The sequence below is a fragment of the Embiotoca jacksoni genome, unplaced genomic scaffold (assembly GCF_022577435.1).
Source record: "Embiotoca jacksoni isolate LCO1_2020_lvr unplaced genomic scaffold, fEmbJac1.0.p SCAF_45, whole genome shotgun sequence".
Classification (NCBI taxonomy): Eukaryota; Metazoa; Chordata; class Actinopteri; family Embiotocidae; genus Embiotoca; species Embiotoca jacksoni.
In genome coordinates this window covers 843,428-914,764 of record NW_027185398.1, presented here as the reverse complement: position 1 = coordinate 914,764, position 71,337 = coordinate 843,428, and the positions used below count along the sequence as shown (strand labels likewise).

Sequence of the window (71,337 nt, the reverse complement as noted above, 5' to 3'; positions counted from 1 at the left end):
AAAAAAATGATGGACATGGATGTCATGAAATAATGTGAGCAATGTCTGCTCCACCTTAACCAAGAGTAAAAACCTTTTTTTCTTTTTGTTTGCGTTTCTCGTTACTTTGCATTACTCGTTACTTTGCGTTACTTTGAGTTATTCGTTACTTTGCGTTACTTGTTAGTTTTCGTTAGTTTTCGTTACTTTGCGTTACTTGTTACTTTTCGTTACTTGTTACTTTTCGTTACCCTGCATTACTCGTTACTTTTCGTTACTTTGCATTACTCGTTACTTTGCGTTACTTTGCATTACTCGTTACATTGCATTACTTTGAGTTACTCGTTACTTTGCGTTACCATGCGTTACTTGTTAGTTTTCGTTACTTTGCGTTACTCGTTACTTTGCGTTACTTTGCTTTACTCGTTACTTTTCATTACTTTGCGTTGCTTTTCGATACTTTGCGTTGCTCGTTACTCTTCGTTACTTTTCGTTACTTTGCTTTTCTCGTTACTTTTCGTTACTTCGCGTTTCTCGTTACTTTTCATTACTTTGCATTACTCGTTACTTTTCGTTACTTTGCGTTACTTGTTACTTTGCGTTACTTTGCATTACTCGTTACTTTGCGTTACTTTGCATTACTAGTTACTTTGCGTTACTTGTTACTTTTCGTTACCCTGCATTACTTGTTACTTTGCGTTACTTTGTATTACTCGTTACTTTGCGTTACTTTGAGTTACTCGTTACTTTGAGTTACCATGCGTTACTTATTAGTTTTCGTTACTTTGCGTTACTTTGAGTTACTCGTTACTTTGCGTTACTTTGCGTTACTTGTTACTTTTCGTTACTTTGCATTACTCTTTACTTTTCGTTACTTTGCGTTACTTGTTACTTTTTGTTACTTTTTATTACTTTGCATTAGTCATTACTTTGCGTTACTTTGAGTTTCTCGTTACTTTGCATTACTCGTTACTTTTCGTTACTTTGCATTACTCGTTACATTGCGTTACTTTGCATTACTCGTTACATTGCGTTACTTTGAGTTACTCGTTACTTTGCGTTACCATGCGTTACTTGTTAGTTTTCGTTACTTTGCGTTACTCGTTACTTTGCGTTACTTTGCATTACTCGTTACATTGCGTTACTTTGAGTTACTCGTTACTTTGCGTTACCATGCGTTACTTGTTACTTTTGTTACTTTGCATTACTCTTTACTTTTCGTTACTTTGCGTTGCTTTTCGATACTTTGCGTTACTCGTTACTCTTCGTTCCTTTTCGTTACTTTGCTTTTCTCGTTACTTTTCCATACTTTGCGTTACTCGTTACTTTTCGTTACTTTGCATTACTCATTACTTTGCGTTACTTGTTATTTTTCGTTACATTGCGTTACTTGTTACTTTTCGTTACTTTTCGTTACTTGCTTTACTTTGCGTTACTTGTTACTTTTCGTTACCCTGCATTACTCGTTACTTTTCGTTACTTTGCATTACTCGTTACTTTGCATTACTCGTTACATTGCGTTACTTTGAGTTACTCGTTACATTGCGTTACTTTGCTTTACTCGTTACTTTTCGTTACTTTGCGTTGCTTTTCGATACTTTGCGTTGCTCGTTACTCTTCGTTACTTTTCGTTACTTTGCTTTTCTCGTTACTTTTCGTTACTTCGCGTTTCTCGTTACTTTTCATTACTTTGCATTACTCGTTACTTTTCGTTACTTTGCGTTACTTGTTACTTTGCGTTACTTTGCATTACTCGTTACTTTGCGTTACTTTGCATTACTCGTTACTTTGCGTTACTTGTTACTTTTCGTTACCCTGCATTACTCGTTACTTTGCGTTACTTTGTATTACTCGTTACTTTGCGTTACCATGCGTTACTTCTTAGTTTTCGTTACTTTGCGTTACTTTGAGTTACTCGTTACTTTGCGTTACTTTGCGTTACTTGTTACTTTTCGTTAATTTGCGTTTCTCGTTACTTTTCGTTACTTTGCGTTACTCTACTTTTCGTTACTTTGCGTTACTTGTTACTTTTCGTTACTTTGCGTTACTCTACTTTTCGTTACTTTGCGTTACTCGTTACTTTGCGTTACTTGTTACTTTTCGTTACTTTGCATTACCCGTTACTTTTCGTAAGGAGTTTCGTTACTTTTCGTTAGTTTCGTTACTCGTTACTTTTCGTTACTTTGCGTTACTTATTACTTTTCGTTACTTTGCATTACTCTTTACTTTTCATTACATTGCGTTACTTGTTACTTTTCGTTACTTTGTATTTACTTGTTACTTTTCGTTACCCTGCATTACTCGTTACTTTTCGTTACTTTGCGTTACTCGTTACTTTGCGTTACTTGTTACTTTTCGTTACTTTGCATTACCCGTTACTTTTCGTAAGGAGTTTCGTTACTTTTCGTTAGTTTCGTTACTTTTCGTGACTTTGCGTTACTTATTACTTTTCGTTAATTTGCATTACTCTTTACTTTTCATTACATTGCGTTAATTGTTACTTTTCGTTACTTTGCGTTACACGTTGCTTTTCATTACTCGTTACTTTTCATTACTTTGCGTTGCTCGTTACTTTTCGATACTTTTTGTTACTTTGCGTGACACGTTACTTTTCGTGACTCTTTACTTTTCATTACTTTGCGTTGCTCGTTACTTTGCGTGACTCGTTACTTTTCGTGACTCGTTACTTTTCGTTACTTTTCGTGACTCGTTTCTTTTCGTTACTTTTCGTTACTTGTTACTTTTCGTTAATCGTTACTTTGCGTTACTTTGCGTTACTCGTTACTTTGCGTTACTTGTTACTTTTCGTTACATTGCGTTAGTTGTTACTTTGCGTTACTTTTTGTTACTTTGCATTACTCGTTACTTTTCGTTACTTTGTGTTGCTTTTCAATACTTTTCGTTACTTTGCGTTACTCGTTACTCTTCGTTACTTTTCGATACTTTGCTTTTCTCATTACTTTTCTTTACTTTGCGTTTCTCGTTACTTTTCGTTACTTTGCATTGCTCGTTACTTTTCGTTACTTTGTGTTACTTGTTACTTTTCGTTCCTTTGCATTACTCGTTACTTTTCGTTACTTTGCGTTACTCGTTACTTTTCGTTACTCGTTACTTTGCGTTTCTCGTTACTTTGAAAAAAACCAAAGTAACGAAAAATCTAACGAAAAATGCAAATTAATGAAAAAGTAACGAAAAGTAATGACAAATGCAAAGTAACGAAAAAGTAACGAAAAGTAACGAAAAATGCAAAGCAGTGAAAAAATTAACGAAAAATGCAAAGTAACGAAAAAGTAACGAAAAGTAAGGAAAAATGCAAAGTAGTGAAAAAAGTAACGGAAACTGCTAAGTAACGGAAACTGCAAAGTAAAGAAAAAAGTAACGAAAACTGCAAAGTAAAGAATAAAGTAACGAAAAATGCAAAGTAACGACAAAAGTAACGAAAAATGCAAAGTAACGAAAAAGTAACGAAAATTGCTACGAAAAATGCAAAGTAACGAAAAAGTAACGAAAAGTAACGAAAAATGCAAAGTAACGAAAAAGTAACGAAAATTGCTACGAAAAATGCAAAGTAACGAAAAAGTAACGAAAAGTAACGAAAAATGCAAAGTAGTGAAAAAAGTAACGAAAAATGCAAGGTAACGAAAAAGTAACGAAAAGTAAGGAAAAATGCAAAGTAGTGAAAAAAGTAACGGAAATTGCTAAGTAACGGAAACTGCAAAGTAACGAAAAAAGTAACGAAAACTGCAAAGTACTTGTTAGTTTTCGTTAATTTTCGTTACTTTGCGTTTCTTGTTACTTTTCGTTACTTGTTACTTTTCGTTACCCTGCATTACTCGTTACTTTTCGTTACTTTGCATTACTCGTTACTTTGCGTTACTTTGCATTACTCGTTACATTGCGTTACTTTGAGTTACTCGTTACATTGCGTTACTTTGCTTTACTCGTTACTTTTCGTTACTTTGCGTTGCTTTTCGATACTTTGCGTTGCTCCTTACTCTTCATTACTTTTCGTTACTTTGCTTTTCTCGTTGCTTTTCGTTACTTCGCGTTTCTCGTTACTTTTCATTACTTTGCATTACTCGTTACTTTTCGTTACTTTGCGATACTTGTTACTTTGCGTTACTTTGCATTACTCGTTACTTTGCGTTACTTGTTACTTTTCGTGACCCTGCATTACTCGTTACTTTGCGTTACTTTGTATTACTCGTTACTTTGCGTTACTCGTTACTTTGCATTATTCGTTACTTTTCGTTACTTTGCATTAGTCATTACTTTGCGTTACTTTGAGTTTCTCGTTACTTTGCATTACTCGTTTCTTTTCGTTACTTTGCATTACACGTTACTTTGCGTTACTTTGCATTACTCATTAATTTGTGTTACTTTGAGTTACTCGTTACTTTGCGTTACCATGCGTTACTTGTTAGTTTTCGTTACTTTGCGTTACTTTGAGTTACTCGTTAGTTTTCGTTACTTTTCGTTACTTTGCGTTTCTCATTACTTTGCATTACTCGTTCCTTTGCGTTACTTGTTATTTTTCGTTACTTTTCGTTACTTTGCATTACTCGTTACTTTGCATTACTTTGAGTTACTCGTTACTTTGAGTTACCATGCGTTACTTATTAGTTTTCGTTACTTTGCGTTACTTTGAGTTCCTCGTTACTTTGCGTTACTTGCTACTTTTCGTTACTTTGCATTACTCTTTACTTTTCGTTACTTGTTACTTTTTGTTACTTTTCATTACTTTGCATTACTCGTTACTTTGATTTACTTGTTACTTTTCATTACTTTTCGTTACTTTGCATTTCTCGTTACTTTTTGCTACTTATCGAAAAGTCACGAGCAATGCAAAGTAAAGAAAAAAGTAACGAAAAAGTAACGAAAAGTAACCAAAAATGCAAAGTAACGAAAAAAGTAACGAAAAATACAAAGTACCGAAAAAGTAACGGAAAGAAACGAAAAATGCAAAGTAACGAAAAAAGTAATGAAAAATTCAAAGTAACGAAAAAGTAACGAAAAGTAACGAAAAATGCAAAGTATCGAAAAAAGTAACGAAAACTGCAAAGTAACGACAAAAGTAACGAAAAATGCAAAGTAACGAAAAAATAACGAAAAATAACGAAAAGTAACCAAAAATGCAAAGTAACGAAAAAGTAACTAAAAGTAACGAAAATGCAAAGTAACGAACAAAGTAAAGAAAAATGCAAAGTAACGATTAATTAAAAGTAACGAAAAATTATCAGTAACTAAAAGTAACGAAAGGTAGCGAAAAGTAACGAAAAAGTAACGAGTAACGCAAAGTAACGCAACTTAAAGAAAAGTAACGCAAAGTAACGAGTAACGAAAAGTAACGAAAAGTAACGAAAAAAGTAATGAAAAATTCAAAGTAACGAAAAAGTAGCGCAAAGTAATGAAAAAAGTAATGAAAAATTCAAAGTAACGAAAAAGTAAAGAAAAGTAACAAAAAGTAACGAAAATGCAAAGTAATGAAAAAGTAACGAAAAATGCTGAGTAACGAAAAAAGTAACGAAAAATGCAAAGTAACGAAAAAAGTAATGAAAAATTCAAAGTAACGAAAAAAGTAACGAAAACTGCAAAGAAAAAAGTAACGAAAAATACAAAGTAACGAAAAAAGTAACGAAAAATGCAAAGTAAAAACAAAAGTAACGAAAAATGCAAAGTAACGAAAATTGTAACGAAAAATTCAAAGTAACGAAAAAGTACCGAAACGTAACGAAAAATGCAAAGTAGTGAAAAAAGTAACGAAAAAAGAAAAGTAACGAAGAAAGTAACGGAAACTGCAAAGTAACGAAAAAAGTTACGAAAACTGCAAAGTAACGAAAAAAGTAACGAAAAATGCAAAGTAACGAGCAAAGTAATGAAAAAAGTAACTAAAATGCAAAGTAACGAAAGAAGTAACTAAAATGCAAAGTAACGAAAAAAGTAACGAAAAATGCAAAGTAACGAAAAAGTAAAGTACTTTAAAGGAAAGTAAAGACTGTCGAGGTTTTTGTTTTTTTTTGTTTTTCATCTTTCTGTCGCCCGGTTTCCAACCAAAATTTTAACCGGAAAAACAGCACAAGAAATGTAAATGAAAACGATGTAGAAAAAAAATGATGGACATGGATGTCATGAAATAATGTGAGCAATGTCTGCTCCACCTTAACCAAGAGTAAAAACCTTTTTTTCTTTTTGTTTGCGTTTCTCGTTACTTTGCATTACTCGTTACTTTGCGTTACTTTGAGTTATTCGTTACTTTGCGTTACTTGTTAGTTTTCGTTAGTTTTCGTTACTTTGCGTTACTTGTTACTTTTCGTTACTTGTTACTTTTCGTTACCCTGCATTACTCGTTACTTTTCGTTACTTTGCATTACTCGTTACTTTGCGTTACTTTGCATTACTCGTTACATTGCATTACTTTGAGTTACTCGTTACTTTGCGTTACCATGCGTTACTTGTTAGTTTTCGTTACTTTGCGTTACTCGTTACTTTGCGTTACTTTGCTTTACTCGTTACTTTTCATTACTTTGCGTTGCTTTTCGATACTTTGCGTTGCTCGTTACTCTTCGTTACTTTTCGTTACTTTGCTTTTCTCGTTACTTTTCGTTACTTCGCGTTTCTCGTTACTTTTCATTACTTTGCATTACTCGTTACTTTTCGTTACTTTGCGTTACTTGTTACTTTGCGTTACTTTGCATTACTCGTTACTTTGCGTTACTTTGCATTACTAGTTACTTTGCGTTACTTGTTACTTTTCGTTACCCTGCATTACTTGTTACTTTGCGTTACTTTGTATTACTCGTTACTTTGCGTTACTTTGAGTTACTCGTTACTTTGAGTTACCATGCGTTACTTATTAGTTTTCGTTACTTTGCGTTACTTTGAGTTACTCGTTACTTTGCGTTACTTTGCGTTACTTGTTACTTTTCGTTACTTTGCATTACTCTTTACTTTTCGTTACTTTGCGTTACTTGTTACTTTTTGTTACTTTTTATTACTTTGCATTAGTCATTACTTTGCGTTACTTTGAGTTTCTCGTTACTTTGCATTACTCGTTACTTTTCGTTACTTTGCATTACTCGTTACATTGCGTTACTTTGCATTACTCGTTACATTGCGTTACTTTGAGTTACTCGTTACTTTGCGTTACCATGCGTTACTTGTTAGTTTTCGTTACTTTGCGTTACTCGTTACTTTGCGTTACTTTGCATTACTCGTTACATTGCGTTACTTTGAGTTACTCGTTACTTTGCGTTACCATGCGTTACTTGTTACTTTTTGTTACTTTGCATTACTCTTTACTTTTCGTTACTTTGCGTTGCTTTTCGATACTTTGCGTTACTCGTTACTCTTCGTTCCTTTTCGTTACTTTGCTTTTCTCGTTACTTTTCCATACTTTGCGTTACTCGTTACTTTTCGTTACTTTGCATTACTCATTACTTTGCGTTACTTGTTATTTTTCGTTACATTGCGTTACTTGTTACTTTTCGTTACTTTTCGTTACTTGCTTTACTTTGCGTTACTTGTTACTTTTCGTTACCCTGCATTACTCGTTACTTTTCGTTACTTTGCAATACGTTACTTTTCGTTACTTTGCATTACTCGTTACTTTTCGTTACTTTGCATTACTCGTTACTTTTCGTTACTTTTTGTTACTTTTCGTTATTTGTTACTTTTCGTTACTTTGCATTACTCGTTACTTTTCGTTACTTTTCGTTACTCGTTACTTTTCGTTGCTCGTTACTTTTCGATACTTTTCGTTACTCGTTACTTTTCGATACTTTTCGTTACTTTGCTTTACTTGTTAATTTTCGTTACTTTTCATTACTTTGCATTACTCGTTACTTTGCCTTACTTGTTACTTTTCATTACTTTTCGTTACTTTGCATTACTCGTTACTTTTCGCTTCTTATCGAAAAGTCACGAGCAATGCAAAGTAAAGAAAAACGTAACGAAAAATGCAAAGTAACGAAAAAAGCAAAGTAACTAAAAAAGTAACGAAAAATGCAAACGAAAAAAGGAACGAAAACTGCAAAGTAACGAACAAAGTAACGAAAAATGCAAAGTAACGAAAAGTAACGAGTAATTAAAAGTAACGTTACTTTTCGGTACTTTTCGTTACTTTGCTTTGCTTGTTAATTTTCGTTACTTTTCATTACTTTGCATTACTCGTTACTTTGCGTTACTCGTTACTTTTCGTTACTTTGCGTTACTCATTACTTTTTGTTACTTTGCGTTACTCATTACTTTTTGTTACTTTGCGTTATTTGTTACTTTTCGTTACTTTGCATTACTCGTTACTTTTCGTTACTCGTTACTTTTCTTTACTTTTCGATACTTTTCGTTACTCGTTGCTTTTCGATACTTTTCGTTACTTTGCTTTACTTGTTAATTTTCGTTACTTTTCATTACTTTTCGTTACTTTGCATTACTCGTTACTTTTCGCTTCTTATCGAAAAGTCACGAGCAATGCAAAGTAAAGAAAAAAGTAACGAAAAATGCAAAGCAACGAAAAAAGCAAAGTAATTAAAAAAGTAACGAAAAATGCAAACGAAAAAAGGAACGAAAACTGCAAAGTAACGAACAAAGTAACGAAAAGTAACGAGTAATTAAAAGTAACGTTACTTTTCGGTACTTTTCGTTACTTTGCTTTGCTTGTTAATTTTCGTTACTTTTCATTACTTTGCATTACTCGTTACTTTGCGTTACTTTGCGTTACTCGTTACTTTTTGTTACTTTGCGTTACTCATTACTTTTTGTTACTTTGCGTTATTTGTTACTTTTCGTTACTTTGCATTACTCGTTACTTTTCGTTACTTTGCATTACTTGTTACTTTTCGTTAATTTGCGTTACTATGCTTTGCTTTGCGTTACTTGTTACTTTTCGTTACTTTGCATTACTCGTTACTTTTCGTTACTTTGCGTTATTTGTTACTTTTTGATACTTTTCGTTACTCGTTACTTTTCGATACTTTTCGTTACTTTGCCTTACTTGTTACTTTTCATTACTTTTCGTTACTTCGCGTTTCTCGTTACTTTTCATTACTTTGCATTACTCGTTACTTTTCGTTACTTTTCGTTACTTGTTACTTTGCGTTACTTTGCATTACTCGTTACTTTGCGTTACTTGTTACTTTTCGTTACCCTGCATTACTTGTTACTTTGCGTTACTTTGTATTACTCGTTACTTTGCGTTACTTTGAGTTACTCGTTACTTTGAGTTACCATGCGTTACTTATTAGTTTTCGTTACTTTGCGTTACTTTGAGTTACTCGTTACTTTGCGTTACTTTGCGTTACTTGTTACTTTTCGTTACTTTGCATTACTCTTTACTTTTCGTTACTTTGTGTTACTTGTTACTTATTGTTAGTTTTCATTACTTTGCATTAGTCATTACTTTGCGTTACTTTGAGTTTCTCGTTACTTTGCATTACTCGTTACTTTTCGTTACTTTGCATTACTCGTTACTTTGCGTTACTTTGCATTACTCGTTACATTGCGTTACTTTGAGTTACTCGTTACTTTTCGTTACCATGCGTTACTTGTTAGTTTTCGTTACTTTGCGTTACTCGTTACTTTGCGTTACTTTGCATTACTCGTTACATTGCGTTAATTTGAGTTACTCGTTACTTTGCGTTACCATGCGTTACTTGTTACTTTTTGTTACTTTGCATTACTCTTTACTTTTCGTTACTTTGCGTTGCTTTTCGATACTTTGCGTTACTCGTTACTCTTCGTTACTTTTCGTTACTTTGCTTTTCTCGTTACTTTTCCATACTTTGCGTTACTCGTTACTTTTCGTTACTTTTCGTTACTTTGCATTACTCATTACTTTGCGTTACTTGTTATTTTTCGTTACATTGCGTTACTTGTTACTTTTCGTTACTTTTCGTTACTTGCTTTACTTTGCGTTACTTGTTACTTTTCGTTACCCTGCATTACTCGTTACTTTTCGTTACTTTGCAATACTCGTTACTTTTCGTTACTTTGCGTTACTTGTTACTTTTCGTTACCCTGCATTACTCGTTACTTTTCGTTACTTTGCAATACTCGTTACTTTTCGTTAATTTGCGTTACTATGCTTTACTTTGCGTTACTTGTTACTTTTCGTTACTTTTCGTTACTTTGCAATACTCGTTACTTTTCGTTACTTTGCATTACTTGTTACTTTTCGTTAATTTGCGTTACTATGCTTTACTTTGCGTTACTTGTTACTTTTCGATACTTTTCGTTACTCGTTGCTTTTCGATACTTTTCGTTACTTTGCTTTACTTGTTAATTTTCGTTACTTTTCATTACTTTTCGTTACTTTGCATTACTCGTTACTTTTCGCTTCTTATCGAAAAGTCACGAGCAATGCAAAGTAAAGAAAAAAGTAACGAAAAATGCAAAGCAACGAAAAAAGCAAAGTAACGAACAAAGTAACGAAAAGTAACGAGTAATTAAAAGTAACGTTACTTTTCGGTACTTTTCGTTACTTTGCTTTGCTTGTTAATTTTCGTTACTTTTCATTACTTTGCATTACTCGTTACTTTGCGTTACTTTGCGTTACTCGTTACTTTTTGTTACTTTGCGTTACTCATTACTTTTTGTTACTTTGCGTTACTCATTACTTTTTGTTACTTTGCGTTATTTGTTACTTTTCGTTACTTTGCATTACTCGTTACTTTTCGTTACTTTGCATTACTTGTTACTTTTCGTTAATTTGCGTTACTATGCTTTGCTTTGCGTTACTTGTTACTTTTCGTTACTTTGCATTACTCGTTACTTTGCCTTACTTGTTACTTTTCATTACTTTTCGTTACTTTGCATTACTCGTTACTTTTCGCTACCTATCGAAAAGTCATGAGCAAAGAAAAAAGTAACGAAAATTGCAAAGTAACGAAAAAAGTAACGAAAAAAGCAAAGTAACGAGAAAAGCAACGAAAAAAGCAAAGTAACGAAAAAAGTAACGAAAATTGCGAAGTAACGAAAAAAGTAACGAAAAAAAGCAAAGTAACGAAAATTACGAAGTAACGACAAAAGTAACGAAAAAAGCAAAGTAACGAAAAAAGTAACGAAAATTGCAAAGTAACGAAAAAAGTAACGAAAAAAACAAAGTAACGAAAAAAGTAACGAAAAAAGTAACGAAAAAAGTAACGAAAAAAGCAAAGTAACGAAAAAAGTAACGAAAATTGCAAAGTAACGAAAAAAGTAACGAAAAAAGTAACGAAATTGCAAAGTAACGAAAAAAGTAACGAAAAACGCAAAGTAACGAAAAAAGTAACGAAAAACGCAAAGTAACGAAAAAAGTAACGAAAATTACGAAGTAACGAAAAAAGTAACGAAAATTGCAAAGTAACGAAAAAAGTAACGAAAATTACGAAGTAACGAAAAAAGTAACGAAAAAAGCAAAGTAACGAAAAAAGTAACGAAAAAAGCAAAGTAACGAAAAAAGTAACGAAAAAGCAAAGTAACGAAAAAAGTAACGAAAATTGCAAAGTAACGAAAAAAGTAACGAAAAAAGCACAGTAACGAAAAAAGTAACGAAAATTGCAAAGTAACGAAAAAAGTAACGAAAAAAGTAACGAAAATTGCAAAGTAACGAAAAAAGTAACGAAAAAAGTAACGAGTAAACCAGAGAATTTTGGATGATAAAATTGCAGTTCAAACCCATCCACTACAAGCCTTGTTTTACCAATGTTTTGTCATTGTTATTTTTATAGCACACATTCTATTTTTTACTCCCCACGCACAGCTACGAAAAAAGTAACGAAAACAGCAAAGTAACGAAAAAAAGTAACGAAAATTGCAAAGTAACGACAAAAGTAACGAAAAAAGCAAAGTAACGAAAAAAGTAACGAAAATTGCAAAGTAACGAAAAAAGTAACGAAAAAAGCAAAGTAACGAAAAAAGTAACGAAAAAAGCAAAGTAACGAAAAAAGTAACGAAAATTTCAAAGTAACTAAAAAAGTAACGTAAATTGCAAAGTAACGAAAAAAGTAACGAAAAAAGCAAAGTAACGAAAAAAGTAACGAAAATTGCAAAGTAACGAAAAAAGTAACGAAAATTACGAAGTAACGAAAAAAGTAACGAAAAAAGCAAAGTAACGAAAAAAGTAACGAAAAAAGCAAAGTAACGAAAAAAGTAACGAAAATTACGAAGTAACGAAAAAAGTAACGAAAAACAGCAAAGTAACGAAAAAAGTAACGAAAAAAGCAAAGTAACGAAAAAAGTAACGAAAATTGCAAAGTAACGAAAAAAGTAACGAAAAAAGCAAAGTAACGAAAAAAGTAACGAAAAAGCAAAGTAACGAAAAAAGTAACGAAAATTGCAAAGTAACGAAAAAAGTAACGAAAAAAGCAAAGTAACGAAAAAAGTAACGAAAATTGCAAAGTAACGAAAAAAGTAACGAAAAAAGCAAAGTAACGAAAAAAGTAACGAAAATTGCAAAGTAACGAAAAAAGTAACGAAAATTGCAGAGTAACGAAAAAAGTAACGAAAAAAGCAAAGTAACGAAAAAAGTAACGAAAAAAGCAAAGTAACGAAAAAAGTAACGAAAATCGCAAAGTAACGAAAAAAGTAACGAAAATTGCAAAGTAACGAAAAAAGTAACGAAAAAAGCAAAGTAACGAAAAAAGTAACGAAAATTACGAAGTAACGAAAAAAGTAACGAAAAAGCAAAGTAACGAAAAAAGTAACGAAAAAAGCAAAGTAACGAAAAAAGTAACGAAAATTACGAAGTAACGAAAAAAGTAACGAAAAACAGCAAAGTAACGAAAAAAGTAACGAAAAAAGCAAAGTAACGAAAAAAGTAACGAAAAAGCAAAGTAACGAAAAAAGTAACGAAAATTGCAAAGTAACGAAAAAAGTAACGAAAAAAGCAAAGTAACGAAAAAAGTAACGAAAATTGCAAAGTAACGAAAAAAGTAACGAAAAAAGCAAAGTAACGAAAAAAGTAACGAAAATTGCAAAGTAACGAAAAAAGTAACGAAAAAAGCAAAGTAACGAAAAAAGTAACGAAAATTGCAGAGTAACGAAAAAAGTAACGAAAAAAGCAAAGTAACGAAAAAAGTAACGAAAAAAGCAAAGTAACGAAAAAAGTAACGAAAATCGCAAAGTAACGAAAAAAGTAACGAAAATTGCAAAGTAACGAAAAAAGTAACGAAAAAAGCAAAGTAACGAAAAAAGTAACGAAAATTACGAAGTAACGAAAAAAGTAACGAAAAAGCAAAGTAACGAAAAAAGTAACGAAAAAAGCAAAGTAACGAAAAAAGTAACGAAAATTACGAAGTAACGAAAAAAGTAACGAAAAACAGCAAAGTAACGAAAAAAGTAACGAAAAAAGCAAAGTAACGAAAAAAGTAACGAAAATTGCAAAGTAACGAAAAAAGTAACGAAAAAAGCAAAGTAACGAAAAAAGTAACGAAAATTGCAAAGTAACGAAAAAAGTAACGAAAAAAGCAAAGTAACGAAAAAAGTAACGAAAAAAGCAAAGTAACGAAAAAAGTAACGAAAAAAAGCAAAGTAACGAAAAAAGTAACGAAAATTGCAAAGTAACGAAAATAGTAACGAAAAAAGCAAAGTAACGAAAAAAGTAACGAAAATTGCAAAGTAACGAAAAAAGTAACGAAAAAAGCAAAGTAACGATAAAAGTAACGAAAATCGCAAAGTAACGAAAAAAGTAACGAAAATTGCAAAGTAACGAAAAAAGTAACGAAAAAAGCAAAGTAACGAAAAAAGTAACGAAAATTGCAAAGTAACGAAAAAAGTAACGAAAATTACGAAGTAACGAAAAAAGTAACGAAAAAAGCAAAGTAACGAAAAAAGTAACGAAAAAAGCAAAGTAACGAAAAAAGTAACGAAAATTGCAAAGTAACGAAAAAAGTAACGAAAAAAGCAAAGTAACGAAAAAAGTAACGAAAATTGCAAAGTAACGAAAAAAGTAACGAAAAAAGCAAAGTAACGAAAAAAGTAACGAAAAAAGCAAAGTAACGAAAAAAGTAACGAAAAAAAGCAAAGTAACGAAAAAAGTAACGAAAATTGCAAAGTAACGAAAATAGTAACGAAAAAAGCAAAGTAACGAAAAAAGTAACGAAAATTGCAAAGTAACGAAAAAAGTAACGAAAAAAGCAAAGTAACGAAAAAAGTAACGAAAAAGCAAAGTAACGAAAAAAGTAACGAAAATTGCAAAGTAACGAAAAAAGTAACGAAAATTGCAAAGTAACGAAAAAAGTAACGAAAAAAGCAAAGTAACGAAAAAAGTAACGAAAATTTCAAAGTAACTAAAAAAGTAACGTAAATTGCAAAGTAACGAAAAAAGTAACGAAAAAAGCAAAGTAACGAAAAAAGTAACGAAAAAAGCAAAGTAACGAAAAAAGTAACGAAAATTTCAAAGTAACTAAAAAAGTAACGTAAATTGCAAAGTAACGAAAAAAGTAACGAAAAAAGCAAAGTAACGAAAAAAGTAACGAAAATTGCAAAGTAACGAAAAAAGTAACGAAAATTACGAAGTAACGAAAAAAGTAACGAAAAAAGCAAAGTAACGAAAAAAGTAACGAAAAAAGCAAAGTAACGAAAAAAGTTACGAAAATTACGAAGTAACGAAAAAAGTAACGAAAAACAGCAAAGTAACGAAAAAAGTAACGAAAAAAGCAAAGTAACGAAAAAAGTAACGAAAATTGCAAAGTAACGAAAAAAGTAACGAAAAAAGCAAAGTAACGAAAAAAGTAACGAAAAAGCAAAGTAACGAAAAAAGTAACGAAAATTGCAAAGTAACGAAAAAAGTAACGAAAAAAGCAAAGTAACGAAAAAAGTAACGAAAATTGCAAAGTAACGAAAAAAGTAACGAAAAAAGCAAAGTAACGAAAAAAGTAACGAAAATTGCAAAGTAACGAAAAAAGTAACGAAAAAAGCAAAGTAACGAAAAAAGTAACGAAAATTGCAGAGTAACGAAAAAAGTAACGAAAAAAGCAAAGTAACGAAAAAAGTAACGAAAAAAGCAAAGTAACGAAAAAAGTAACGAAAATCGCAAAGTAACGAAAAAAGTAACGAAAATTGCAAAGTAACGAAAAAAGTAACGAAAAAAGCAAAGTAACGAAAAAAGTAACGAAAATTACGAAGTAACGAAAAAAGTAACGAAAAAGCAAAGTAACGAAAAAAGTAACGAAAAAAGCAAAGTAACGAAAAAGTAACGAAAATTGCAAAGTAACGAAAAAAGTAACGAAAAAAGCAAAGTAACGAAAAAAGTAACGAAAAAAGCAAAGTAACGAAAAAAGTAACGAAAAAAGCAAAGTAACGAAAAAAGTAACGAAAATTGCAAAGTAACGAAAATAGTAACGAAAATTGCAAAGTAACGAAAAAAGTAACGAAAATTGCAAAGTAACGAAAAAAGTAACGAAAATTACGAAGTAACGAAAAAAGTAACGAAAAAAGCAAAGTAACGAAAAAAGTAACGAAAAAAGCAAAGTAACGAAAAAAGTAACGAAAATTACGAAGTAACGAAAAAAGTAACGAAAAACAGCAAAGTAACGAAAAAAGTAACGAAAAAATCAAAGTAACGAAAAAAGTAACGAAAATTGCAAAGTAACGAAAAAAGTAACGAAAAAAGCAAAGTAACGAAAAAAGTAACGAAAATTGCAAAGTAACGAAAAAAGTAACGAAAAAAGCAAAGTAACGAAAAAAGTAACGAAAAAAGCAAAGTAACGAAAAAAGTAACGAAAAAAGCAAAGTAACGAAAAAAGTAACGAAAAAAGCAAAGTAACGAAAAAAGTAACGAAAATTGCAAAGTAACGAAAAAAGTAACGAAAAAAGCAAAGTAACGAAAAAAGTAACGAAAATTGCAAAGTAACGAAAAAAGTAACGAAAATTGCAAAGTAACGAAAAAAGTAACGAAAATTACGAAGTAACGAAAAAAGTAACGAAAAAAGCAAAGTAACGAAAAAAGTAACGAAAAATGAAAAGTAACGAAAAAAGTAACGAAAACTGTAAAGTAACGAAAAAAGTAACGAAAATTACGAAGTAACGAAAAAAGTAACGAAAAAAATACAAAGTAACGAAAAAAGTCACGAAAAAAAGGAAAGTAACGAAAAAAGTCACGAAAAAAAGCAAAGTAACGAAAAAAGTAACGAAAATGCAAAGTAACGAGAAAAGTAACGAAAAAAGCAAAGTAACGAAAAAAGTAACGAAAAAGCAAAGTAACAAAAAAAGTAACGAAAAAGTAACTTTGCTTTTTCTTTACTTTTTTCGTTACTTCGCTTTTTTTGTTACTTTGCGTTAGTTTTCGTTACTTGTTACTTTTCGTTACTTTTCCTTACCCTGCATTACTTGTTACTTTTCGTTACTTTGCGTTACTTTTCGTTACTTTGCATTTCTCGTTATTTTTCGATAGTTTGCGTTACTCGTTACTTTGCGTTACTTTGCTTTTCTAGTTACTTTTTGTTACTTTACGTTTCTCGTTACTTTTCGTTACTTTGCATTACTCGTTACTTTTCGATACTTTTCGTTACTTTGCATTACTCGTTACTTTTCGCTACTTTTCGTTACTTTGCATTACTCGTTACTTTTCGTTACTTTGCATTACTCGTTACTTTTCGCTACTTTTCGTTACTTTGCGTTACTTGTTACTTTTCGTTACTTTTCGATAAGTGGTCGACGACCACCCTGGAAGCAGCAGGAGCTGGAGGAGGGGCGTCGACCGCGCCGGAGGACGGAGATGGGGCGACGACCGTGCCGGAGGCAGGGCGACAACCGCGCCGGAAGCCGGAGCTGGAGGCGTGGCGACGACCGCACAGGAGGACGGAGACGGAGGCGGGGCGACGACCGCGCCGGAGGCCGGAGATGGAGGCAGGGCGTCGACTGCGCCGGAGGCAGCAGGGGCCGGTGGCGTGGCGACGACCGCACAGGAGGATGGAGCAGGAGGCGGGGCAGCAGGAGCTGGAGAAGGGGCGTCGACCCATCCGAAGCAGGACGTCGACGTCCAGCGACGGGGAACAAAAACGAAAAGTGGCCTGGCAAAGCCATTTTTTGTGTTCAAAAGCAAAAACAAAACATGGTCTTTTTTTTTGTTTGTTTTTAAGTCTACAAAAGTTTATAGCCAAGACTGGGCTGTCGGCTCGCCCGTAGCGACCGACGGGGCTGACGGCTACACGTCCAGAGATTAAGGGCGCAGCAGGACCGGATGGCCGGTGACCCCGGTGTTGCCAGGCGGGTTCCCTCGAACCCAGTCCGGGGTTCAGCGGAAACCGTGTCATTCAGGCGGGCCTGACTGGAAAAATATTGAAATAAAGTAATGTATTTAGGATTCGAGTCTGTGGCTGCTGGGTCCTTCCTTCATTCTGTTATGTGGGGGGTGTTTTTCCAGGACCCAAATGCAAGCTCACAGACTCGAGGTTTCAAGTTCCAAAAATGTATTGTCCAAAAACAAACAAAAAACAACGAACCAAAAGGTGGCACCGAGCGTGTCCACTTACTTCCAGTCGGGAGGGCAACTCGACCGACAGCTCCAGGGGGACACGGCTGACAGGGCGGCCGGCAGACCAGCGGAAGGGACGGCGTCAACAATCTTCCGAGCCGGGAGGGCAACTCCACCGACTGGTGATTTTGACGGGGAATATCCGCAGGAGGCACAGAGGCCGGAGGAACGGGAACAGGACTGACGGAGAGCAGACGGAGGACGGACGGGTGACTAACAAAAATGAACCGACAACCAGAGTTGTGCAGGGGCAGGTTACATATAGTCTGGGGAGGTGATCAGGGAGATGCAGCACACCTGATCAGGGGTGAGTGGCTGCATCTGCTGGGACCGGTGAGGGGCGTGGCCACAGACAAAGACAGGGGACAGAGGGGACACAGGAGGAGAGGTGATCGGGGGCAAAACGGAGGAAAAAACTGGACTCCTGACGACTATAGAGAAAGTCATACTGTAGAAAGTCATACTATAAAAAGTCATACTATAGAAAGTCATACTATAGAAAGTCATACTATAAAAAGTCAGTATAAAAAGTCATACTATAGAGAAAGTCATACTACAGAGAAAGTCATACTATAGAGAAAGTTATGACTTTCTATAGAAAGTCATACTATAGTACTATATATACTTAGTCAGACTAAGCATCCCGGTGCATTTTTGGCAGTTACTGGAGACTTTAATCACACCAGTCTGGATAAGGTACTGCCAACTTTGCACCAGTATGTTAACTGCCCCACAAGGAACAATAAAACTCTGGACTTACTGTATGCTAATGCCATGGATGCATACAGTACTACTGCCCTTCCCCCCCTTGGTAGATCAGACCACAACCTGGTCTTGCTGACTCCCAAGTATGTTCCTCTGGTGCAGAGGCAGCCTGTGACCACCAGGACTGTGAGGAGGCGGACACAGGAGGCTAAAGATGCCCTGCAGGACTGCTTTGAGTCCACGGACTGGAATGTGCTGTTTGGACCACATGGGGAGGACATTAACAGCATGACGGACTACACAGAATACATCAAATTCTGTGAACACACCACCGTACCATCCCGGACTGTAAAATGCTTCCCCAACAATAAGCCGTGGATCACCAGTGACCTGAAAGTTCTTTTTAATAAGAAGAAAGCAGCTTTCAGGTCTGGGGACAGGGAGGAGCTCAGGAGAGTGCAGCGCCACCTGAAGGAGAAGCTCAGGGAGTGCCTACAGGAGGAAGCTGGAGGCCAAACTCCAGCAGAACAACGTGAGGGAGGCACTTTTTTTTTAAAATAATTTTAACAGTAATGGTTATATTCTTTCTGAGAAGATTCTTCTATTAACCTGAGTAATGGATTATACTTTGGTCCTGTAGTTTCAGAAGATGTCAAAATCAAATGTGGTTTAAAAATGAATTACAGAGATTGTACATACCAATAAGTAAAACATTTTCTTTCCTATTTATTTTATTCCTTTGGGTTTCGGTTTTCCCAACCTGGTCACGACTGCCTCTCGAAGCAGAGCAGTTCTATTTTTTTGAAGGAGATTACTGGGTTCAAGGGGAGAGAGAGACAACCAGGGGGAACCTGGAGAGGAACAACCAGGGGGAACCAAGAGAGGAACAACCAGGGGGAACCTGGAGAGGTCCAATGAGCTAAACTGTTTCTTCAACAGGTTTAGTTCACCACCCTCATCTATCTCCTCCACACCTCACACCTCCCAAACACCTCTGCTGCCTTCCCCCTCCCCCCTCTGCTCCTGGTGAACTGCATAGAGCCCTCAATCTCAAAGGGCTCTTCCTCCATCAACACCTCGACCCCCCCCCCCCCCACACACACACACACACCCCTCACCCCCTCTCTGTGATGACTGGCCAGGTTAGGAGACAGCTGGAGAGAATCCACCAGCGCAAGGCTGCAGGACCTGACGGCATCAGCCCCGTGGTCCTGAAGACCTGCGCCTTCCAGCTGGCTGAGGTCCTACAACACCTCTTCAACCTGAGCCTGAAGCAGGAGGAGGTCCCGGCCAGGTGGAAGACGTCCTGTCTGGTTCCTGTCCCCAAGAAGACGACTCCATCTGGCCTCAACGACTACCGACCGGTTGCCCTCACATCTCATGTGATGAAGGTGCTGGAGAGGCTGGTCTTGGCCCACCTCAGGCCGCTGGTGAAATCTTCTCTGGACCCTCTGCAATTTGCGCACCAGCCTCGTGTGGAAGTGGTCGACGCCATCATCTACCTGCTGCAACGAGCTCAGTCTCACCTGGATGGAACCGGTGAATCTGTGAGAATCACCTTTGATTTCTCCAGTGCATTCAACACCATCCAACCACTGCTACTGAGTGAGAAGCTGCGGGTGGTGGGGGTGGACGTGCCCACCGTCTCCTGGATCAATGACTACCTGACAGGCAGACCACAGTTTGTCCGTCTGGGCAGTGTGCTGTCTGATACAGTGGTCAGTGGTACTGGAGCTCCACAGGGAACTGTTCTGTCTCCCTTCCTGATACACAAACTGACTTCCAGTACAACTCCTGCCATCTGCAGAAGTTCTCTGATGACTCTGCAGTGGTAGGATGTATAAAGGATGGACGGGAGGATGAGTACAGGGCAGTAGTGGAGGACTTTGTGGAGTGGGCGGGTAGAAATCACCTGCTCCTGAACGTGGCCAAGACCAGAGAGATGGTGGTTGACTTCAGGAGGAAGACGACGGCTCCACAACCGCTGAGAGTTCTGGGAGAGGAGGTGGACCTGGTGGAGGAGTACAAGTACCTGGTGTCTCCATGACAACAGACTGAACTGGAAGACCAACATCAATGCTGTCTACAAGAAGGTGATGAGTCGACTCTTTTTCTTGAGGAAACTTCGATCCTTCAATGTGTGCAGCGAGATGTTGGACTACCTACCTACCTACCTACCTACCTATAGAAAGTCATACTACAGAAAGTCATACTATAGAAAGTCATACTGTAAAAAGTCATACTGTAAAAAGTCATACTATAGAAAGTCATACTATAGAAATTAATGCTATAGAAAGTCATACTATAAAAAGTCATACTATAGAAAATCATACTGTAGAAAGTCACACAATAGAAAGTCATACTATAAAAAGTCATACTATAGAAAGTCACTATAGAAAGTCATACTATAAAAAGTCATACTATAGAAAGTCACACTATAGAAAGTCATACTATAGAAAGTCATACTATAGAAAGTCACTAGTAACGAAAAGTAACGCAAAGTAACGCAAAGTAACGAGTAATGCAAAGTAACGAAAAGTAACGAAAATTAACGAAAAGTAAAGAGTAACGAAAAGTAACGAAAAGTAACGAGTAATGAAAATTAACGAAAAGTAACGAGTAACGAAAAGTAACAAAAAGTAAAGAAAAGTAACGAGTAACGAAAAGTAACGAAAAGTAAAGAGTAATGAAAAGTAACGAAAAGTAACGCAAAGTAACGAGTAACTAAAAGTAACGCAAAGTAACGAAAAAGTAACGAGTAACGAAAAGTAACAAAAAGTAACGAAAAGTAACGAGTAACGCAAAGTAACGCAACTTAACGAAAAGTAACGCAAAGTAACGAGTAATGAAAAGTAACGAAAAGTAACGAGTAAAGAAAAGTACTTTTCGTTACTTTGCGTTACTCGTTACTTTTCGTTACTTTGCGTTACTTGTTACTTTTCGTTACTTTTCGTTACTTTGCATTACTTTGCATTACTCGTTACTTTTCGTTACTTTGCGTTACTTGTTACTTTTCGTTACCCTGCATTACTCGTTACTTTTCGTTACTTTGCATTACTCGTTACTTTGCGTTACTTTTCGTTACTTTGCATTACTCGTTACTTTGCGTTACTTTGCGTTACTCGTTACTTTTCGTTACTTTGCATTTCTTGCTACTTTTTGTTACTTTGCATTACTCGTTACTTTTCGTTACTTTGCGTTACTTTTCGATACTTTTCGTTACTTTGCGTTACTCGTTACTTTTCATCACTTTGCGTTTCTCGTTACTTTTCGTTACTTTTCGTTACTTTGACTTTCTATAGTATGACTTTCTATAGTATGACTTTTTATAGTATGACTTTCTCTATAGTATGACTTTTTATAGTATGACTTTTTATAGTATGACTCTTTATAGTATGACTTTCTATAGTATGACTTTTTATAGTATGACTTTCTATAGCATTAATTTCTATAGAATGACTTTCTATAGTATTACTTTTTATGGTATGACTTATTATAGCATGACTTTCTATAGCATGACTTTCTCTATAGCATGAGTTTTTATAGTATGACTTTCTATAGTATGACTTTTTATAGTATGACTTTCTATAGCATTAATTTCTATAGTATGACGAAGGGGGTCGGGTTTCTATAGTATGATTTTCTATAGTATGACTTTATAGTATGACTTTCTATGGTATGACTTTCTATAGTATGACTTTCTATAGTATGACTTTTTATAGTATGACTTTCTATAGTATGACTTTCTATCGTATGACTTTCTATAGTATGACTATAGTATGACTTTTTATAGTATGACTTTCTATAGTATGACTTTTTATAGTATGACTTTCTATAGCATTAATTTCTATAGAATGACTTTCTATAGTATTACTTTTTATGGTATGACTTATTATAGCATGACTTTCTATAGCATGACTTTCTCTATAGCATGAGTTTTTATAGTATGACTTTCTATAGTATGACTTTTTATAGTATGACTTTCTATAGCATTAATTTCTATAGTATGACGAAGGGGGTCGGGTTTCTATAGTATGATTTTCTATAGTATGACTTTATAGTATGACTTTCTATGGTATGACTTTCTATAGTATGACTTTCTATAGTATGACTTTCTATAGTATGACTTTTTATAGTATGACTTTCTATAGTATGACTTTCTATCGTATGACTTTCTATAGTATGACTATAGTATGACTTTTTATAGTCTGACTTTCTATAGCATTAATTTCTATAGAATGACTTTCTATAGTATTACTTTTTATGGTATGACTTATTATAGCATGACTTTCTATAGCATGACTTTCTCTATAGCATGAGTTTTTATAGTATGACTTTCTATAGTATGACTTTTTATAGTATGACTTTCTATAGCATTAATTTCTATAGTATGACGAAGGGGGTCGGGTTTCTATAGTATGATTTTCTATAGTATGACTTTATAGTATGACTTTCTATGGTATGACTTTCTATAGTATGACTTTCTATAGTATGACTTTTTATAGTATGACTTTCTATAGTATGACTTTCTATCGTATGACTTTCTATAGTATGACTATAGTATGACTTTTTATAGTATGACTTTCTATCGTGACTTTTTATAGTATGACTTTCTATAGTATGATTTTCTATAGTATGACTTTTTATAGTATGACTTTCTATGGTATGACTTTCTATAGTATGACTTTCTATGGTATGACTTTCTATTGTATGACTTTCTATAGTATGACTTTTTATAGTATGACTTTCTATCGTGACTTTTTATAGTATGACTTTCTATAGTATGATTTTCTATAGTATGACTTTTTATAGTATGACTTTCTATGGTATGACTTTCTATAGTATGACTTTTTATAGTATGACTCTATAGTATGACTTTCTATAGTATGACTTTCTCTATAGTATGACTTTTTATAGTATGACTTTCTATAGTATGACTTTCTATAGTATGACTTTTTATAGTATGACTTTCTATAGTATGACTTTTTGGAGAACATGGACAATATTCTTTTGACATTTTGGACATGTTTTTTATGATTTCAGGCAACATTCTATAGGATGACTTTTTTCTGACTTTGTTTGTTTGTTTGACTGTAGTATAGAATGAGGTTTTCATGACATTTTGGAAGACATACTATTGTAAGAAATTGTTTATGACAATTGTGACGACATACCATGGTATGACATTCTTTGGGGATTCTTACATAACATAGCATGAGATATTTGAGAAAATTTGGACGACATACTATAGCAAAATAAAATAAAGACATTCAAGTACAGTAAGATTTTTGCATGGAAATACAAAACTACACAAAAAGCATTAAAATCAAATCTCAACAGTTTTCTTGAGGAAAAAAAAAAACAAACAAAAAAAGCTGAAGTGCTAGGTCATTTTTCCCGTACATAACATCATTGATCATCATTGATCATTGATGGTGTTGTGATTATACACACACACATTAATATATATATATATAATAACAGCAAAAGATTGGCGGGAAAGGAGATGTGTAGGATATATATCGTGTCGTCCAAAATATGGAATAAAAAGTCACACTATAGCATGTCTTCCAAAATGAGAAAAAAGTCATACTATATAGTCATACTATATTTATAGCATATCATCCGAAATGTAATAAAAAGTCATTGTTTTCAAAAATGCCGTATAAAAAGAACTAGTGTGTGGTCCAAAATCTCAAAAGAATTGATGATAAAGACAAAACACAAAAGAATTAGGGAATACATATGAAATAAATACATAATGTTTATATGTATATATGCAACGAGGAAACTTGGTGCACTCAGTATTTTTATAAATATCGAATGATAATCTGCAGTTAATGAGTGCAACGCCAACAATCCTACCCTCTCTGCTTCCACACCCGTCTACACTAACATACAGGAAACACAGGAGTCACGTCACGGTTCAGAGTTTTATTGAGACTTTAAGAAAACGGGACTCCTATTCGGCCAAAATAGTGTCTTTTCAAAACATGCATGTGACAGAATTAAAATGATTCCACTTGAATTCAGACCAACAGGGATTAAAATATAAATATGTTTTACTTCACTGCAGCTGACTGAAAATAAAAGGGACAGATAGTATAAAAGAAACGTTACTCAGACAGCTGGAGTTGGACATCCGAATATTACTCACGAAATATTGAGGACATTTCCCTTCAAATCAGAACTGAGTTACTCTGCTGAAGTAGTTTTCTGACTTCTGTAACTGAGTAGAGAGAAAACTGCAGTCATTAAGAGTAATTAACAATAACAACATTTAAAAAAAAAAAAATGAAATAGCGATACGACAGTTGACTCAGTTTCTTAACGCACTAGGGAAAGAGTCGGTCTCACAAATGATCTAAACGTCTGGAGCGACATGATTTGCAGGATTTAATTAATTGAATAAGATGTTACTTAGTGATAATCTGCAGTATTTTACTCCGACTTCAAAAGGTCAACAAAAACAAAAACTTTTTTTTTTTTTAGAGTAACGAAAAGTAGATTTTAGCAGAACCGTCCTTGAAATATTTCCTCTCCTGCACCTGGTAAAACATCACAAATGAATGAGGAAGAGGAGCGAAGGGGAGATTTTGGTTTGAATAAACGACCTGATGCAGAAAAAGAAAAACCGAAATAAAACCGAACATGAAACAGAAAGCTTCTGATTTTTCAGCCCCCCGGATGTCGAGTGACCGACGGCACTCTTTGTTACCCCCCCTCCCCCAACTCCACCCGCTCCACCTCCCCAACCACCTCCGACTACCAGCCTCCTTTGCCTCCTTTCTTCTTCTTCTGTGGTGCTTTCTTGCGGGTCGCCCCGGAGGCGGTGGGTTTCTGCTGTCGCGGGGGGACGACGCCGCTGGCGGGGGCCGAGGACGAGCCAGACGCAGACCCCGGTCTCGGGGACGTGGGGGGGCTGCTGGCACCCTTGCTGGCGTCCCTGAAGAGGGAAAAAGACACAGTCCTGTTAGAGGGTTCATTTCAAGGTCAAACTGAAGTCACTGTTCAACTCGACAAACACGAGTTGAAATGAGGGCGTTTTTAAAAATGATTTGTTTGGTCCGTTGAAAAATGGTCCGGTCTGATTCCCCATTTCTTTTTTTTTCCCCATCTTGTTTGCGCGGATGTGAACAACAATCAAACAATATGTCAACAGCTGCACTGAGAAGGTATTCTGGGATGTTGACGTGTGAAATAAAAGATTTCAGAGCGAATGTCCGACCTGGACGAGCAGCGACAGATGTTATGTTCTTGATGTTTGAGCTTCTCAGGGACCGGGTTTAGTTTCTCGGCCCCGCCCCCCTGACACGTCCAATCAGGGAGCTTATTTTGGTTTGAGGTTTGACTGAATTATTGATAACACAACAGGTGTACAAACTTGCCAATAATTGCGATTTCTTTGTGAGTTTTCAAAATTTCGGTGAAGTTTCATTTGTTAAACTGGATTTTTTTTTTTTTTTTTTTTTTTTTAGAGCTGATGAATAAAACCGTCAGTCAGTTTTACACTGAAGTCCTGACTTATGAATTTCTCCTTCAGGTGAGACTGAGAATGATTTTTATTTTGGCCACAACAACAGAGAAGTTGTTCCTTCTGCACAGCAGCTGCAGACCTTCGCTGAAGCTTCGATGGCAGCGAAACAAAAAGGAAGCAAGAATGCTTAGTGGAGCCGATTACCGGCTTTAAATTACAGGAAACGGCTCGCATGTGCATGTGATGTCACCGCGGGGGGTTGGGGGGGTTTAACTCACAGCTCGGCTGAAGCTCCCGCCGTCGCTCCCTGGGTGCCTTTTCCTATCTGCTCCTTCTTCTTGCCCTTCTTCTTGCCTCTGTAGTAGGTGCGCTCTTTCATGGGCAGCCACCTCTCGGGGTCAGGGGTCGCTTTGGGGTCACAGTTCTTGGGTAGTTTGCCTAAAGAAAAATGAGGAGATCAGCGTCTTCAGTCAATAAAGTCCCACCGGTTGCCTACAGGGGGCGCTAGACTTCAGATAACTATACAGTGTCAATAAGCAGAAAATGATTTTATGGCCATTTTAACTGCAAACAAAAGCCTTTCTGAGGAATATTTGTTTGTTTTACTTTAAATATTTTGTTCCACAAACAGAATTTGATTGACAGGTGAAGCTCCGTCGTACCTTTCTTCTTCTTCCTCTTCTTTTTGTTGTCGCCTTGGCTGTAAACAAAATACAGACACAAAAAGAAGGTGAGTGCAACTTAAGATCATCCTTTCCTACAGTATATATAATAAAAAAAAACAAACACTGAACATTATAAAGAGAGTATTGTTTTTACCCTTGCTCTTTGGGAAGGTTTTCTCCGATGACTTTAGCAGCTTTTTTCCGGACGTACGTGGCTCCGTGAGAGTTCTCCAGCTCGTCCACGTCCACGTTGAACGACATGGCGTCCGCCGAAGGTAAATGTTTGCTGAGGCTGCAGAGGAACGTTAAGGAACCGTATCCTTCCACATACTAGCAATTCTGACACGAGCATCGCACCAGTCGACATAAGATTAGATTCGGTTCATCTGGGGCTCCAATTATTTTCATTAACGGTTAACGTTTTCTATTATTTCCACAATATAATAAAATTTGTTGAAGAGGGGGTCTTCATCCACTTTTGTTTCAGCTGATTGGGGATCCAAAACAGAAAAAAACATTCATTTACCAAGCAGCAAAGTACCACATCTGAGAAGCTCAAATCTGAGAATATTGGTCCGATATTAATAATTGAGTATCAGAGTAGCTGCCGGTTGGTGAACCACAAACTGTTTAATCCCTACAGTCTTTGATTTTAAACATTCACTCTGATGAAAGGATACGATTTGGCTTTATCTGTGTCCACCAGAGAATACGCAGAGATGAGTTGTGCCAGCGTGTGAACGTCGTTGGTGTTTTGTCTGAAAAATAAAGTTTCATTGTTGTAAAAGATGGATTTCCAACCACACTGACATAAAATGTATAATCCTGATTTAAAAAAAAAAAAAAAAAAAAAATAGAAAGGTTAAAGGTCGCACATAAGAGTCAATGGGGGAATATTTGTCCAGCTGTTTAAGACTTTGATCATGTTGGTGAAGAGCAGAACTGCCAGCTGAGAGTCTGTCTTCTTTTTTTGTCTTTATATATATTTCACACACGTTGAGCTGGTTTGTCACCGTCACAAGCCGTCCAATCACAGTTAAGGAGGGGCGGGACAAATGCGGTTACGACTAATACGCTGCGAGTCTCCAGACTGTTATCGCAGCCACGGTCGGACTAACAGCCGGACTAACGATCTGCGGGGATGGAACTCACTTCCACAGCTGCTCCAGGTCACTGATGGCCTCTTTCTTCCGTCCGTACTTCAGTTTGAAATTGGCAGCTTCTCGTACCAGAGCCAAGTGTGCAGCAGATCCAGGCTGTGCAGGAAAAAAAACAAAACACAGTGGAAACACGTTGAGATAAAACTATTTCATGTGTTTGATTTTATTTTATTTTTTTACATCAGATGAGAATATTACACACAGGCTCCTCTATAGTGTTTATCAGGTACACTTATATCGTCTACTGTAGCTCAACACGACAGCTTCTACTAAGTTTTTTAATTCTGTTGACAAACTAAAACAAAACAAACCTGTTCGGACTGATAATGCTCGATAGCTTGTTTGAACACGTCGATAGCGCTGTCGATGTCTTCTTCGTGCGAGTACATCGTGACCAAAGCTGAAATCTGAACGGTCGACAACAAAACACAAGTTACCAGGCGGCTAAAAGCCAAACAGTTTTGAAAAAGACCTGCGTAATATTTATTGAGTCTTACCATCCCTGATTTGTGCTTGAACTCGTCAATGGACCTCAAGACATCACAGGCTTTTGTTACGTGACCTGAAGACCAAAAACAACAAAGTTTAACACATGATATTATCAAAATGAAGTTGCTAAACAGTTTAGGAATGTCGTATTGCTCCCTTTTAAATTTGAACATTCTTCTCGTTTATTAATATTTTAGCACCTTGATGATGATGTGACACCAAAAAAAACTGAATAAAATACTGCTTACACTTGTTTATTATGTCTGTCTGAATGTATAAAAACACGTCAGTACCTTGTACTAAATAGAGTTGTGCCATCGTCAGTTTGATGCCCGACGCTTTTTCTGGATTTTGATCCGAGAATTGCTGGAAAAGAAAAGAAAGAAAAAAAAAAAAAATTGAGCGCACACAATACAGCAAATTATCACCAGCAAAGTGTCCTTTGAGCAGACGGTAACGACATACATTTACTCCATTTACTACTTTAAGTACTTTTTTTCTTTTTAATTTGAGTATTTTATTTTCCACTCCACTACATGACAGAGGAGACGTCACACTTTACAGTCCACCAGAACTTTAAAAATAAAGATGTTTCTAATCACAAAACATTTCAATGCAGGACTTTTACTTTAAGGATCTGAAAACTTCCTCCATTACTGTTTTCCAGCCAAACTGGGAATCATCATCATCATCATCATCACCTGAACGTTTAAATAACCCGACAGAAGGTGGACGATGTGGATGTCTGACAACCAGCAGCGGCGTCTGTTCCTTCATACCTGCAGCAGCTCGATGGCTCTGCTGTGCTGCTTCTCCCGGCTCAGCTGAGCCACCTGGATGAGCACCGGCCGCGGGTGACCTGGATTCTGAGACTGAAGACTGGACGACAGTTTCCTGCACTGGTCTGCCTGTTGACGGGGACATTTATTTATTTTTTTATTTTTTTTATAAACGATATCGGTGAAGAAATGTTAACGAAAAAAAATAAATCAGCCGCTGTAGTTTCTTCTTCTCCCTCCCGAGTCCCGCTCCCTCACCTGATTGGTGTACATGGCCAGCAGGGCTTTGTTGAAGTCGATGGCCTGCAGCTGCTTCTTTGCCAGCTTGTATTCGACGCCTTCGGCGTTCGTCAGTTTCACCTTCTTCTTCGAGTCGAACACGTTTTGGTCCTGAAGGAGCAGACGGAGCGTTAGCGGCGGAGGTCTGGCTGATGCTCAAGCGGGAGGTTTAACTGTTTGAAGTGTGATTGGTGACATTACGTGGCCAGTTTTTCCACCCACCTTGTTTATTGTGATGATGTTGTTGGCGGTCACAGCCAGCAGCCCCACATCAGATGGCCTGAAATTCAAATCAGACAATTAGGAGCGTGTTATGCCAAAATCTATTTAACACCTGGCGTGGATGACATCTGAACGCCTGTTTAACCGTTTTTATGTATTTCTTTCTTAAATCACGTCACAAATTCAAAAGGAGAATCCAGGACGTCTTTTCAGCAGCGTTCTCTTCGATTGAAATCTCCATCGTGTGTTTTTAGATGAAATTTGGAAGCGACGAAGCCTCGACTCACTTGAGCTTGATGACCTGGTTGTAGAGCTGCAGAGCCTCGTCCGTCCGACCCTGTAGCTGCATGATGTACGCCATCTGAGAGTGGATGACGGCCAGCTCCGACTCGATGTCCTCCTCGGTCACATCCTGAGAGGGACAAACAGGCAGCGTCGGTGATTCTCCGGGCGAAAACCAGAAAGCTGGACAGTTATGGTGATTAGAGAACGACTGATTTCCATCATTAAGTTATGAAAACGGGATCCAAGTATGATGAAAGAAAGAAAAGAACTATTAACACGGTACATTTACACATAAAATGCCCTTTTTTATTGCTCCTTTTACAACTTTACTGTTTTTTATATTTGCCCCTAATTTGTTTTTACATAAATATTCCTTTCAGTTAATATTTTCTGATTTTCTTCTCAGATAATAGTAATTCTAATATCTTTTATTAGGTATGATTTGTGGATCCTATAATTAGTCCGGCCATTATATTTTATTGTCTGTCATTTTGCAAAAAAGGAGATAAGAGGGATTTTAATACCACGGTTTTATGATAATTATCATGCCTATTCTTTGTAACATGAAAATGTGACTTTTATAGGTTTTATTAATATTTTGTCGCATTTCTAAGCAGTAGATGATCTGTTGTATATTTCTTTATAATAAAATAAATGAATAAAAACATAATAATTCCTGCAAAATGAGCAAGTTCATCCTTCAGTTTACGCACGGATTATTTTCCACTTCATTAATTCGTAAGATCAAATCACAAAATTACAAGTACGCCATCATCGTTAAAGCTCCTTTCATTGTGTAAATAGGAGACGATATTATAAACGCAACCTTTCAATTTGCTTAAATGTGTCGGAGAAACAAAAGACACACTTACAGAATCATCTGCCAGCGAGACTCTGCAAAGCTCTGTCGAAGAAAAACAAGCGCTTAATATCAAACATAATGAAAAACATGATTAAACAGCAGCTTGTTCGAGGACACGGGATGCAGACGGACCGACCTTCTGCTTGCCGTAGTTTATTGAAGGCCTCTGTGAGCTGCCCTTGGCCAATCAGAGCGCAGGCCGTGTTGTAACAGAGCTCGTACGTCGACTCGGGGAGACCAAGATCTTCCTACGGTGGTTAAAAAAAAAAGAAAAAAAAAAAAAAGGATTTAAAACAAAGTTTGAAGACACTTCTGCCGTGAACGATGGTTGAGAGGAGCGCTCACCATCGGAGCCTTCTCCCACTGACTCATCGCGGCCACCACGGCAGAGAGGTTGGTCTTCCTCTCCTCCTCGTACTCGTCCTGGGAGTTCCTGATCAGATCCGTGTAGACGGACTTGCAGTCGTCGTAGCGCTCCAGTCGGTACAACTGGACGATGAAAAAAAGGAAAAAGAAGAAGAGAGAAGCCGGTTCAAGTCGGCAGACGTCGCGTTCTCAAACGGATTAACGGAAGTGTTGTCGGGAGAACGCAGAATAATATCTGACCAAAGTATTTAAGATAACAATTAGCTTGAATATCCTGATAAGTAGTAATATATTCGTTTGTTCAAACAGCCTCACCACTTGACCGTAAAGCTCCTTCAGCTTGTCGGATTGCTCGGGAGCGCTTTCGATGGTCTTCAGGGAACTTTCCACTCTGTTCAGCCGGTACTCGCTGTACGCCTTCTCGAACACAACCTCACTGAGGAAAGAAACCAAATTAAAAATAATTTTAAAAAAGAGTTTAAAAAGGGAGGAACTTTTTTTTTTTAAGTGCCTGGAGATGACTTCTGTTCTGATTTTGTCGATGTAATAAAGACAATTTAATTGAGTGTCAAGTTTAGTTTTACCTGCCGAGCAGCTTTGAGTGGGTGTTTATGACATTCAGCGCCTCTTTGAAGCTCCCGTTCTGAACCAGGCAGACGACTTTACACTGAAGGGCCGTCACGTCGTCCTTGGTTTCGTGCAAAACTGTGGGCAGAAAAAACAAAACAACAAAAAACACGTCACAAAACAGTCAGTAACGGAGATCATAATAAAAAAAAAAATAGGGACACGTCAGTAGTAGGAGAACGAGGGCGCATTTCTAGGGGCAAAATATTGTGAAATTATTGCATAAAAACAAGCAGGAAACAGCTGATTCTGTAGCTACAGTCGTTAGATATATATAAATATATATATGTGTTCAAGAAGCAGTTTGTTACGCGCAGCCACGTCGCTGTTTTCTCAGGACCTGACAGATGGCTACCAATCCGCCGTTAGCTTAGCCACATGCTAACAGCTGGGCAAAGCTTCAGCCGCAGCGACCGTCTTGTTGTTTGAGCGCCGCTTCGGTTCCGTCCGACAGGACTACCTACTTTTAGTGAGCGCTTTCAGGGCTCTTGCATAGTCTCCGTTCTGCCCGCAGCGGTTCACTTCGGTCCACAGCGAAGCCACGGACACTCCGCCGCTCGCCATCTTCGCCGAATGGACTCTCTGGTCGGCGGAAGTAGAAACGGGTTCACTTCCGGCTCAACGACAACTGTAATTTTATATATATATATATATATATATATATATATATATATATATTTTTTTTTTAAATCAATTCTAGCAAAATAAATATATTGTTATCATAAGCTACGATGCTGTTTCAATATTAGTGAAAAGTTTATGTGGTGAGTATAAATGGTTTTATATTTAACGGTGACGCAGACAAGTGATGCCTTCACATGCCAACCTATAAATCCGGAACAAGCACAACCGCTGTTCTGTATTTACAAATTAAAAATAGAGGAATAGAGAAAACAACAACTTGTATTTGTTTGTCTGTATTGGTGATCAGATGGATCTTATTTTGACACCTCGTTGTGTCAAAATACTATCTTAGACAATTGTTTTCATTTATTTTAATTAATGTATTATACTGAAATATATTTCAGGGTTGTACTTAATCCTCCCCTTCAGTTTACAAATTAAGATTTGACAGACAAAACTTTAATCCCAACGTGAATGAGCTACAAAAAAAAAAATTGTTTATATAATTCCGACATTTGTGGTAGCCCGTGAAGGCGGCACGGCGGGCAGGGTCTGGAGGCTTCGGTCGAACTCGGCCGGACTCGGCAGGACTCGGCAGCCGAGGAAGGAGGGGGCACTGTTGTCACTCGTCGGGGCTGCGTGTCGAGTTTTTTGTCCAGGAGAAATGGCCGGGATTAAAGGTAAGCGAGAGCCCGCTTTTCGTCTCCGTCAGAAAGCCTCCGAATTCCGGTTCGTATCAACCGTGAAAAACGCGGCGGAGACAAACGGATGCGTTTGTCCGGTGCGGTCCAGTTAACGGCGGCGTAGAAGTAGTGAAGCCGCAGGGCCAGTTCAGTCGTTAGCACGTAGCTGGATGAATAACCGGGACTCTTGATTTCATTATTATTTTTTTTATAGGAGCATGTTTGATGTATTTAAATCAACTTTTACGGTTTCTGAATGGACACGCTACGGCCTTGTAACGCTGCCTTTATAACACCACCCCCCTTTTCTTTTTTTTATTTAAATCAGTGTAACCGTTACAATGCTAACGGTAGCTGCACCTGAACTTCAGCAGTTAACGCGGACGCTTGATTGACATGCTTGATTGACACGCTGCGCTTTGTTGCACGTGAGCTGCTCGGATTAATCTGATATTAACGAGCATCCACATTGACTGTTCCCCTTACACCCCCCCCCCCCCCCCCCTCCCTTCTTAATAACACGGTTTAGACCGTTACTGTAGCTGGTTACACGTGAAATCAGCTGATTCGTCACATGACAGCCTCCAGTGGGGGGGGGGGGGGCCCTGCTTGACCCCTCCACCCACCCCATCTCTCTCTTCCTGTCTTGCAGCTCTCATCAGCCTGTCCTTCGGAGGGGCCATCGGCCTCATGTTCCTCATGCTCGGCTGTGCCCTCCCCGTGTACGAGTAAGTACCAACATCACACACACACACACACACACACACACACACACACACACACACACACACACACACACCATGTGAGCCTGGGAGTGTGTGTGTGTGTGTGTGTGTGTGTGAGGCATTAAGCATAAACAATCATCATGTGGGCAAAACACAAAAACAAACGTAGGACTGTGAATATTGAAAATACTTGTCTTCTTACTTTCTGGCAGCTGTTTGCAGTAAGCAGCGTGATGGAAATCGTGGAGAAGTTAGAGGAGACCGTTCTGGTCTATTTATACAGATAATATATGATCTATATAGTAGATATATCGAACGGTGGGAGGAGACCCAGCAGAGAGAACCTGCCAACCCAACACAGAGAGGCGCCCAGGCCCGGATCGGTCATGTTTGAATCAACTAAACAAACCTCAGATTTGTGGGCTGCAAGTTAAAATTTCTTGATCCGGGCCTCCGTGTTAGCGCAATTAAAACTTGCATTTTGACACCATTCGGGACACTTGAAAGCCACATTATCGTATCGGCAGATATTTATCAGGTGAATCAGAATCTCAGACAAAGTTAAGAGTTGATAAAGTTGCTGTAAACCAGCTGTCAGTAAAGATTCGTAGACGGTTGGTAACCCAATGTAGAAAACACAATCTTCTGAGATAGTATCTAAAAAAAACAACCTAAAAACCCAGTCAGCTTTATGTATTTGTACATAAACACACCTCTCAGATAGGGTTCAGTTTGTCCACTCAAAACAGCCGTGACAGCGTTTTTTTCCTCCCTAAGAGAAGAACATCTTCTGCCTCTTGTAATCTGGTTTCCTGTTTATCCATTATGGTTCTGATAAATGACAGCAGAAGAAAGAAGGATGTCAGAAAATTCATAAGCAATGTTGGTATTGGTATATTTGTCGGCCAATTAAGTCGTCACAAGAAATTGTACACGTCTTCTAAGGTTTTAAAGTACCGGCTTATCCAAAACAAAAACTCATTTATTTATCATTTACTATAAATAGTGTGATTATACGCTGTCAGAATTAGCATTGCCTTATTTTTTTTTAACTGTACAAATGTCTTACTTAGTTGCATATCTTGGCCACAGATCAATAATAACCTGGACGTAAGGCATCCTCATTAAAGTATGTGCTCATGAAGAATGTAATACTGTGTAGATGTTTCTGTTAATCCGATTTTTAAAACTGTAAATATCCATATTACCATCTAAACACCATAAAAAAGGACCTGTGAAGTTGGCGTGTCGAGTGCTGAGCAAGCGTTTGTTCCTTCATCCTTCAGTTTGCGTCGCTGTGTCCTTCATCATCTCACCATGTGGGTATTTATGTCCCCCCCCCCCCCACACCCTCTCGCTGCAGCAAATACTGGCCTTTGTTCCTCCTCTTCTTCTACATCCTCTCTCCCATCCCGTACTGCATCTCACGGCGGGTGGTCGATGACACGGACTCGGCCAGCAACGCCTGCAAAGAGCTGGCCATCTTCCTCACGACGGGCATCGTCATCTCAGCCTTCGGCCTGCCCATCGTCTTCGCGAGAGCTGAAGTAGTAAGTCACTCTGGAGTTTACTAATTGGCCATCGAGTCGCCGCGGACAGATCTAGTGTTTCTATCGATGAGTTAAAAGTCCCGAAAAATGTCATGAAACCGGCCTCGGGATCAGAAACCAGACCGACCCGGCGAGGTTTGGTTCTTAGTGCAAAGAGTTAAAAAAAAGAAAAAGAAAAAAGTCCAGCAGCAGATAATCTGTCTTGTCTGATTCCCACCAGGCAAATACGCTATAATCTGACTGGTTATGTAAAACGAGGTTTTCTACCCAACTTTGGATCAGCGTGTGGAAACGGTTCCGGTAAACTGTTTTTGGGCTCCGTCCTGAATCGGCTCTTCGGTCCCGGCGGCGGCTTTTCTTAACCCGAATTGTTCATGTGCTGCTTTTCCAGATCGCCTGGGGCGCGTGTGCGCTCGTGCTAACGGGTAACATAGTCATCTTCGGGACCATCCTGGGCTTCTTCATGGTCTTCGGAGCCAACGACGACTTCAGTTGGCAGCAGTGGTAAAAAGCAGCAGCAGCAGAGGGAGGGGGGACCTTAGTCGGAACTGTTTTTATTAGCATTGTTATTATTATTATTATTATTATTATGATGGTATTCCTGTTTGGTTTCTTGTTGTTGTTATTTATATGATGACCACCCATCCATAGACTCACACCAAACCAGTGCAATACTTTCTTTATCTTTCTTTCTTTAATTTTTTTTACCGCCTGCATCGTATTGAACCGACACTAGTGGGACGGAAAATGCTGACTTTCAGTTGGATTTTTATTTATTTTTTTCACGTTTTGACTTCTGCTTGTTTGTGAGGTTTTCTTTCTTCCATCTGTGTGTCCACTTTCATTCGAAGTGATCGGCTGCTTCTGTGAGTGTGTTGAAAAGGAATCAAATCGAATGTCTCAGACCAAAAGAAAAAAGACGTTCAGAGCTGGCGGGCCTCTTTTTTTTCTCCAATTAGCGAGACACTCAGAAAAACTCTGGACGTTTTTTTTTTGTCCTCTGTGAAGAGCGCTGACGGAAAATCTGCACAATATCAGCTCAAATCTCACCGCTCGTCTTTATCGGATTCAGAAAACGGCGTCCGTTTTATTTATTTGACGTCACATCAAAGGGGTGAACAAGTCAGCTGATATGATGCAGATTCTTTTTGACGGTTTGAGGCTAAACGTAACGTGACCGACACTAAGCTGTGAAAGCCGAGCGTGTTTGTGAAAGCGCTCGGCCGTTACCGCCGCCAACAACACGCTACTTTTAAAACTCCTGTAATGCGTAAATGTGGTTTTGAATCTTTCCGTTTTGTCCTCGCACAAAGTAAAAAAAAAAAAAAAAAAAAGAGGCGTTCAAGAGCGGGCTCAGGAGGGGGTTCATTTGAACGCCGTCGCCGCGGAGATCAAATTCAACTGACTTAGTGTTTTGTTTTTGTTTTTTAGGACGCAGGCTGCTTATTCGCCGTGTTTCTCTGCATCCGATAGCTCTGATACCTCACCGCTCGTGTTAGTGAGCCTCGCCCCGTCGGGTCAAGAAAGCATGAGAAGCCGACGGCGGCGGGATTATCTTAAGGACAGCAGCAGCCTTGTGGGAAAGTCGGCCAAGCTACCATAAGACCCGGGCTACTTAAAACCCGAGGCCCGGCCCGGTCACTAGACAAGCCTTTAAGCTTTTAAATGTGACTCCTTCAAAGTAAAAAAATAAACAAAAAAAGGACCTACTGGCCGTGCTCGACGTGAATTAAAGCACGCCAGGGTCCAGATCTCAGCATGTCCTCACACCAGCATTTTCCAGGATATAAAAAAAAACAAAAAAAAACACAGCAAAGTTTTCATTTCGAAGTTCCTCTCGTCAGTCAGGTGACAAACCGCCGTCGCGTTCGACCGCATCGAGCTAAAAAAAACAGGATTTAAAGTGTCCGCTGCCTCGTTGAAGCGCTGCTCTGTCGGATGGAAGCTTTTTAGATGTTGATTTCAAGGTTTGTTTTTCTGTTGATGGCACTGTTCCAAAAATTGGCTTAAAAGTTTTCATTCTTTTATTACAAGCATCCTGTATTTATATTTCGTCCTGTCGCGACAAGAATGAAGTGTTTTGAGCCCAGAAGGTTTCCATTCACTGCAGAAAGTTTCTCCCACACATGCAGCAGTTAAAACTCGACATCTTAAAAGGAATAGTTGGACATTTTGATGAATATGCTGAGAGTTAGAAGTGTTAACCATGTAATTAGCTTAGCTTAGCATAAACACTGGAAACGGGGCGGGACGGCTCGCTTGGCTCTGTCCGGAGTAAAAAATTGGATAAAAAAAAAAAGCCTACCGGACCTCTAATGTTCTTGTTTATAATCCAAACAGAAATCTAAAACTCAGTTTGTGCTTTGATTATAAGAAATATAAGAACTTCACACACAACTCCTCTCAAAACCACAAATTGTTGGTTCTTTGTTTTTGTTTGTGTATAAATATAAATCAAACAAAGATATGACTTTTTAATCTGTGAATGTTAGAGATGCTATCAGGTCGTTGCTGCTTTTTGTTGTTGTTGTTGCTTCGGACAGAGTTGTGCTTTGCTGTTTACCCCCTTTTTTTTTCAGAATCTTTAATAATCTGCCGTCTTCACCTTTAGAGAACAGCTACACGTCAGACTATTCCTTTAAAATGATCTTCAATAAATGGTCCGCGCTGCCCAGGTCACATAAACTTAAGAGGACATTTCTTACATTAAACATGAATCTCACAGTTCCTGTTTTAATTAAAAAAAAAAAAAAAAGCGCCGGAAATCCTTTGAGGAAACCTGCGACTCAAAACACCGACTGACCTCCGAGTTACACTATAAATTTAAACTGCACAGGTTTCTCATTTTGAAACCTTTTATCCGTTACCTCACATCACAACCTCCACGACGGCATCAACTGTATTTAAAAAAAAAAGAAAAGAAAAGAAAAGAAGCAGCAACAGTGATGGCAGCTTCATCGTTTCTGATCTATAAAAAAAAAAAAAAGAAAAAAAAAAAGAAGCTACTACTGAACTGACTTGAGTGATGATTTATGTGTATTATGATGTGACACCAACACCAACGACCCCTCTGAGCCTGTCTGACAGCAGGGTGACTCCGTGTCGCGCTCCTGAGGCGCGAACGTCCGACACTGTGTGAATTTTAAGATGAAGAAATTGTTCAAAAGTTCTCCGATGTTGTGTTCTGTGGTCGACCGTTGATCCCCGACGTGACGCAGTCTGCTGTGTAGCTGTGGGATGAGTTTCTCTGTGTTTCTGTTTTTATTTTTTTGGGGGGTTTATCACAGATACCGAGAGGAGGATATTTGTATTTATTTATTTGGTGGGACGCTTTTGTGTCGATGTCCGGCGCCATTTTCTATCTACAACTTTTGTGTTAAAAGATGCAGAAGTCAGCATGGTGGTTTCTTTTTTTTAAATAAACGCCATTTTTGAACATCCTCTCCTTTGAATGACTACGGATGCATTTCGCTTTGCTTTGCAGGAGCGCATCAGATGGACTCGGGCTCCCTCGCTCATTCTGTACGACTCCGCAGGAAATAAGCTTAACTGGTATCATCTATGTGGCCGAGTCGGTTTGTGCTGCTGGTGAGAAGCAGTGAGGAGAATCAGCAGTAAAAAAAAAAAAAAAAAACATAAAGCAAGCACCTGTAGGAAGGGATGTTTTAACTTTTTTACATCAGTTATTATTTTTTTGTTAATTATTTTGTCCCTAAAATGCCAGAAAACCGTAAAAAAACCCACCCTTAATATGGTTGGTGACGTCTTCAAATGTCTTACTTTGTCCGACCAAAAGCACAAAACCGACCGATTTTCATTTCCCTGTCGTGCGTGACAAAGAAAAGCAGCAAATCTTTGTTTTTGAAAAGTAAGAAACAGTTAATATTTGGAGTTTTTTTGCTCTGGAAAATTATATAGTTTCCCAAAATAGCTGCCAATTAATATTCTGTCCCATGACAAATTAATCAACTAATTGTCACAGTTCTACCAAAGCTCCTTCAATTACAGCTTGAAGTATGAGACAAATTACGTGGTGAAGCTGTAGTTGTGCCGGTTCGTGTAAAAAGGACAATTACAATAAATGAAGTCTGAGTTAGCTCATTAAAACTCAATATATCCTTCAACTCTTCATGGTTTTGGAGGAAGATTTAACCTTCTCCATCTTGTCCAGTTGTACTGAGACACATATGTTTCCTTGTTACAGTCAAAGTTACAGAAACAACTAATAACTGCCTTCATATTAGTTATTTTTTTTTTTTAAAGTACATCAAAAATAAACATTATTTTCTTACCGGCGGTTTGTCTCCCTCTGCTGGCCGGACATGGCAGAGCCGGTACATCAGCAGCTCAATCACAGTTTTCTTGGCTCGACACATTTCAGATCTATAATTAAAGTTTTGAGATAAGAGAAAAGAAGTAATTAATGTCACTTTTATTGACATATTTGGCACCAATGAGCTGCAGCCTCACACGCAGCTGTGGAAATACTCTAAAACTACTTATCCTTCATCTACCCTCCACCTTTTCATTAATATTTAACTTATTTGTTATACTTTAAAGGCTTTAAAATGCTGTGTGGACAACAGTTTGTGCAACTTTTATTGTTTTTTTTGGTAGAAAATTGAACCGAGTCTCCTCAGAATAATCCTTTCAAAAATAGTTTGACATTTTGACTACCGCAGGAAAAATAACGTTTTTAACTTGTTTCCTTCAACAACAAAAGAATTGTGCAGATCTTCAGAAACTGAGGACGCAATTTGGTTTAATATCTATTTTTTAATTTAGTGGACGCAATATCTTTTCATCTGTATTGTTAGAAGACTCTTTGAGGATTTCTAGTTTCCCAAACATTATGGGTTAATTAACTTTTCAGACAAACCTCTGTGACCCGGATGAAGGAACACTCTGGATGTAGAACCACGTTCCCCGCCGTCTCCCCAGTCCTTATGTTAAGCCGAGCTAACCGCCTGCAGGCGGTAAGCCTCGTGTTTATCCGATATAGACATGAGGCCAGTGCACGTCTTCTCATGTAACACTCCACCAGAAACCAAATGAAAGTCCCCAAAAAAGTTGAACTATTCCTTCAAATGTCTTTACAAATAACAAGGAAATACATCCTCCAACTCTTGAGTTATTAAAAAAGTAAATAAAACTAAAAGTACCTGAAGACGCATATCTGCCGAGGCTGCACAATCCTTTGATATTTTTTTTTTTTACTTTCTAGTGTCAAAAAATGTTCAGTACATTTTTATCTGCATTACAACACCCACAAAAACAGATTAATAACAGGATGCATCGCTCAGACTGAAACTATTCATCAGAAATGAGCTCAAATTAAAGCCTTCTTTCAACAATGTTGTTTAAAAAAATAATAACATATACTAGGCATCTGTTCCATACAATACAAGATGTTATTAAGACTTAGAGGTAATATCTTCTATAAAATGTCTGATGCAATAAGACTATATTATAAAATCCTAACCTGAGGCTGCTGCTGTAAAATCTGCCTGCTTGACACGACATGCCCGACTCTTTCAGCTCCCTCGCTGCCTCTGGGTGGGAATGTTTCACCACAGATTTGCTTACAGCTCCAGATCAAGCCTTTTATATAATTTGTGGCTGAAACAAGTGCTGCTTGAACGTCTTTGTTCAAGCAGCAGGCCGGGTGGCAAACAAACACACGGAGCGGCGGCAGCAGCACGCCTCAACGCCGTGTTGTGAAAACAGCAGCTTGGATTAATGCTTCAACCTGCAAGGTGTCTCCAAGGTACGAGTCTTCTTCTTCCTGAGACCTGCATGCAGCAGCAGCAGCAGCGGGGAGTTAAACATTGAAGGGAAACACACGTAACCGTGTCCTCTCTGACCGGGCGCGACACTCCCTGCCTGCCCCGAGGATCATGGGAAGAGAGGTTTGGAATCGGAGCGAGCAGTTCACACACAGATGAGCATGAGGAGGTTTTTCCGAGCGCACAGGGACGAGGACTTCAGTCAGATCCAGTATCTGACGGCCAAGTGCACCCGCCTGGCTCACGACAAAGGTGAGTCGTGAAGGTTGAGGCTTTGACCTCCGGCGTAAAAGTACACTGTGACTTTTTCAGTCCACTGTTGACTGCTGTTATTCCCTGTTTCGTCTGCTGTGTTGTTGACACAAGTTGGCAGGTTAATAAAAAGCTAAAAAGTAAATTTTCCCTTCCTGCAGGTTATAATATTTAATCATTTAGGAGGTGTTTCTATGATTTAACCCACTTTGAACCGATATAAGAATGGAGGGCAAAATAGTAGAATTACACGGTAGCATACAGTTGAACTAACCTCTAAAATACTTCAAATTAAACTTTATAATCTTCATCAGTGATCGAGGAAGGGCTTAAGTCTTTTACTTAAGTAAAAGTACAAACACCACTTTATAAAAATAATCTGCTGCAAATTAAATTCATAAACTAAAAATATTACTTATGCAGGAACTCTTAAAGTAAAAGTCCAACTTTATCATCACGCATTAATCTGTTAGCAGCATGTTGATGCAGCAGTTGGTTGAGGTGGAGATTTTTTTTTTTCAACAGGTCTGTGTAGAGATGCAACTAGTTATATTTAGATTTTATTTGTTTGTCGGTTAATTGATTAAATATGTAGTTTCAAAAGGTTCTGAAAATAAAAAAAGACCGTCACAAATGGCCAATGGTACATCTTCCCCAAAATGATCAGAAATACAGTTAAATAATAAAAAAAAATAAAATAAAAAAAAAAAGATTAAATGTAATTTGTAACATTTATGGAGAAGCAACAATAGAACAAGTTTGATGACTGAAATGTGAAACCACATTTTAAACCACCATTTTAAACTGTATTTCTTACGGGACAACTTTTTAAAGATTAAAAAAACACTGCACTGTTTAAAACCAAACCTGCCCATCGTCCGTTGAGGCGTCCACCGTGACTGCGTTCTGGTGTTTTTGTGGCTGCAGCAGTGCTGGACAGGGAGTTTCTGCTGTCCAGAGACAGAGAGAGGAAGCTGCACAATGATCTGGAGGCTGCGACCCGCTCGACTCTTCCAGCAGGAGCAGCTGAACATGGAGCTCAGGATGAACCAGGACCAACTCATCAGCAGGATCCACCAGCAGCAGGTGGACTAAATACCAGCAGCTCTGTGGGCAGAGAGAGACGTTTTATGTTCTATATCACCTGCTATCAATATTATTATACAAAATTTGGATAAAAATGAGTCACTAATAGTCCCAAAGAGAAGTTTCACCGAACTGGAGTTTCCTAAAATGGACAAAGATTTTCAGCGATCGAGCTCGAAACCAGATAATGTTCCTGTAAAACAGCTGTTTGCTCAAATATTAACCATCACATCAACTGAAAAGTGCTTTTAGGTGGGCTAAAAATAACTTAACTCAGGTTTTAATGATGAGACAAATGGTCAAGAGTGTAAAGTGTAAATATAAATATATACTGCTCCACAAATGCTGACTATGTAAGCAGTGAAACAAAGTTTTCACAGAGAAGTGCTGTGATTTTATGTACTTTTAGCTGATTGTTTTTGCTGTGGAGTTTGAACAACACCCAAAAAAAATTTGCTACAAGCAAGCTGTACTTTTAACTTTTTAACATGTTTGCTCGTAGGAAAATAAACGTATTATGTTTAATCTGATGCATTAAATGTGATACACCGTCAGCAGATTATAGTTATTTTTTCTTCCTTTATGATGAAAGTCAGCCCATCTAATTTGTAAAATAACTTATACATACATATACATACTGTAATATATACATTATGTAATACATAACTGAATTATCAATGTGCTGATTTATTGAAAATGCACATTTAAATTACAGGAGTTAGTTAGGTTAATATAGTTTTAGCCTTAACTAACACAAGCTCCTGCTCCCAGTTCATATAACACTCGGGGACAAAGTTTCTAATATTTAAAGAAAAGTCTAATCTGTTATTAAAACAGTTTAGAGCAAGGTTTTGGCTTTGTAGGCCAGTATAAATATCAGTTTTGATCTTTTTCTTTTACACTCCAATGCAAAAAACAATTCTTCTCTTTTCCGGGCAGTCGGCGCAAAAACAAAACAATTAAGGTGAATGACATGTTTGGCTTAATAATTTCTACGTAAATTGGCCTTTAATAATGCAAGAAAAACTCCGCAGCAGGAATATCAGGAGGTTTTCCTCTTCTTCCTCCCGTTCTCTGCCAACAACATGAAAATACAGCATTTTAACATTCTAGATTAAGGTTTGGACTCCACAAACTCCTCGAGGGAAATATCTGTCTCTTTAGCTGCTTAATGCTCCGCTGCTTTCACCGGCTACTCTCAAACTTTTCCTGTCATTTGCTGCTGAGCAGTACGGTCGATTTATCTCCTGAATTTATTTCCTGAAAACAGAAATGTGCGGTGCAGTAAAATGTGCTGCGAGACCAAAATCTTTGGTGAAAAAGAGTTACTGAGCTTTGAAGCTGGCTGATAAAGATTTATCACAGCGAGCAACTCTTGTTTTTTTGCAGTTTATCACCATTTACATACCAACATTCAGCTGTCGTGTCCTTGTTAGCAATAATTACCTAAAAGCTGACGCGAGTCCAATTCAGAGTGCTTTTTAAAATTTTGGTCATTTAACCTTGTTGCGTTTAACCTCATTACAGTCCCCTAATTTGGATGCATGTAACCATGGCAATGCCAGCGGGCCACATTTTGCTACGGTTACTGTAATTGGGCTACCAGTAAGTCCCCGTGTTAACATCGTGTGGAGGTTTTGGCAGTGCTCACCAACCTTTTTGGGGTTTTTCGGCTGCTTTACACAGATTGTGTAGGTATAAGCAATGAGCTGAGAGGTTTGAACTGAACAGAGGTTCAGTTTTGTAAAAACATTTTTAAATTGTAATGCTGTTTGGAGGCCTGTAATTAATATTTAACAAGATAAAACAAAATCTCAGGGGGAAAACAAAATCTACATATTTCATGTTAAAGAAGGATATTGTTGCTTTTTAAACATTTTTTTTTAAGATACTTTTAGAGGATTTGAGTTATCATAATGTTCAAAGTGATATTTTTCATGTACTGAGAAACGTGTACAGTTTTTCTTTTTAACAGCACAAAGCTCAACATTTATCCAGTGTCTTACTTGGACGCTGCTCAGTAGAATCCTCAGAGGTACGTGTCGGAGAATTGGTGAGCGTGACTCCCTCACTTTCCTCACATAGATTTGATATAGTGTCAGGTTTGGGCTTGCCCCAAACTCTGTGACCTAAAAGGTGTGTTGAATGTCACTTATGCAATCTGCGCTGGATTAAAATACTTTGATTAGGACGCCTCCGGGGAGATCTGAAACGATTAGGAAATACTGAGCAACATTTGATTTATGTGCATGGGTAATATGTGACATTGATGTATAATTATGTAATCAGTCAGGGGAAAAAGGAAAAGATAATGTGTGATTTGCCATGAAACAGCTGGTGAAAACAACACAAGCATAAAATAGTAGTTCAACTAAAACCAAAAGAAGTGCATAGAATGAAATGTTAGTGAGCATTACGCTGCAGGAAGACGGACGCCTGTGTTTTGTCAACGTGTCCGTGTGACCTCCCCGCAGGACCTCGTGGGATTGCTGCAGCAGCGCGTGGTCCTGCTGGCGCAGGAGAGCTCTCGGGACGAGGAGCTGCTGCAGCAGGTCGGCACAGAGCTGCTGTGCTTGCAGAGGTCCGAGGTGAAGCTGGAGGGCCTGGTGGAGGAGCTGCACGCCGAGGCCCAGCACAGAGCTGCTGTGGCAGAAGGTCTGCACGCTGAGGTCCAGTGTAGAGCTGCACTGACAGAGAGCCTCCACGCGGAGCTGCGCAGGTAGGCCTGGAGCGGCTGTCATCTCTCCTGCATGAAGATCCTTCTGACAAAAACTCTGTGGATACTCAGAGACAACAAGAAGCAGCAGGGCTGTACGTGTACATATGTGTAGATATAAATAAGCTCTTTCTCTATTTGTTGTCAACAGTAAGACGGTGGAGCAGGAGGACCTGCAGGACACCAACAGAACTCTGACAGTGGAGCTGAAGGATCTCCGCAGAGCCCATAAGGAGGAGGTGAGGGGACAAAGTTTAGGACAGAAATGGAACAAGGTTCAAGGTGTTCTGCTTATAAATAAATGCTGAATATGAAATACACATTACACTTAAAGATTTTGTAAATCTGCTGCTCAGTTGTTGCAGTGTCACTGTTGACCAGCAGGTGTCAGAGTGGGACACTTTGTTCAACACTGCTTAAGTAACAGACAGAGGATGTCTCAGCTCTTTATAGCTGAAAACAGCAAATATCAATCTACTGCTGGATTTTGATGAATTGATTTTATGAAACATAAAACCTGGAGGTTCACATTTATGTACTGTGGCCAGATTTTTAAAAGTACATCCACCCCAGAGAACTCACTAATTCAGATTTTGCTGGCATTGGGTTTGTATTAATGCGTGTTGGCTCTTTAGAAACATTACTCCAGACTGTCAGGTTTTTTGTTTTTTTTCATTTACACTTGGCTTCAAGGACTCACCTCTCTTATTGGCCTCCGCTTCAAACCAGTCCATCAAACAGCAAACAATCCAGGTCTAATTTTCTTTCCTTTGAGACGTCTGCACAAGGCCAACAGAAGAAAACAGCAGACCACACAGTCAGAGAAAAAAAGAGAACTTTTATTTGTAACCTGGTAAATTATTGTGAAAGTCAGACTCCATTAACCTTCCTTGATCTTTCTAGACGATCCAATCGATCTACATTTACAATCATGATTATTTCCTGATTTTGTCTGTCTTTATCTGGTTTTAGGGGAAATTAAACAATGTTGTCTTTTTTTTTTTTTTTTGGTCAGGTGAGAGAACTGCAGCGGGAGAACAAGAGGAGTCTGAGGAAACTACAGGAGACGGCAGAGCAGTTCGAGTGGCTTTGTCAGCAGCAGCGCTACTGGATGTGCTGTGTCAAGAGGTGTGGATTTTTTTTTTAATTACTGCTCCCAAATAACATTAAGTAATCAAACTTTAAAAGTCACAGAAAACATTACGCACATGCTCAAAGCTGATTACGTAACGACTCTTTGGGTTTTAGGACCTTAAAGACCCCGAAAACCTGTTTTTTAGGGTCTTTTAGCTTTTTAATATAAATGATAGAGTCCTAAATAAAACAAATTGTTCCATAAAAATGTGCATAATTTGACACGAGATTTCTATTTAGCTTGAAGTGGGTAGGGCTCTTGTTTCAAAAAGCAATGTCATGATCACAGACGAGCCTTTTAACTGTCTTCAATTTTTGTTTGTGAGGCAGGTCGTGTGACTGGATCACACTGGACCAAAACAACTAGCTTAAAGACGATAAAATGTGTCAGGTTATAGATTTCTGAGGGTTTTGTCACAAAAAAAAAAACAACGCAATTTCTAACAGTAAACCCCTCAAAAGTATAAAATACATGCACATTTTATGTCAAATTTGTTTTAGTTTAGTTTTACTGACACATTTCAGAACATGCAAAAAAATCTCCAGAAGATTGTCAGCGATAAACCAATAAAGTCCTGAAGTCATTTTTGTTTTGTCCCGTGTGTTTACATTAGAAGCATAAAGACAACTTTTACATTACATTCATATGCATACTGTACATCCAATGCAACATAACTTCCTCATTTCTACATGTGGACAAGAAGAGCTGGAAACCAACCCTACAATTTACATCCCCCCCTTCAGCCAGACCTCCTGCTGCCGCTTCCTTTACAGCTTAATCTAGTTGTTTTTTTAAAATTTTCTTTTACTGTGAATGAAGACGAGCTGAGTTATCGCTTTCTCCAGGTTCAAAGACTGCCTGATGGAGGAGAGAGAAGCTCTGCTGCGACAGGTCAGCACGTTGGAGGAAAAAACGGAGAAAGTGCAGAAGGGTTCACATGATGGCAGTCCGACACAGAGCCTCGTCTGCCCCCTACAGGACGCACAGAGCTGTGACAGGTAAGACGACAGGTATTAATTGTCTCCAGACCAATCTATATGAAAGGATCTTATTTAGAGTATGTATATAAATTTTAACTATGCAATAAAGAAATAAACCTGGCTTTCTTCTATAGCGGTTTAACATCGTGGGATGCAGACGCAGCGACCGATCTGGACCCTCACGTGGAGAAGACAAACATGTTGTACGAGGAGCTCTTTGACCAGGTATCGCTTTGATTATTCTACCAAACATATTTCTTAATCCGTCAAAGGAATCTTCTCGCTGCAGCCTACAAAAGGTTACACAAAAAAAAAAAAAAAAACATCTGGCCTCCTCTTCAGTCCTCTGAAATCTTTGATTCTTTTGTGTGGGAGACACGAGCAGACCTTCAGGCTGAAATATTAGCGCTTCATTAGAGTGCTAATATTGGTCTGAGGATGACTGCCAATCCCCCAGAGGAGCTGCCGAGCTGTCAGTTCTTCCAGAAAGTACAAGTGTGTGTGGGATAAATGTGTCTAACATGTCTGTCTGCTGCAGAGCGTTTAAAGCGGGGGTTACTTAAAGCTCTGTTACATTTGACTCACACAAACCTTTCATGTGTGATTATTTTCATTCATTTCCTTCAGAAAGGTCAAAAAACAGTAAAAAAATGTTATAATTTCCTCAGAGACCAAGGAGAATTATTTTCATTGTCTGTTTTTTGGAGTAAAAAAACCAAAAAGAATTCTGTTAAATAGCACATATGGCAACGAATAATGAAATCCTCACATTTGAGAAAGTATAACAAAATATTTTGCCATTTATGCTTAAACTGATCAAATTGATAAATTGTCAAACATGCTGAACAGAAACGTCACTTTTTGGCTCTTTTTGTATGTTAGAAGAACCCGCGGATGAACTTTTATTTTAAGAGTATTTAAAAAGAAATCTGGTGCTGATCTCGGCACTGAAATAAAAGACATGCAGTCCCTAGAGGAGTTGTCGCTCAGCCAGAAGTCCAACAGAACTGATACTTTGCGGGTGCCGCAGTCTCATCATCGTTTTTTTTTTTTTTTCTCTTAATGATGATTTCAAGTCTTTATGCAATCAAAATGAAAACCGCAGAACGTTCCTTAAAGAACAGAGAGCATGTCCACAAACCTCCAGCGTCTGTTCCAGGAAGAAACCAGCGTGTAGAGTTGATCTCCTTGGGTTCAGCAGGACAACATGACCACACAGAACCTCCTCGTGAGGAGGCGGATGCATCAGCAGCACTAATAAGATCTTCCGATTAACATGCGTTAGGTTTATTTAGCCTGCAACCACATTACTAACAATAAACAGTCGGTGGGAGGAAATGATTGAAGTTGTACCACTTGTTGCACGTTGGGCCCCGTTGATCTGTCCGTCCAAAAAGCAACTGGCCAATGGGGGCGCAGCGCTGTAACACCGGCCCAAATGAGAAGCTTTGTGTTGAAACTGAAACTGAAAAATTCAGAAGTGAAACTGAAACATTTAAAAGTGAAAATGAAAGATTTGACTTTAAACTGAAATATTTGAGCTGAAACTGAAAAATGAAGCGGTGAAACTGAAGAAAGTGGTCACAAAGGAGAAATTCAGATGAAAAAAAATAAATGTAAAAATATCGTAACATGAAAATGACCACTATTGTGTAATTTTACTCTACGTTTTGCCTATTTTTTGCTCACTTTTATTCACTTTTAATTTATTAGTTTTTGTAAAATTTTTGGGAGGTTTTGATCCGTTAATACAACACAAATTTAAACCCATACTTCACCTCTAAAATTTGCAGTGAGACTTTTTGTGAATTAGGTTGTTTGAATAAACAACTTTTTCATTGCTTTCTGGGGAAATCCCAAACATTGGTCGTTTTTTGGTTTTTGTAATGAGTCTTTTTTTCTGGTCAGTACAGCCTCATTTTTCAGAGCAATTTTATTTCAGAGAACCCAAAACGTAGTGGTTTGCTTCATTACTTGGATTATGTTTTATGTTACCACTATCTTTACAGTGATCGGTTCAGTATTTTAAAATCTCTGGATCAGAGACGAGTGCAGATCTCCTTGGTGAAATATTACAAATCCAGAACACACAGATGATTCTCATAGCTGCCAGCCCGCTGTGGGCTTGTCCTGGTGCCAGGGAGTTTTGGGGAAAACTTTGATCCTTAATGTGCACTGAAGTCTCATCAGTGCTGTGTCTGTCTGGTTGGTAGTTTAACAAGGACACACAAGTCCATACACTGTTCAGAGAGACAGAGAGGAGGGGTGTAAATGCTATAGCAGAATGGCCAGCAGAGGGCGCCCAAGATTACAATGTGGAGGAAATCGTTTGATGGGTAAATAAAACAAAACAGGTACAAGAATTTGTAGTTTTATAAACTTACTTCGAAGGGCTGTTGCTCGTGGTTTTCCTTCTGCCTGTCAAGTTTTGAAGTTTTTGTCGGATCCAATCCTGAACCTTTGAAAAAAAGTATAAAACGTAAAAAAAAAAAAAAAAAAGAAAAAGATCACACGTCAGTAAATAATGAGACACTATAAGCAACACTAAGACCAAGAGATGTTGTAAATCCAAATCCGAGTTGTATAAATATATCCACAGTACAAAATTCAGATGCGAAAGCAACTCTATGTACCAAAAAGATTGAGGGAACATTTACTGGAGTGATTTTTGAACCCGTTCTCATTCCTGAGGGACAAATACGGCCGTTTTGAGATTCGCACAAGGTGCCCTCAGGCGTCGGCACCATGACTCCCGGTTTCGAAGGAGGAGGTCGCGTGACGGAGTAGGAGGAGTTACAAAGTCAGGAAGAGGTTGAGGGTGGTTGGTTGGTTCGTTGGATGGATCGAACGCAGGAAACCAGTGTTTGAGATTGTGAGAATGTAAAAGTCAACTTTGATTTCTTTTAAGTTACATAAGTTCCTTACATAACGTAATGTATTTAACATTACTCATGTAAAACTATTCATTTTAGCCTAAACCAATATCCCATCCCCAACTATGTGGCTTTTGTTGCCTGAACCCAGGGTATCTTGTGCGTATCTCCAACGGACTGTAACTAAACAGAAGTATTTGACACCGTGGGATAAGAGCGGGTTGGACTTCTTTTTTTTTTAAATTTTTTTTTTTACTTCCTTATATCACAAAACCAGTTTTTATCATTAAATTCTTAAAAAAATAATTATCCCTAAGAATGACTGAATGAGTGTGTGTTATTTTCTGGAGTTGGAGGAAATCTCAGGGGTAAAATAGAAACTCAGAGTGGAGCGATATTCATCTGAGGACGGCTGCCAGTCCCCCTGTGGACTTGTCGGGCCGCCAAGAGCGTTCATAAAACCGATACTTCATAAGCACCGGAGTCTGATCTGATGTTTTATTTTTTCGCTGTCCGTCTGTCTGTCTGCTGCACGCTTTAAAGAAGTTCGACGGGCTTTGAGGAACTTTTCAGTTGCAAAAGCCATTTCGCAATCAAACAGGAACCCCACAACGTCCCACAAAAGAGCTCCTCCAGGAAGTGCACACAAATCTTGACAGGACCTCAAACTCCTCATCCTCCTGGAGGAATTTTTTTTTTTTTTTTTTTTTTAAACGGTGAAAGGTGTTTTGCTGGCCGCTTTGGGGATTTTTTTTTTTTCATGAAAGCTCTCCACATCTTCAGATGACGAGTTCAGTGCTTTGAGGAAGCCTGACAGACAGAACATAAGGCTAATACTGGTGTGCGGATGGCTGCCAGTCCCCCAGAGGAGCCGCCGGGCTGCCAGAGACCTTCAGAGACGGCTGATACTTTCTGGGCACACGGAGTCACATCAGGCCTTTTTCTCTGTCTCTCTGCCTGCCTGTCTGTCGGCCGCTCATGGCTTCCTCCCAAGCCGTCTGGGTCCTCTTCCAAAGCAGCAAAGAGATGACTAATAATGACTGGAGGGAGGCGGTTGCCAATAGCCTCTGTGCTTCATTCCCCTCACCTCTTACAGGCTCTGCCGTGCATTTCTTGGGATAATTATTCTGATTGAGTGCAGATGATGCAGAGTGTTTTTTTTTTTTTTTTTTTTTTTTCCCTCAGTCCCCGAAGAGCTGAGAGAGGGAGGATATTTAGCTGGAGGAGAAGGGACTGCCGGAGACACAGAGGAAACAGCCGTGATCAAACATAGCTCTGACATGATTTACATAAACGGCAGATTCCCTTTTTATGGACATAAATATTGGTTTTTTAGGGTTTTTTTTAGATGAGACCGAGGAGAGAAACAGGAAATGAAAATGGTGCTTGGACACACATTATTAGACTCCTGGTTTCCCTGAATCTCTACAAGGGAGGTGGAGAGTTAGCACAACCCACAGTAGCCACGTTATTGGAGTATAAAACACCAGGTTGAACTAAACTTCCCTTTCAGTCCAGTTTTAAGTTTGATATCTAGACATCTTTTGACCTGCCATTACGGGGTTTTTTTTCCTGAAGGCCTTTTTTCACACTCCGGTTTCTCCTTCTTGCTCTCCAACTTTGGTTTATTGTCTTTGGTCATCTTCACTTACAGTTTGTTTTTCTGTCCTCAGGCAGGGAGCCTGATCAACGGATACCAAAAACCTCCGTGAGGACAGAAGCCTGGAGCCTCGACGTCTTCCCTTTCTCTTCCCACCTTCTGCAAAACCAGAGGATAACGACTAGATGTTTGTGTGTGTGGTTAGCCATACTTCTCCATCATTGTTTAAAAAAAAAAAAAAAAGCACTCTTGGAAAAACATACCTGTGAAACCGTACATTTGTTGTTTTTCTTCCACGGCTGAATTAAAAAAACGCTCGCTGCGCTCCCGTCCTCCCTTTCGATGTGACACATGCACATCACATGTGCCCAAAAGTGATCTGTTTGCATTTTTCAGTAATCGTCCGTTTTTCAGACCTTGTAATCAACACCGCTGACAGGAACATAAGCACCTGAGAATGTCTCGCTTTTGTTGTTTTGCCAATAAATCCTCGCAGGAAAAAACCAGCAGCTGGCGCGCAGAGGAAACAACAAAACGTGTTGTTTTGACCAAATTAAAGCTCCGCTGATTACCCCCCGCCTCCTCCCCCGACCCCACTGGGAGTTTAATTCATCTCGACAACCATGATCAGATCTTTCTTTTCTCTCTTATCACTCGGCTTTTCCTTGTCAGCAAGTGTGCGGGGTTAATTTTGGCTCAGATTGATGACGGTGACTCAGAAGCTTCGTCGTATGTGAACCATATGATGTCCTCAACGTGTGAAGGCAACAGAAGTTTCAACACAACGGGGCGAGAAAACCGGAGTTAGCGGTTCGTCACGCTACTTTTGAACTGTACATTTAATCTGCTGTGACGGTGCGAGTGGTTGAATCCACCAGCGGGCCAGATGGAAGGGACGGCTAGTGATGAGGTGGCTGAACACTACACCCGCCAAACCATACCGGAAACCTGACTGGATCCCGGGGCATATAAACCAGGGACCCCCGTACCACCCCCCCCAAAAAAAAACCATAACTCACTTTAAGGCCTGATCTCTACGTTCATCGGGACTTTAATCAGAAGGAGTGAATTTGCGTGTTGCGTAAGCCTCCGAAGCGTATGTAGACTGGATCGGCAAACTCAAGTTACCCCGGAGGGTGTAAAGAGTTGGACTGCCGGGACTGCTCCACCTGAACCTGAGGTTCGACAAGCGGGTGGATCCTCCTTTCCAGCTCCCTGGCACAAACATTTACGCTGCAGGCTGAAAAGCGTGTTACCTCAATAATCGGCGCACATAAAAAAACCCCCAAAAAACCAAAACCTCCATGCGACATTGTAGAGGCACATCAGCCAAGGCAGCCCGTCGATGATCTCAGCATCTCAGGGCGGATCTCGTGCGTTCCCAGCACCTTGATGATGAGCTTCTTAACTACCTCGGAGACCTCTGCCTGAGATATGACACCATTATCACTTAATAGTTCGTGCGAGTTGACGTTCTTTGAATGGGAGTCAATTTGGAGGGATTATTTTTTAGGGGCGAGCCCCCGAGCGGCCGTCAGTATTATGACCCTCTGAGGCACTTCGCTTTTCAGGCCCGGTAACACGCGTCCATTTTTACATACCGTCTGTAGTCAGCTGAGTTTTTCACCCGAGTCCAGTACGGGTGGTCCGTGTGCACCTCCGACTGCCCGTCACCGCTGAAAGAGTATGAATGTCACTGGATGTGTGCATAATGCATTGGAGTTTTTTTTTTTTTGTAACACCGAGGCAGAAGGCAGAGGTAACAAGAGGCGAGGCGATGCGGATCTTAAGTCGTTTTTACTGCGCTTTACGTCTAGTCGGAAAGGTGTGGCACCCCCAGATTTGCGGCGGCGCCCCGGACCACGAGGGACACCGGTGTTAGCGGCGGCGGCAGCAGCAGCAGCAGCAGCAGCTTGGCCTCTGACTGCCAAGCGCCAAAAAAAAAAAAAAGAAAAAAAAAAAAGAAAAGAGGTCTGACCTAGACGGGCCGTGAACGGCCGAGGTGTGGCTAAAGATTAACAATGTGTGGCAGCTGGAAACGGATCGCGTTTTGCACACAGTAAATACTCCTGCACCTTTCCATGCAGAACGAGACTCAGACGTTATAGGTGTTATTAATAGAACAATTATAGGTACAGTAAGAATAGCATGTTTATGTCCGAGCGCCGTCACAGCCAGGGAAAACACATTTCAGTCATTTAACACCGGGATATACCCATAAAAAAAAAAAGAAAAAAAAAAAAGTGAGACTTGTTAAAAATGGAGACCGGGAGACTCGCGGTTCCACGTGACTTTTGTCCGTGCACTTGCTTAGACAAACACAGATTATGCGGTAACAAGCATTGTGCTGTCCGCGGCTTATATGGATTATAAAGAGCACCACATGGGTCTGGAAAAGGTTCAGGTTTTTTTTTGTGTTTTTTTTTGTTTTTTGTGAACCGAAAGTGTTTATTAAACATTTATGAGAGCTGTGGTCCATTTAGAGAAATAACCCTCTCCGGCTCCGCTAAACAAATCGCACAAAGTTGTCTTGCGGTTTCTGAGACAAAAACATCAGCGAAACGCGGAGTCACGTCTTATTGGCTCCCCGAGACGAAACGTCTGACCCAGCCCGAGTTAAAAAGTTGTTTACCCCGGCGTCCCGTGTGTATACTGCTGTTCGCTGCCATCACATTCATTACTATGGATGTTGTTTTTTTTTTTCCTCTTTCTCTTCATAGAAAGAGGTGAACCGCTCGGTCGCATGCTAATGTGAAACAGAGCGGGGATGATTGGCTTTTCCCTCCGACGCTGTTTGGATGAGTATGTGAATGTTTAACGGTGGCGTGAGTAAAGACACAAACACAAACACACACACACACACACACACACACACACACAGGAGGTTAGGTGTCAACATTTCTTGTGGCGACGCAGGATTTTTTTAACCGTTGACGTCCACGCCGAGCGCTTCCAGCAAACCTCACGGCACAAAGCTGCACATGAACACGAAAGCCGTTTCTGCCTCCAGAGAAACGCTGATGGAACATTAAGAGGAATCCGCTCCGCAAACAAAACCAATAGCTGAGATGCAAAAAGCTGCCAACGGGAAGAAGCGAGTTCTTGGCCTTCACTTAGTGCTTTCAGCAGCAACAATAAAACAAACACAGACGTTCACGTTCGAGAATTAAATCTGGCCATTATCGCCTTCGGAGAACGCCACGATAAATTGCTCCTCGTGCTTCCCGCCACGCTTAAAACAAATCCCCGTTCTCTAAGCGGGACGAGAACAATCTGCAACTCTTTAAGTCCAACTGCATTTTGGTGAAAAGAAAGAAGCCAAAAAGAGCCAAAATCCGGCGGCGAACAGCGGCGGGGAGAAACGAGTACATCCTCAACAGCTGCGAGTTCCAGGAGTTGCGTTTTTCTGTAACACCTCCAGGTTCTCCGACGAGCGAATCAAATGTTTCTTCCCGCGGTGACAGGATGGAAAGAAGATGGCACACCGGAATAAAAGAAGTGTGACGCGCTTTAACCGGGACAGTCAGGATCTTCTGTCAAGGTAAAAAAAAAACTAAAATTAAAAAAGGGTTTGACAACTCCGAGCTTCTTTAAAGTCCTTCTCCGACGTCGTGCGGCCGCCGCGTCACCTTGATGAGGCGGATGATTCCTCTCGTCTTTGGATCGTAGCCTTCCTTCGGATGGAGTCACCAAACGATCGGGTGCAGAAACCGTCTGAGTGGATGTTTTGTTTTCCAGTCGGAGGTTTCTTTCTTCAGCGGGCGTCCTCTCCGGTCGGTCTTCAAGAGGAGCGTTTATGGGTTTTGGACGTGGCGAGCTGGAAGGAAACCGGCTTGACGTCGGTGCGGTGATGCAAACATGTGGAGCTTCTTCGCTTGACGGGGTGGACGGGGGGGCAAGACGTCGACACGCCGCTGACCCCCGGTTGGCACGTGGCGGTGGCTTATTTTACAGCCCACGGGGTGACTGAAGGGTGACTGAAGGGTGACTGAAGGGTGACTGAAGGGTGACTGCCTGCGTGTGTGTGTGTGTGTGTGGGGGGGGGGGGGGGGCGGCGGCGATGAGCCCCAGACGGCTGCCGAAGCCGCCCGGACCATCGAGCTCACAGGTGAAGCACAGCGACGAGGTCGTTCCAGCGTCGGCCGGCCGGGAGGAACGGCCTCCCTTTACTGTCCTACCAAGCCGAGTATCAACGGTCTGGAAGACAGATGTGTTTTACGCTGAGAAATATTCTTTCCCACTCTGGTGAGTGTTTACACTGGCGAGGCATTTTGACTTGATATCATAGAGGCCGTTCCTCATTGTTATGACACTGTCAATATCGGCAGTGATTCTCGGTAAATTTTTTATAAATTGCCGTTCGGGAGGTTTCCAGGACGACCTGCTGACCAGATGAACGCAGGTGAAAGCTGTAATTCGATTTTCAGCTTGTAAATTAAATTTTCGTGATCTCATTCATGAACCAACGCTGTAGAGTAAAAACAAAAAAAACAAAAAAAAGCCTCATAAATTAAAAAAAACGTGGGTGAAAAGTTCAACTTTTCAGTCCACATGACGACCGAATGAGTCCCATTCAGGTATTTAAGTTTTCATACAATGACATTCATATTTGACGAGACAACCCCGGAGAAACTGTAATTCATTTCACAGGAATAATTCAATAATTCACTTTTTTTTTTTTTTTTTTTGGGGGGGGGGATATGCTTTTGGATGGAGGCATGGAGAATCAATAAGCCTGACTCTCTAACCTAACCACTGGTAAAACATCTGCTGCTACGAGCGCCTCTAAAGGTCACAAATTACCACGTCAAATCTCCAACACAAAACCACAACATGTTGTCGCATTTTTTGGGGGGGTTCAGTTTAAACAAACATTTAATTGCGTCAGTAGAGATTTGTAGGTAGATTTTGCTATATTAGTATTTTTACGCTAACCTTACCCTCAGAGCGCAACGACCAATCACAGGGAGAGCGTCCCTCCCGCTGATCCAATCTAGTTCCAGTCGAGCAAATTTAATTCAAGTGACTCAAGTATGCGATTCTCTTCAACACATCTACGGCAGCGACGTAGCTGATGATGTAGCTGATATCAACAAACAGGCTGAGCAGATTCATTAATTAAAACTGATGATGAATATAAAGTGTAAAACTTCCTTGAAGCTGAAATGATGGACAAAAACCTTCAAAAAAAAAAGTCTTAGTCACATGAAAAAGGAAAAGAAAACCTAAATGTAAACGTTGGCCATAATATAATGCTGTAATTAACTGTTATTTAGATCCTAATCACTGTTTTCTAGATGTCTGTATGTGTTAATATGCATATAGGTGACTGCCTTGCATGTAGTGCAGGTCTTTTCTTGTTTGTGTTGAACGTTAAGATCTGAAAATCACGATATTTGAATCATGTTTTAGTTTTCCTGCAGTTTGCTTGAGTCAAGCTCTGAATAATAAAACTATAAAAACAGATTTTAGCTTTGGACAGAGTCCGGCTTGCTGTTTCCCTGTTTAGTCTTTGTGCTAAGCTAACTGCTAACTGTCTGCTGGTTGTGGCATCACGTTTACCGTAAACATTTTTTTTTTTCCTCTTTTCATCTAAATCAACCAAAAAAAAAAAAAGCAAACAAAGATATTCCCAGTATGTCAAACTATTCCTTCCAGGGACACAGCGCTCGATTTAAATCTGACGTCATGACAAACGAACGTCAAACTCCGCCGGCAGTCTTTGTTTTCGATGGTTTTTGTCACCCTGTAACTGTCTGAGCCGAGTTTCTCCCTGGATGTAAAACACCATATACAAGGTGCACTGGGCTGTAAACATTTCCTCTTCAGGTTTTGGCAGCAACAGCTGCACTCTATTTTCTCTCAGACCCGAGGTGCCTTTTTTGTGTGCCAGGGCAGGATTGTTTGGGAGTCATTTCTTTTTCTTTTTTTTTTTTCCTTCTTTCCTACTTCGTCTCTGTTTCTTCTCCTTTTTCACCTCCTCCTTTTTTCAGACGTCCAGCCTTTTCGTTTGGCACCTTAAAAAGACAAGAAAAAGTCACAGAGGATCCCGAGAAGAACCTCAGAGGTTTTTGTTGTTTTTGTCAGACATCATTGGTAAAGGAGGGATGTCTTTCTTTTGCCTTTTTTCTCCGTTTTGGCCATTAAAGCGACAGACTTGAGATGCCGCTGCCGCCCGGCTCCCGCTGGGTGGACATCACGTTGTGTGCAAGGGAAGTTTTGTCAGGACTCTTTGAATCAGGCCGCTCTTCCTCAGCAGGAGAAGTCACGATGAAAGCTGTGGTGAAGCCGGGCGTTAAAAAAGCTCAGTCGGCTCGCTGTTTTCAGCCTGACACCGACCAGAAGAGACAATTTGTGCGGTGACAGATGAATCAGCGGGTGGCGGCTCTTCACGCACGTCCTTTGATGGAGGCTTCGGGGGATTTCTTCAGATTCATTCTCGTAATACCAGAGAGGATGACCGCTTCACTCTTCTTTTCATAAAGCAGAAAAACAGCCTGCATTCCCTCAGATATTGAGCTGCAGATTTGATCATTTGATTTGGTCCAATTACTTTTTTCTTTTTTTAAACTTTTTTTCTGTTGCTTATTGTTTGAAAGAGTTTATTGACCTCTCAGTCACAACAGTTTGGTTTGATGCTGCTGTATACATATATATGTAGATATATAAATGCACAAATAAATACTAAAATGTAACGTAATCAAATGCCCCTTTTTGTTTTTTTAAGTACATTGAGTTTAAGCAAATCAAAAAAGATCTTTTTTGTCTTTTTCTATTTTTACAAAGCTGTAGCCATAAAAAATATTCATGAAAAGACCAGAAAGAGTAAAAAAAATACCGAACTTCGTCATCCAAACGTCAAAATCTCATGTTGCCGATGAACTTTGACCTTTTGAACATAACAATCGAGACAAACCGATGTAGTTTTACGTCTGCGTTTGATTTCTGGTGAACTCCACTCGGTCGTGAGTGTATGTTCTACATCATATTTGACACGTCTGTGCTGCAGACAGGCAGCAGTTTACACTTTCTCCACGAGCGCCTCGACCACTGGAGGTCCCTGTTGCACCAGGATTGCCGGGTCAGTAAAAAAAACAAAAAATAAAAGCCCATTTGGAAGGGAGCATACATCTTTCAAATGTGTCTTCAATTAGCGGGCTGCAGTCAACACCATCCCCTCGACTTGGAATGTCAGCCGAGTCGCAGATAACCTCCTCGGGTTTTTTTTTTCCTTTTATCTCACCATAAAAAAAAACCCAGTGAGGGACAGCTCAGTTATGGGATGTCCTGCACACATTTGTGAAGCAGATTCAAAGCTGCAGAAAACCACAAAAAAAAAAAATCCCACTTCTGAGGAAGATGCTTTTCAGTTTTCACCTCAGTACTGATGCAAAGTTGGATCTCGCGCGCAAAACTTTCTTTTCAGTGCAGCGCTCGAGCGTTAAGCAGGCGGGCTGGCACACTTGTAATGAGACGGTAAGATGAGACGATGGACTCGCTGGACATGTGAAAGATTCTTCAGCAGCAGGGTGCACGGATAAAACACATGCGTGTGTTACGGTCTGACCGGCGAGGACTTTGAAGACCGTTACAGATGTTACGTCCTGATATTCGATATCTACACAGTTAACAAATTGAATGCACAAAAATTGCAAGAATTTAAGTAAGTCTACGAGCCAAGCTGGAATATGTGGGCGGGGCCACTGGAGGAAACGCTAATGTGCGTGTGCAATAAGGCAGCACGAGATGGAAGCAAACCAGAAGCTAGAAAAAACATTGTCGAGTCCAAACCCTATCCCACCATCGGCCATGTCCGTGAGATGAAAATACTACAAGTATACCAAATAAGTATAAATATTATGATTTCTTTGAAGTTTTTAAATCTTAATTTGTTTGACTTTAAAAGCCAGAAAAGTGCCACGGTGACATTTCTTTGATCACATTGACAGTATTACTTTTGGCAGGTATCGACGTTGGTTAACTGATATCAATGCATATCAACTGACTTGTCGAACACACGCATTCAGCGTGACGCCGTTACACACATGCACATGCATACGGAGCATGTATGCACTCACTCCATCACACAACCACCCAATTCCTTAAACTCCAGCGTGATATTATTGTAAGGTTTCCCACCTGTCTGCAGCTGTCAGCAGGGTCTTCTTGCTATGGATACCTCCCACCTACTGTGTGTGCAATGTTAACACACACACACACACACACACACACACACACACACACACACACACACACACACACACACAGAAACAGTAGTCTCCCGCCCAGCTGGAGACGGGCCTCGATGAGCACGATGACCGAGTCGAGCACCGCAGGAATGCAGCCGGGTCTTCTGCCAAGATTAGGTATGACAACAAACCTAAAAACATTCAGCAAACAATTATTGAAGCTGAGCTATCCCAGAATTGTAAAATGGTTCATTTTGTGAAAACAAACAAAACAAAACAAAAAATCCTTTTAGCGGTGCACGACGCTCTTTAAACTCGTTCGTTCTCTCAGAGTAATTCGGGGCTTTTCCAACATCTCGCTCCCACGCAGCTACATCAACTCCAAAAGTATGTTTTGAATAAAGTGCAAGTGTGGTGCGTGGCACGGTCATTGTTGATGCAATGTGAAAAATATGATTGTAATTGGGTAAATATTAATACATCTGGGAGCGCACCATTTTTTCAATTATTTTGTGCGTTTGTGTAAACACTGTGCAGACCCACCGTCCAGTAATGTGGGAAAGGGATGTAGCCGATCAACAGAAACTTAATAAGCTCCAGTTTTGAGAATAAATTAATCAATCAATACAAACATTTTTCTTCCACAGAAGAAATGAGGATTTATGTTTTTTGTCTGTTTTTGTTTTATTGTAAATTGATTGTTTTGGGGAGTTTTGCCTGTTGGTTTGATAATAGAGGCAACTTGAAAGCATCACCTTTGCCTCTACAAAATCACGAGAGGGCATTTTATTTCAGTGTCTTTCACATTTTGTTCTTATTAAAACATTCGTAAGTGGAAATTTTCCTTTTCATTGAAAGTTTTCTGTAAAATACAATAAATTGCATTGAATGGAAACGTGTCCAAAATGAACAGAACAGAACAATCTTAGCTATTACTGATTCGTTTTGTTCAGATTAGCGGTGTGATGAATTTTATTCTTTATGATATCGATTGAATTTTTAAAATAAAAGTCATGTATCGACTTTTTGACGTAACAATACTACATACGATACATGTTACATACGTTATATACGTTACATACGTTACATACGTAACATACGATACATACGTTACATACGTTACATACGATACATATCTTATATATGTAACTTACCAACCAGACAAAGAATTACTCTTCTCCAGTCTTTTATCAAGTGAAATGCCAATAATTCAGTTCCAGATGTGAAATTTAAAAAAATTTGATGCTTTTCTCTGTATTTTCTTCGTAAAATCTTTGAAAACTGCACCTTTTTGGGGGGGTTGGACTGCAATTTGAAGATTTGATTGTCTGTTTTGACAGTTTTCTTACATTTTATGACCAAATTTTGTCCAGTTAAGTTAATGAAAATGCAGCTCCTCCCCCCAAACCCATCTTAATGTACTTTGTTTTTTTATGCTTCATGATGCACTAAATGCTGTTAGTGTGTTATTTTTCCACCTTGACAAGAATAGATCTGCGGGCGTAAACACTTGACCCTCCGCGATCTCCTGAATACGTTGCGTCATGTCCTGTCGCCCCCCCCCCCCTCCCCGAGGCTGAGACTTTTTTCTATTCTTTATTTTCGGTGGCTGGGGTTGAAGCCTATTCTGCCGCTGCGCTCGGTTAAAGCGTCTCTGGACGAGAGCGTCGAGAAAAAAGCGGCCAACGTAAATGGAAAAAATGTGTGGGAAAGCTTCCCCGCACATACATGCGTGACTGCGTATGCACTGGATCCTATTTGTGTGTGCATCTGTATGTATACGCAATATATGTTCAGTGTGTGTGCGTGAGTAAATCCTTCTCCACTTGCTCCCCGATGTCTCTGCCAAGCAGACAGGGTGACATGAGAATTGAACCATCTGCTTCTCCCCCGCTGGCCCGATCGCCAAGCAGCCAGTAACTCGCTCCAGCTGTCTGGGAATGGAAAAGACGATCCCGAGACGTTCCAAGCGAATGGCAACCGCGATACAAAAGAATGAAGGACGGGTGAAAAAAAACAAAAAACACAAGAGCGACGTGAGACGGGGCAGATGTAAGATGGTACTTTTCTTTAAGCTGCCCCGTCTTGACTTCTTTTCAGAGGCTTCGCTGGAGCTGACCAAAGAAAAAGCTCCGTTTCTAACTCCGGAGGCCTCTTCGGAGCGCGGACGAGACGACACGGCGGGTTTTTACTCGTGTTCTCGTGGCGTCTCCACGTCAGGACTGTCAGAAACACAGCGGGCTCACAATACATGGCTGAACAACAAGAGTCAAATTAAAAGGTACACGTGTTGCCGTCACAGCAGCTGGGCTCTTGTCGCTCAGAGCTGGACGAGGATTTGGAAAATTAAAAACAGCCTCTGCAACTGGGCGCAGTAAAACATAATCACACGACTCACAAATACTTGACATTGCAGCTAACCGATATGCAAAGCGGTGGTTGAGAATTGAATGCATTTCTCTGCTTGTTCCAAGAAACTATTTTGTTTCTGTCTGTTTACGCAGTCTATGAAAACGCATTTTAAAGCTCGATTGAGATATGTAATCCCCTCAAAGTGACCGTGAAGTCTCCATTATTGAGTTTTGAGGTCATCTTTGGTGACCAGTGAAATTTAAGCAACAACCCACGATGACGTCACCCGGTGGTTTGTGAACTGCCGTTTTGAAGCCTCCGGTCTGACTTGTTTGGCCTTCCACAACTTTGTTTTTTTAGAAGCCAGAAGTGACCACGTTTTGGGGAGAAGCGAGAGTCAATGTCCGGCCACTCATTACTGGCAACCCGCCTGCACCGGGCACGTAACTCAAACCAGACACGCCTACAAACACACCTCTCTTTCGGGCCTCATGCTTTTTGAAAGCCAGAAGATATTTGGAGCCAGCCCCTGGTGGCTCTCGGTGGTATTGCACTTTCAGGAACTTCCGTAGTGGCTTCACTTTTTCCTACCCGGAGACAACGTCCATTTTGATATGCAATCTATGGGTGAAATCTTAAAAACATGTTCGGGGTGGCTCTGGTGACCCTGAACCGTCCTTTAGTCAAGCTGCTTCTGGCCTCGGTTGCTATTTTTAACATTCGTGTTTTAGGTGTGGAGTTTGTTATTTCTTTTGTCCTTACTGGATGTTCTTCTGTAACAGTAAAATGTTTTTGCACCATATTGGGAGGTGAATTTACACAAAAAAAAGTGTACAAAAAGTTGATCAGCTCTGAAATTAAAGCAACACAGATACTGGTGCTGTTGCAGAACAGACATTAGAAAATGGACAATAAAGAGCTGCGTGTAAACCCTTGTTGATTTCTGCAGTGTTGTTATGTTGATCTTCACGCTGCGGTATGGGACTTGTGCTTAGTCCTTTTAGTGATGTTTAATAGCAAAGCTTTCGGGGAAGGATTTTTCATCGCCTTCAGCTAACACGGTAGCAATGCTGTTATGCAACACTGACAGCACACAAAAACTAACACATGAAATACACAAAGATTGTGTTTATCCAGCTTACAAAAATAAGTGGTTTGGATCTGTAAGGAGGGAATGAGTGTGCGTTCGGCCGTCTCTTTCCAACCACGTCACATTGTCTGTGTGCAGCTTTGGATCGGGGTTAGCCGCTTGAATCCATCAGCCACATCTTAAGACTGGTAAATGCACAAGATTCAATTTTAGGCAGAAGAGAAGAACAACATTTTCAGTATCAGGGAACAAACTCGAGCCACGAGGGTCGTAAATCTGCTCAAAATGTTTCCTGGCTGCAAAAGGTTCCTCAGTAACTGTGAGAGCGCCGCTGAGGCAAGTGCTTGGACGGCGTTTCTAACCGTCGCTGTGGCCAAAAAGAGCTGCCCCGCTTGTCACTGGAGCGGGCGAGTTTAATGCCACCGATTCACACTGTGCGCAAAACCCAAAGTCTGAATTTGCTATCAAAACATAAGGAACACATTTTAATACTATTTTCTGCACAGCGTGGCTGCTGTACATCCATTAAATTGCCTTCGAGCTGAGGTCCAAAGCACTTCGGGACCGCAGAGCTCCCCAAAGAAAAACAACGCATTTGAGAAGAAGAAAGAATACCTATTCATCTGCAGGCTGAAGTATTTACTTTGCGGCGTGCTCCTGTTTTTTTTTTTTTTTTTTTTTTAAATAATCCTATATGGCTGGGTTTAAATCTTGACTTAAAAAAAAACCTCGTCTGTTTTCCCCACCAGGTATTTTCATTGTCAATTAACCCATATGGATTGGTGTCAAGGGGTGGTGGTTGACTCCAGGCACCCCAGACAGGTTGGAGAATGTCTGGCTGTAAAATAGAGGAAGAGGCGTCTGGGTGTGGGAGCTGGGGAGTTGTGGGTTTTGGAGTCTGGGGGTAAAATGTGTCCCATCAATAGAGCTGCTTTTCACAGCAACTGCAAAGCCTGTGTTTTCCAAAGGCAAAAAAATAAAAAAGCGCCCATGTAAATGTTTTAAATTGTAGATGCTGGACGTTGTTTTTCCATGGTAGTGGTTGGTCCCACTTTGATGTCTCTGGATTTTCAGAAGTTTACGATCTCCACTTCATCCTGAGTTCCTGAGAACTGCACACACTCACCGATACTGTTAATATTCTCCTTTCAGCAATGAACTCAAATTGTGCTGCACTTGGACTCTTTCCAAAACTCTTCAAGGAACATTTTTGTTGAAAAAACAACAACAACAAAAAAACCCCACACTAAACTGAACTCAGATCAGATCACAAAGCCGTGAGCGTAGAATGTAATTTCCACTATCTCCTCTACAATCTGTAATCTACAGTTGTTCATCAATGCGTTGTTTATTTTAGCACACCATACACGGTTTGTACAGTTACCAAAGAAACAAGTGGTTTCAAAACAACAGACCGTCCCCTGCTAAGCTTCGGAGCTAATTAGAGGGGGGGGGGGGGGGGTTGAATAAAGGCCAGCACATACTGCAGAGTATTGTACACTGGGGAAGAGGACACGCTGCTTTGATGTAACATGGATTGGAGGGGATTGAAGGGTGGCTGCATTCCCAAAAATACGATGTGACCTCTATAAAAAGCCCATCCAGAACCCGTCTTTAATCTGCTCTGTTCGAGTCACACGCCGATACACCATGCTGATTATGACCACAGAAGCGAAGAAAGAAAATAGGAAAGATCTTAGATCTCTATTTCTAACAGGTTTTTCTTTAGAGCTGAAGCTGGTTCAAAGCCTAAATTCACTGTACTTCAGTTGAAGTGTAAAGCTACTGTAAACATGAAGGTCATAGAAAAGTGACTGCAAGGTCATTGCCTCAAATCTAAAAGCAAGCTAGAGAGATCAATTCTCCACTTTCTCCTTTTAGTTGGACTGAAAGGACGCAGTGAGGCGACACAATGGCCAACACAAAGACATGGCAGAGAACGGAAATCTTCTGTTCTGCTCCTCCTACTCTGCTTTAACAAGTCACGTTTGTTGGTGAGAACCGTCAAACAGCCAACAAGTAAGATTTCCACTTGTTATCTGTTTTAAAAATTCTAATAATATGCAGTGTGTCAAAATTTAAGAGTGACTGATGTACTGTAGGAAGAAAAGCAGCAGAGCAAGTTAGAAACATAACTAGCTTAAAACCTAGTATATGACTGGACCATGTATGAAAACACTGGAGGACTTTTATTTTGAAACCACAGCTTTTAATTTGAAACTGCTCCAGGATATGGAATGCGATTGACCAATAGTGACTTTATCAGTTAGTCAGTCAGTCACAATTTGCGTTGCAGTCCGGCCAATAATAAGATAAATAAAAAAAATAATTAAACCACTGAATACAACTTGAAAAAAAAAAATCACAATTCTAATCTTTGCAACACAGTTGTTAAAAAAAAATTTTTAGCTCACAAAGGACTTTTTTTCGTTCTGACTTCAGAGCTGGTACTTTACTATCACGAGAGGAACTATCGTTAGGAAAAGCTATGCTGACTGGTCAAACGTGAGTGAATGCGGCATCAGCAAATGCCATTATAAACAACCTGTGTAAAACGTTATCCTGTAAAAACAGCTCCTAACTTTAACCTTGAAAATCAAGCGTCGCTGTTGGGGGCGCGAATGCAAACAGAAAAAAGTCCTTGAACTAGCAGTTATCAGGGGAGCTCTTTTATTGGCGTAGTTCCTCTCAGGGAGTCGGCAAAACCGTTTGATCCGAAAGAGCATTTTGTTTTCGTAAAGTTGTTGCTTATCGCGTAAAGTAGTTACCGTGTTCACCACGTTAGGGTGTTAGCATGCGAACAGTTGATCATTAACGGTAAACACACGACACAGCTAAAGCTAAACCAAAGTAATGGACAAATTAAAACGGTGACTTTATAATGGCTCTCAATAAAATTAAAATTTATCCTGAGGGGGACGCAAACGTCTGTAACACATTTCACGGTAATCCATTCAATAGCTGATCTCTGTGTAGTATATACAGTAGATGCCAAAAGTTTAATCCTTTTTTTTTTTCTTATTCCTACGAGTCTGCTTCCTTGTGCCAAATAAAAACATTCAACGTGATAATGGAATATAAGCATGAACTCAGAATGATATATTGCCTTACAAGTGCATTCATTTGGCGTGACTTACAATGATTTATCGATTGCATTGTTCCAAAAAGGTTGTACAATAATGGCCTTTGCAGAACCAGAACATAGGTAAAATATGACCTTTCTGATTTCTGCAGAAGGGTAATTTTTGCAGAGAAGAACAACAATGCAAACTCTTAGAGACTGGGCCCGGAGATTTTCTGTGTGTTGTGTGTAGATATGGGAATATTGGCAACACCGGGTCAGGTTACCGAAGAAATAAGTGAATGATTGCAGCTGAATGTTATACAATATGACATTTTCAAATAAACAGACCTGCATTTTGCTACTCTCTATCGCTGATTGCTAAAACACGATTGTGATTCAAAATACAGTCCCAGTTTCATGGAAGCTTTTTACAGTTGCTGTTCCAAACACACAATGTTTGATTGGTCTCTCGTAGGAAAAATGTACTGGCTGACAGACAGTGATGTGATTTACTTTTCCAGTCTGTTTGTACTGAACAGAAGAAAAAAAACAAAAACGAGCTGTGATAGTTACCGAGACTGAACAGTGAAAGAAAAGTGCGCCACCTAAGGAAATTCTTTACCAACCGAATGCTTCGTGAGTCGCCGCAATCCAGTTTGATTGACAAGTTCAGTGCAGAAAACATCCCATCAATGACTGCAGGGAAGAATGAAAATCTGCAGGAAACTTTGTCCATGCAAGATTGTAATTTAAGGCAGGTTGTGTGGTAAAAGGTTGGATAAGTCTTTCAATTGAATTTTAATACTCACAACCATGCTCTGACTTCCTGACAAAGGCTGTAAGATTTTCCAACTGCTCTCCTTTGAAAGCCAAAGAGCCGTTAATGTGGGAGCAATGAAGCTGAGACCAGGAGCAATTATGTTTATGTGTTGCCCTGAGAAAAGCGCTGCTAACAGTATTTTTGCTGTATCGTACCATTTTTGTAGAATGGATCGTGCTTTTGTCAGTATTGAAATCCAAACTGCTGGTATTCGGACTGAAGCCTCTGGCTAAAAGGTTTTCAGCCTTCATTTGCTGTCTTGCGTCTTGTTCTTGATGCGTAATCATATCGTGGCTCTGGGCAGCATGAGCACGTTGCACACACAAAGGCAAATTCATGCTGCATTTAAAACCGGCGTGTCAGCAGAATGGAAAGTATGAAAAAGATTATTGCTGGTCAACTCAAGATGGCCGCTGACAGCTTTCTTGTGTTGCTGCTTTTCATTCACATATTGGAGAATCCGGTTGATTCAGTTTAAAAAGAGCGTTTTATGTCAAAATTGCATACATGGCTAATTTTCAATAATTAATGATGCTTTAAAAAGATGAAACGATGGTGGATTCAATTGTTGCTGCCATGTTTTGCCTCTTCAGTAGCAAACTTTGTAGTTGTTAAAAATTCCCTAAAATGCTGACTTGAAATCAGAATGTGAACAGTTCTCCCACTTATTTTAGATATAATCTGCACAATAGTTGCAGTTAGTTGGCTGATTTGTTAGCAAGCTGACCGGCTCGCTGAAGTTGGGAAGCTGTTAAGATAGTGAGACATAAATTAGCAAACTTCTTAGTTAACATTTAGCCCTACTTCCACCTCGAGTTCTCTTTAAAAAAAAAAAAAAAAACAGTAAAAAAAACCCCAGTTCTGTAAAAGACATTTCACTGGTGAGAAAGCAGGCGGCGGTTACAGCAGACAAAATGTTACAGTAACTCCATGTTGGCAAATTCAACTGATGAGTAAATATTAACAAGCTGGTTCGCCCGTGTTTGCTGACGCTGCGCTGGACAAGTTTAACTTAAGTATGTGAACCGGGGTCAAGCTGTTGAAAATAACTGTTATTTTATATTTAGCCTGCATATACTTAAGGTGTTCAGAGGAAGAGTGAATTTGGCAACTTGCTGATGTGGTGTTTATTATGGTCTCAGATTTATATCGGTAATAAATACAGTTATTATATACACGCGTTTTTTTTCAAACGTATGATGTGCATGTGTTTTGTTGCTGCCTACTATTCCCTCATAACTCTGAAACGCAGAGCCACAACAAAGGGAAACCAAATAAAGTCCAACTTCGCAGTCATCAAACGACAGTGGTCCTCGTAACTTTCCAGACTGACAGACGTAGCCTGCGATTCAACTCTGCGAGTCAAAAATACGCAACCTCAGCTTCTTCGTTATTTGTTTCTTCAAGTGGGGGAAACAACCACTTCTGAGAGCTTCTGAATCACTTAGCAAAGTTTGAAATGTATCTGGATCCCAGCTCACATCTCTGGACGAAAGGTAAACAGCAAGATAGCTGTTCCACAAAGAGAGGTTTTTTTTTTTTTTTAAACGTCACAACAAATCTACCAGTTATCCGGCTCTCATAGACACTCGGCCACCAAAAGAAGTTTGGAAGAAACCACAAAGTTTCATACAGATTTCATACGCTGAACATTTCTGAAAAAGTGCGTAATTCAGAAAAATCCTCCGTAGGTGACGCAATTGAAAAACCAGCTCTATTGAAGGCTCCCTGGACAAAAGGCAGGGGTCCGGAAACAATGAAATGAACAGAGCCAACGGACCATAATGAGAAAAGCAGTGCTATACCTAATCCAAAAACTAATTCAGCTCTGTTGTAAACCTGCTGCAGAGTATAATTGCTGTGCTGGTGAACATGCCTCCGCTGTTTTCTGGGTGTCGACTCGCGTGCCGGACAGAGCGAGCTGAGGTGTGCATTTAGGAAAAAAAAAACCAAAAAAAAACAGGAGTGAGAGAGAGAAATAAATAAAGGGAGAGTGAGAATTCATCCAGGGTGGCCCTTCTGCTTCCCTCTTACTTTTTCCATCAGAGACAATGTGTGAAACCAGGAGAAAACCTTTCCAAATCTTTTATAACTCCTGGAACCGAACCGAAGAACAGATGAATTTCACCGTTTCATCGAGTAAATTGCAGTGCGGATGGGTTCCAAATGTAAAGAACTCGTGTGGTGCAGGCCGCAACCAAAAAAAAAAAAAAGTCAAAAAACCCACCCTCATCTTTCAGCACATTTGATATGAAAAATAGGGACCGAAATTTCTGGAGCTGGGGCAGTTGACAGCTTATGGATTTCCCTTTCTTTTTTTTTTTCCCCTTTTGAATGCAAATAGCTTTACTTCCTTCCAGTGCTTGATGGATGATGCAAATAAAATTTTGGTTCTTGGGGTTTCTGGCACTCTGAAACATGTGCGATGTCTTTGTAACACTGGGGAGGGGCTCTGTGGGGGTGACCCTTAAAGTGAGAACACAAAGTTTTGGCTGAGGTTAAGATACAGATGTAGACAGTGTATAACTTGCACTTTCAACTGCATTTCTGTTGAGCTTTGGCTCGTACTTCGAAAGCACAATTTTAAAGGACAAAAGGCTCGGGCACACCAGCAATTAAAATAGTGAAATGTTTGCAGAATTCATCCCATTCTCTCTCAACAGTTGGATGAACTCGTGATGTGGCACCACAGACAATAAGGCAGAGAAAACAGAAGCTGCACTTCAACCAAAGTCCGGGAACTTTCCAAGGAACTAAAGGTTCAGATCAGCTTTTTGTTATCTGTGTTTCCACGACGATATAAAGCCCTGCAAAGATTGCACAAATTACTCAACTGACATTATTTTTGGTCACTAAACAAACAACCAAGAAATCTTAAGGTAAACCTTTCCATTGCAGATTACTTCCTCCGCTTAAATTCCTAATGAGGCCTCGACTTCATTGTCTGTCCATCCACCACAGGATTGTTTCTCTATCTCCATTTTGTTTTTGAAGCACCATGAATGAAAATAAACTAAATTTGCAGTTGCAGATTTTTCCCTGAACCTTTCACACGTTTCTTTTTTTTTTCTCTTGACGGTATGATTGTGTCTGTATAAACAGCTGAATAAAACTAACAGAAATGTGGTTTTTTATTAAAAGTTTCACAGAGCGCCACCTGCTGTTTATCTCTAATATTACACCGACTACATTTTGATGAGCATCTGTCGACATAACCTAATGGACGTAGTTGCATTTAAGCCAAAACAGTGGCGCTTAAAGATTAATAGTGGCGTTAAATTTACAGAAAAAGATACTTGAATAGCAATTATTTTATAATCATCAACTTAAATCTTATGGTGTCAGGTATGATTCCCTCAACCTTAGGCCTTGGCCGCACCAACAATCAGATCTGTGATTAGCTCGGGTTAATGCAGCCAAAACATGACCAAGAGAAAAGCAACATAATGTGGTACGCTAAGCAAATATTGTCCAATTTGCAACCTGGAAAAAGGAAACCGACAGCTGCAGGAAATAATCTTAAATAATATTATCTATTGCCTCCAAAGCTCGCAAAAACAACGCAGGTCAATATCCTGCAAGGCTGCCAAGAGTATGGAAACAATTGATGGAAGAAAGCCATTAATTCTTCATTGTTCAAACGCCCAGTAATTTGTAACAATAGGTCTGGTCCAAAAGCCAGAATTAGTCCATGTTTTTGTAAGAGAGAAGTGCTTTTCAGTGAAGACTAGATTGGACAGTTTTGTTTCGAGATTCTTCTTGATGCATATCCCACCGAGGCAATTAATAACTTTGATCAAATTTCCACTAACTTTCACACTTTCTGTCCCAGCGGTCCACGTTGGTCAAAGGTCAATAGCAAGACAGTGACTGCATCATGGAAAAAGAAGAAAGTCATAATGAAGGAAAATATGAGGCATTACTCTCGTTTCATAAGGAGGCTTTTGAGTACTGACATCAACTTCGGTGTCCAAAAAGTCACTTCAAATGAGGCAGAACATTCATAAAAGCGGTAATACTGCCCATTAGCTTGAAAAATGCTACAATTCTCCTGTTCTGAGGTTTCATTCATGTGTGCCAATGTATACCAATTCCTCCAGAAAATGTCCAGAGATCTCGTGGACTATTTTTACTCTCCCTTCTCTGGGAGTGGAGACCTCCAGGCCAACATAATTGATCCATTTTTTTTTTCTGTTGAGGAAATTATTCACCAGCAGTCTTTCTCTCGCTTAAGAATTGGCTCCTTTCTCGCATTTATTTAGTTAAACTGACCCCTGTGGTTGCAAATCAAGGTTCTGTGATCCCTCCTCTATCAGAACTTCCTGCAAAAATACACAGCACGGAGGGTCTTCCTGTCTTTCCCCTTCTCTCCGCCGAGGAAAAGTTAAACAGAAAAGAAGCCAGCGTCACCGCAAGCGTTGACCCGAACGCGTTCACAGAATTCTCTCAAGTATGCACGGCGGGACAG

At 39.4% G+C, this 71,337-nt stretch overlaps 3 protein-coding genes across 3 annotated transcripts; 2 read left to right on the top strand and 1 right to left on the bottom strand.

Moving 5' to 3' along the window:
• Positions 1–24,052: 24,052 nt before the first annotated feature.
• On the bottom strand, positions 24,053–31,942 carry srp72 (signal recognition particle 72). Its single transcript, XM_069169408.1, has 19 exons — positions 31,809–31,942; positions 31,302–31,422; positions 31,033–31,153; positions 30,697–30,840; positions 30,488–30,599; positions 30,362–30,393; positions 29,492–29,616; positions 29,205–29,262; positions 28,962–29,093; positions 28,704–28,832; positions 28,218–28,290; positions 27,933–27,997; positions 27,747–27,842; positions 27,428–27,531; positions 26,956–27,033; positions 26,430–26,567; positions 26,273–26,310; positions 25,889–26,048; positions 24,053–25,079 (listed from the first exon to the last, which is right to left on the bottom strand). The coding sequence occupies exons 1-19, from the start codon at positions 31,906–31,908 to the stop codon at positions 24,899–24,901; spliced, it is 2,007 nt and encodes a 668-aa protein (XP_069025509.1). The 5' UTR covers positions 31,909–31,942; the 3' UTR covers positions 24,053–24,898.
• Positions 31,943–32,559: 617 nt separating this feature from the next.
• Positions 32,560–38,366, top strand: LOC138210329 (leptin receptor overlapping transcript-like 1). The gene is made up of 4 exons (XM_069169410.1): positions 32,560–32,648; positions 33,304–33,379; positions 34,740–34,926; positions 35,318–38,366. Exons 1-4 carry the CDS (start codon positions 32,633–32,635, stop codon positions 35,432–35,434), a joined length of 396 nt encoding a protein of 131 aa, XP_069025511.1. The 5' UTR covers positions 32,560–32,632; the 3' UTR covers positions 35,435–38,366.
• A 2,169-nt stretch (positions 38,367–40,535) lies between these two features.
• Positions 40,536–51,650, top strand: LOC138210328 (hyaluronan-mediated motility receptor-like). Its single transcript, XM_069169409.1, has 8 exons — positions 40,536–40,964; positions 41,892–42,050; positions 44,525–44,769; positions 44,918–45,005; positions 45,782–45,894; positions 46,747–46,899; positions 47,016–47,106; positions 51,428–51,650. Exons 2-8 carry the CDS (start codon positions 41,946–41,948, stop codon positions 51,464–51,466), a joined length of 834 nt encoding a protein of 277 aa, XP_069025510.1. The 5' UTR covers positions 40,536–40,964; positions 41,892–41,945; the 3' UTR covers positions 51,467–51,650.
• The last annotated feature ends 19,687 nt before the right edge of the window (positions 51,651–71,337 follow it).

Bases quoted from the DNA above. Each gene is read 5' to 3' on its own strand.
- srp72 (XM_069169408.1), bottom strand. From the start codon at position 31,908: ATGGCGAGCGGCGGAGTGTCCGTGGCTTCGCTGTGGACCGAAGTGAAC. The intron at 30,841-31,032 runs GTGAGGCTGTTT...TTCATCGTCCAG, and splicing joins AGGAGCTTTACGGTCAAGTG to TTGTACCGACTGGAGCGCTA. The intron at 30,394-30,487 runs GTCGGTCCGTCT...TTTCTTCGACAG, and splicing joins TAAACTACGGCAAGCAGAAG to AGCTTTGCAGAGTCTCGCTG.
- LOC138210329 (XM_069169410.1), top strand. The intron at 33,380-34,739 runs GTAAGTACCAAC...CTCTCGCTGCAG, and splicing joins TGTGCCCTCCCCGTGTACGA to CAAATACTGGCCTTTGTTCC. The intron at 34,927-35,317 runs GTAAGTCACTCT...CTGCTTTTCCAG, and splicing joins TCTTCGCGAGAGCTGAAGTA to ATCGCCTGGGGCGCGTGTGC.
- LOC138210328 (XM_069169409.1), top strand. From the start codon at position 41,946: ATGATCTGGAGGCTGCGACCCGCTCGACTCTTCCAGCAGGAGCAGCTG. The intron at 42,051-44,524 runs GTGGACTAAATA...ACCTCCCCGCAG, and splicing joins GCAGGATCCACCAGCAGCAG to GACCTCGTGGGATTGCTGCA. The intron at 47,107-51,427 runs GTATCGCTTTGA...TTCTGTCCTCAG, and splicing joins ACGAGGAGCTCTTTGACCAG to GCAGGGAGCCTGATCAACGG.